Below are 72,089 nucleotides of genomic sequence, written 5' to 3'. Positions count from 1 at the left end.
ACAGCCGAGCCTACGCGTTCTCTGATCCATTTGCACCACCTCCCACCGAAGCCCATTCTGTGAAGCATATACATGAGGAATTCCCATTCGACATGGTCGTATGCCTTCTGAATATCTAATTTGCATATGAGGCCCTTGCTTTTGGATATGAATCTGGAATGAAGACATTAATTAGTGATGAGGGCGCAATCAGTGATCTGACGACTGGGAATGAAGGTGCTTTGATGATGGGAGATAACCGAGCCAATGACCTCGACCAGACGGGAGGCCAGAACCTTTGCTAGTATCTTGTATGGGCCCCCAATCAGACTTATCAGTCTGAACTCAGACAACAAATTGACTCCCTGACATTTGGGAATGAGGGCAATGAAAGAGGCCCCCATCCCTCTGGACAGTCTGCTTCTAGTGTAGAACTCAGAAAAGAAGTCTATTACGTCTCCTTTGATAAGCTCCTAGAAGCGTTAGAAGAACGCAATTGGGAAGCCATCAGGACCTGGTTCCCTGTCCCCTTCCAGATCATCAATGGCCTTCACCTCAATGATAGAGAAGGGAGCTTCCAGAATAGCTGCTTCTTCTTCAGAGATTCTGTCGAATTGAAGGTTATCAAGGGTGGGTCTGTTCCACCCTTCTTTCCTCAAGAGATCCCTGTAGAACCGAACTTCTTCGGATATGCGGTCCATGTCGTCTGTACGAGTTCCCTCTATCATTAGACTAGTTATCGCATTCGTTCTAGATCTTTTGCTAGCCAAGCAATGAAAAAACTTGATGTTTTTATCGCCTTCGCGGATCCACTTACACCTGGATTTCTGACGCCAAGAAATTTCTTCCTCTAGTCTAGCAGCAAGGGATTGAATCAGTTGAATCCTCCTAAGGAAGGATTGGGGAGGATTCTGACCTGCCTCGACTTCCCGATCAATCTTCTTTAGCTTAACAAGGATGCCCACGAGCTCGGCCTCTCTTTTTCTCGCCTCTGCCTCCTTCCAATCCTTCAATTTGCATTTCAACATACGCAACTTGCTACAAAGCTCGAACCCGGCGAAACCAGAACTAGAGAATCCTACCCACCAATCTTCAATCATTTGGTGAAAACCTTCTGTTTGAAGCCAGGCAATGTCGAATTTGAAAGGCTTGGAGCCCCAATTTCGATCATCAACTGTCAGTAGTATCGGGGTGTGGTTGGACGTGGTTCTGGGAAGAGTTGATTGCGCAACGTGGGGGAAGTGGTCTCACCACTCAGGCGATATCAGAAAACAATCAATCCTAGTTAAAATGGGACTCGCCCTGTCATTAGTCTAGGTAAATTTGCTTCCTAGCAAAGGGAGATCGACCAAAGCTTCGTCTTCTATCCATTGAGACAATCGGCGCATGTGCACCGTGACTCTGCCACTCGTAGATTTTTCTTCGGCCCTTAGAGTGATGTTGAAATCGCCCCCGATGCACCAAGGACCATCGAACTTCTCTCTGGCTGAGTGCAGGAACTTCCCTCTAGCTGAGTGCAGTTCCTTCGAGCAAGCCTCCCTTAGAGATTCCTGGTCAGGACCATAAACAGAAGAGATTAGGCATGTAAAATTGGAAGAAGTGTCTTTTAGAATAACCGAGAGAGAAAAAGATCTGCTCTAGCTATCAATCAGATTCCAGGAAGAGGTCTTCCATGCCACCATGATCCCTCCTGAGGAGCCGTCAGCGTCCTGGGTAACCCACTGCACCTTGGATTGGTTCCAAATAGAACCCATCAATTTGTCGCTGAAGTGCTAGACCTTGGTTTCTTGAAAGCATATCACGTCTACTTTGCTTCTGCTGCTAATGTCCTTTATAAGTCTCCGTTTACGTCTGGACCCCACTCTAATGTTCCAGGATAGGATTTTCATTTGGGAACCGAGCTACCCCGAACTGAGATGGCCCGAGAGGGAACGTTAGGATGATTGTGGATGAAAGAGCTTAGTATCAGGCTGTGGAGCTCCCTGTTGCTGTGCGATCTAGCTGGAGCTTTCCTCGGGGACCTGCTCTGGACCAGCGGACGGCCGCACTCCTCGATGCAATGAAAAAGGGAGATGAAATCTTCCGGATGATCCTCGAATGACACACAAGAACGTGTCCAACATGGCCCATTGCGTCCCTTATCCATTTCTTTCTTTGTATGGTGCAGATCAGTTTGGCTCTCTCCTCAGATCCTTTCAAGAGAAGGATGTCGGGGGTTTTTCTACCTCGTTGCAATCTTCCCTTATTTGAAGAGGTTCAGCCTCCAGAACCTCTTCACTGTCTTCCCGAAACATCTCGATTAGAGCTTGTCCTAGAAAGAGATTTAGAGCAACCTTAGGGGGAGGAGAGGGAGCGAAGGAAGGAGACGCTTGATCAGAGCCCCAAGTCGTGAACTCTGCTTCCGGGCCCGAGAGAGTCGCTTTGCTACGAGGGGTGGAAATCTCCCTAAGAAGAGGGTCGCTGAGGAAGAATGTGGGTTGGGACCATAGGTTCGCTTGGATCGCTGCTGGGGGGGGGGGGGGGGGGGGGGGGTTGTTGTTTGCTGCAACCGATTTCAGACGTGTGGAGGTTGGGCCTGCGACGGATGGGGTCGGATCGTCCGATTCGAGAACGTGTGGTTTGGAGAAGTCTTCCAAGGTTGAGGCTGGGATCATAGCCTCACTTACGAGGTCAAAGAGCCTCCCGAGGCTGCCATCCGTAGCTTCGAAGAAAGGCTCGGGACACGCGTCTCGCTTGGAGGGGACGATCTGGCACGACGAACACACGTCACACATCGCCTAACGATAGATGCCTGGGATGGAGCTCCTTCACCTTCCGACGCTCCAGTAGGGAAATGGTTATTCCTCGTAACTGCTGGTGGCGGTGCAGGCTGTCTGAACCTCCAGATGTCGCCCCATCGAGGGATAGGAGCCGATGGGTCTTCCTTTTGGACTGGAAGGAGGAAGTCTCTGCCCGCTGCCCTGACCTGGATGTGGGGAGGGAGAGGATCTCCCTTCTTCCTCCTGATTCTGGCCCTAATGACCCCCATTTCGTCACCTCTAAGCGTTTTGACGTCGATTTCTATCAATGTTCCAATGCGCGAGGCTGCCATGTTAAAAAATTCTGCATACCACAGCTCTAAGGGAATAGACTAGATCAATACCCAGGTCTCTTCCATTCCAAAACATGAAAATTCATCCCACTTCATCATCTTTGCAACCGGCTGTTTTTGTGGATGGCTGCCGCCACAATAAACATGTCCGAGTTAACTTCAGGACTGACATCGATCCACAATTTGTTGAAACCAATGGGCTTGATGTTGAATAATTCTGGCGGATAACGGCAGCTTTCATCCAACCAACTCCTCACTGCTTCTAGAGTAGCCCCAGGTTTCGTTATCGCCACTAGCGACCTCCTGAGGAAGCTACTATAAGTGGCCAGATTTTCTTCAGGGATGGATATCCAAGGTTCTATTAGAGTTGAGACCCTCTCAGCTTTGTTGCCCTTCCCGGGCAGCTTCTCTGCTTTTGGTGTTGTTTCCTGCTGCTTCAAACTGAAATTTGGTTCTCTCGGTTTGAGAAGAGCCTCTTTGAACGATGTACAGGTAGAGGACGAGGCAATGGGTTTGACCCTATAATCGTCTGCCAAGTACTTGGTCTGGGGGGCCCTATCTATCGTGGATCTCATATTTCTCCCTACTTTCCATCTCCTATTATGCTCAGGACCATATCTAGCCCGTTGGATCAAGAGTTTCTGACCTCCGAACCCTACCCCGCGGAGCATCTCTACCGCCCTGTTCAGTTCCTCCTCCGAGCTCATCCGGATCAGAGCGAATCCTCTAGGAGAACCATCTTCCTGGTTCCTAGGAAGGACAACGTCCATAACCGCTCCTACTCTCCCGAATATTCACGCGAAGTTTATCGGCAGCCATCCTGCCGGGAAACCTTTGACGTATAGGGTTGGGAGGTGCGGAGTATTAGACCTCAGCAGCGGGTTTAGGCGTTTCTTACTGTGATTCCTAGAGACTTCTCCATGGGTTTGAGTTTTCCTTTTCAACAAGGGCTCCAGAGGGTCGGATGGTTCTACTTCGTGAGTTTCCGACACTGGGATACCCACAACCTCCGTGGATTGAAGTGGAGCATCTGGAACACTCAAACGCTCATCGGCGTCGGCTTCTACATCGTCTACGATGCCTCTATGGGAGGGCGTCCCCAGCGGGAGGACGTCCGCATTCTCTCATCGTCATCGTCGATAGATCATCGTCATCTCCCTTTCATTCTCTAATCAGTTTCATGCTCTTTGGCAAGAAGTCCAGCCCCTAGCAGTTTCAGCTGGAGACTTGTCTCTAAACATCTGTTTTTTCTCTCCTATTGTTCCTCTATCTAAAGAGCCATTGATCATGCGGTACGCAACCGATTTCCTCACCTAAAACTGTGTTATCTGGATGATGCTCTTTGCTATTGGAACAAAGGTTTACTGTAACCTGATGAACACTTGTAAGCTACAGCATATGTATTGTTTGCAGTGCTGTTGCAGGTCATGTAACCTAGTAAAGACTTGAGAAAAACTGATGGTGTTCTTGTCACCATTGATGCTGCTTCATCCTGTGGTCATGATCCTATGAATGCAGAAGGCCATGTGATATCGGCCATTGATTGGGAAACTAAGGGGGTGTTTGATTTTTGATTTCTGCTGGTAAATACACGGAATTACCTGATTTTTGCTTACTACACTTGTTTGAAAGTTGCCAGGAATTACGTTTCGAAAATCGGTCCATACAAACGTTTTTATTACTGATTTAAATATGTGGGCCCCACCATGATATATATGAGTTATCCACACCATCCATCCTTTTAAAAAATACATTTTAAGGCATGAGCCTAAAACTGAGGAAAATAAAAAGCTCAAGTGGACCACACCTGAGGAAACAGGGATCATTAAAACGTCAATGGTTGAAAGTTGTTTTCTCTCTAGGGCCCACAGTGATGTTTATTTGTCATCCAACCCGTTAATAAGGTCACACAGTCATGGATAAAGTGGAAACAAAAATATCAGTTTGATCCAAAACTTCCAGGGTCTTCAAGAAGCTATCAATGGTAGGAGTTCAATTCCCATTGTTTCCAGTAGTGTGGTCCACTTGATCTTTGGATCTACATATTTTTTTGGCTCATGCCCTTAAATGAGTTGGCTAAAGGGATGGACGGTGTGGATAATACAAAAACATCAAGGTGGGCCCCAAAATTTAACTTTTTTTTTTCTTCATAGAGTGACGTGAGGAGTGCTATAAATGAAAGGTGGCGGTCAAATCACCTCGGAAATTCAACTGGAAACACAGAGGTAAATAATTATTACCCATTTACCTGGAATTACCTCTGTAATTCGAAAATCAAACAGGCCCTAAAGCATTGGTATTTCATAGGAGAAATTAATAATAGACTTGTACAATTATATCACTTCTTTGTAATGGAAAAACACCACACACAATCAATGTAAGCAATGGAAAACCACAAAGTAAAAGAGTGAAAATAATACTCAAACTGTTTCTCTTGTTTTAGGCTTATTCCGTGCATGGTAGTAGGTGGTATGGAATTGCATTTGATCCCATGCAAATTCATATGGTGTTTGGAAATGATTAGAAGAATTGCATTAATCCTAGTATCATATCATCTAGTGCCAATCGTAGATACTAGCGGATTTTGAAATTTACTACATTTTTGGGTCCTAAGTTAATGCATGTGTTTTATCCAGCCGTTCATCCATACGTGCCCTTTACATGTGACATTCGAGTTACACATGCATATAGGTGACTAGCATCAATTGTGAAATCTGGTATGTTATTACAATTCCATGGTCCACCAAATGAACGCTTCACTTAATACAATTTATACTTAATACAATGTATTTCTCACAAAGGAAGAATTTGATCCCACATGTGGGATTAAACGGTCAAAATACTTTGGTATTTCTAGACACGTGTTAATTTCGTATAATGCAATTCCATACCATTTAATCTTGTGTTCTAAATAAGCCTTTCGTGAAGAAGAAAAATCTGTGGTGCTGCCATGCGGAATATGTATTGATTAGAAGAAATGCATAAATCCTGTGTTTTTTTTTTATATTTTTTATAAGTGTTTTTGGAAGATTCTAATACCCTAAAATTGCTTTCGGTAGAGTTGAATGTGTTTTACTAGGGTGATTTTGGATTAGAAAGGTTCCTTTAGAACACTTAAGATCCAACCAGCTCAACTGGTATCAAGGGAACAATTGGCTATGCTCCTCCAGGTAAGAATTTCTTGCCTTTTCTTTGTACTTTTATCTCTTCTAGATGTTTTGCGAAAGTTTTAAGATGCTCGTCATGACTTGTCACTTCTTTTTATTGCTAGTGTTTCTGCTCCTATTGTAGTAGTTAAGAATACACAATAAGAAGAAGTGATCTGAAAAAAAAAAAGTTATGACACTCAAGATTAACTTTATTCATTCATGAGCACTGTTCTCACATCTTGTCATAGGTGTGAAGGAGCTTGAGGCTAAATGGATTGGACGGGTTGGTTTTTATGTACCATATGAAATGGCAGCAATCACTTACTAAAGCACTAGCAGAAAAGGTTTGTAAGATGCAATTTTCATTCTTAACTTGTCTTTGGCCTTAAATTTATAAAGTTAGTTTTACATACCTCATATCCTTTATAAAAAAAAATTGCATTAAATACCACAAATCCTGAAAAAAAAAAAAAAGCTGCTTTATTAGTTACTTCTTTTTTCTTTTGCCTCCAAGTTTCTTATGATAGGTATACTTTGTAGGTGGACTGATGATAGGGAATCAAACCAAATTTTGGACTACACCTACTCCATGACATAGGGCCCACAGGATGAGTAGTCAAGATTAGGATCCCTGTCTTTGAAAGTTCCCAATTACAAGCACTTTCATCTCTCTTCATATTTTTAGTTTTACCACCCTTGATTCCCTTTCCATTTCCAATTTTTCATCACTTGACTAATATGGTATTTGATTCTTATAATAATTAAGGCATGTATGAATCAACTGCAGGTGTTTTTGAACTTGTTGTACATTTATGGAATGTGTGGTGTAGTGAATGATTGCTTGCTTCAGTGGTACTTCAGCAATGAAAACTTCTTGCACTAAGGTTCTTCATCTTCATATTATTACTCCACTGCTAATTTCTGGTGCAAAATCCACTTTCAGATCAGCAAATGGTCCTGTTAATTTCATCAATAGATTTCTGATTTATTTGTGAAAAATTCCATTGACAGAATCACATTACAGATCATGTTTGTATAGCTTCTCATTTACTGCAATTATAGTGATTAGCTGGATATTTATTTGGGTTTCTTTGCTGATACGGACTTGCTGAATTTTAATGAGTCCCAGATTGAGAAATCCGGGGTTGGATTTTGAAGTATCATTTTCCTCATGTTGAACTTCTCAAGGGTGGGATGATTCTGTTCTTAAATCATGATGCTTTGGTACATAGATGCAAGATGCAAGCTCTGTCCTTAAGATGGGTCCAACTGTGAAGATTGCCTTGGCTAAATTTGTTGCAAGGTTTCATGAAAGAAATGGCAAACTTATGTAGGTGGCTATTCTGTTTTGTTACTATATTATGTTTAGTGGATCTATTTTTATCTCAGGGCTGCAAAATTGTTCCAACTCATCTATACAGACCATGGGGACCAATTGATGCACAGGGAGCAGGGACGAGTATTAGTTGATTCAGATAGGTGAGGGTAAACGGGCAAATGCTCTGTTATGGCTAACCAGATCAGAAATCTCCATTTTACACATTACAAATGCAAACAGAATGTAAACAAATTCCTTTTCAAGTGGGACATCCATTGCTTGACAAATTAGCCGGACTGACAGCTATCTCTGTTGGTGCAAATTAGCCGGACTGTCCAAATCATCTGACCATGAAGCCAAATATCCATGGTGGGGCAAATCAGATGGATTATCGCATCATCTTACTATAAAGCCATGTTCCTAACAGTCAAGACTTTCTACATAATTAATTCAGAAGAATTTTAATATTTTATTGCTAGGCAATGTGCTAGAATTATCATTCTATCAAAGTCTACAAATCATTCCAATTTTGGCACTCTAAACATTTTCGTTAGTGGACCATCATCATAAGTTAAAAACAAGGGGATGCATGATCCCACTTTTTTTTTTTCCTTCTGTATTTGCAGATTCTCACATAAGAAAAGTATGTTTGCAAGAATGACATTCTTGATGTGCAGCTATTGCAAGTGACACGGCAAGGCTCGGACGTGTTACTGTGGCATGGGGATTATAGGACCTGATCTGTTGACATCCTTGTATGCCTCATGTATAGGCCTTAAATTGCTTAACTTCTAACTGTATTTGGCTGTGCGTAGAGGACTTGGTCTATTTTGTGTTTGGATTATGCTTGCACTCGTGCTGATTCTAACCCCACTTTCCTCATTCATGGCCTTCAAAGAAAGGTCAATGGTCCAATATTGCGTTTTATATCTGCTCTCTACACTGAATTTATGTTCACTAGATTTTGTTAGAAGTTACATTTGAATTTGGAAGTTCATACATGCACCTGAACCCACTTTTTTTTTTTTTTTTACACACGCACCCACACTCACGCCATAGTGGGCTTTCACCACCTATGGATGCTCGAACCCTTGACCGGGTGTTGAAACTCCCGAGAGTCTACCACCCGAGCACCTGAACCCACTTGAGTACACATATATTGGGATCTCTTCCCTTAGAAAAGGCACATTGTTCCATTGTCATTGAATGCAAGTCCCCATTGTGTATAAATATTCTCCTGAAATATATGGATCTTCATGTGCTTCTACATGATCAACATATTCATGTAGTTTTTCTTTTTCTCCATGAAATGCTAAGGTACTCAAGGGCATCATGTAAGAATAAACATATTGGGAGCATTGCCCAATGGTGCCATGTAGATTCCCAAATGGCATGAGAAATGAACTGGCATTGTCACTAGACCCACTTTAGATTTAGATAGGTCAACATTCAAAATTCAGATTGATTTAACAATCTTTACCTCTGATTAATGAGCATTTGTTTGGTGGATTCGAACCATTGACTGTTCTCGTTCAATGGAACAACTCCATTTTACATGAGGCTTGTACATATGGGGCTATGGTTAGTGATCTAGACATGGATGGATGATGCAAGACACGAAATTTAGATACAATGTGCAAGATTTCAGATTTAAGATCACATAGTTCATAAACAATTACACATTCCACATCCCACACAAAAGTCCAAATATTCAATTAAGGGGAATCTATGTGGGTCCAGGCCTACACACGTTAGGGCTGGATCAATAAAAATTATGAACCAAACAATACTCAAGGGGAAATAGAAATCATCCACACATGCATGACAATCAATCCCTAATCCAAGGAATTCACCAATTTCAAATCAAGGAACCCTAGGGTGAGAAAAGAGATAGAAATTGGGGATTTAGGTCAATCTAGGGTTAGGGCTTATAAAATTAGGGATGAAAAGAGGAAAACAAGAGAAAAACCTGACTTAGAAATAGCTCCTGCGTGTAGACGGTGCCTCGGGCCAGATGGGCTGGCTGGCCGCACGTGCGATGAAGGCCCGCCTTCCCAAATCGGCTTCTTGGTCCTGGTCGGCCAGGCTGGGGCTGCGAACCCTCTAAATTTCACGTCGATCTAGGCTGTGGTCTGGGCATGGTGCTCCGTCGAAGTTTCAGCCCTCCTGCAAGGCCAAGTTCTAAAAACTGGTTGTGGAGGGGTGAATAGCTGCAAAACAAACGGATTGGGCACGAAGATGGTTGTGGGAATGATGAAATAAGATGGAGGGGCGGATGAGGATAAACGTGGCTTCGCATCATGGTAGTTAACCCTTCGAAAAGGGAGGGCTTCGCACCCACTTTAATTTTTCGACAATTCAGAAACTCGAAGAGCAGAAAAACCACGTAGGAATTTTTATTTAACTTCAATGAATCAAAAAAACTACAAGGGGTGCTTATTTATAGGGAAAATTTTATATTCCTAAACTCGCGCCATGTGAGCAACCTCTTACTTGGCAATGAAGGAAACTAAAATAAAAACCAAACAAAGAAATCGAAAGCGTTCATGATGTTCTAAATAATAACATTAAGCAAAACCTAAAATATGAAATCAATCCAACTAGTGGGCCACGATCATGAGATCCCATGATGGGCTTTTCTTAACTATCGGGCCTACTCTTTGAATCAAAACTTCCTCTTCTAATTAGAGGCCTTTCCTGGATATCGTCATCAAGCCAGATCGACGGTGGAGCCCTCCTTCGTACGTACGTGCATAGGGGGCGGCGTGCGTGCGTGTGTGCGCGTGATGTCCCCATCAATGGACCATTGTTTTATTGGCCCCAAACGTGGGTGGACCATAACATAACAATCCTCCCAGAATGGAAAGATGATACCATCAAGACAGTTGTCCTGCAAAGAGAAAGATAAGAGAAGTGAACTAGCAATCGCGTTCAATGGGGAGAGAAGCCAAAGATTTGATGGCTAGAATCTCCAATTATGGAGCCTTTTGGGGAATGGTCCATCCAAGCAGCAGCAGAGACAGACTCTTGCTGTTCTTGAGCACCAACTTAATGTTATTTATCTTTTTGCCCTCAACCACAAGCTCTGTGACATATTAACTTAAGGCTATAATCATAAATGGGCAGAGGAGGATTTTCATTTCCAGTTCCAAAGTGTGCTTGGTGGGTGTCCTTAGATTCTTCACTTCTTTGCATTTCCATAATTTCTCTATCTGATTTTTGTGGGTTTTTTTTTTAATTATTTATTTATTATTATTATTATTATTATTATTTTTTATAAGATGTGGCATGGCCTTATTCAAAAGGCCAAAGATGGAGGCTTGGATGTTATCTAGACATATTTTTTGGAATGGCCATGAACCTTCTCTTATCAAGGTATGAAATTTCCTAATCTTCTTCTTCCTTTTTTTTTTTTTTTTTTGGTTGAATTTCTTGACTGGAAATATTTCTGGGTTTTTCTTGTTTTGTAGTATAATTTTGAGGGTCAATACGATCTGGCTGAGGTAGGACTCATTGCACAGGGAATTTTGCTAAAACAACGTTCCATACTTTCTCAACATACGTACTGTGAATAAGCAACCAACTCTTTTCTGCTAATGTGCACATGATGCACCAAGTGGGGATCACCAGACCTCTATGCTGAAGGTGGTCCATAGTAAGGTTCTTGTCAAAACATGCAAGCCATCAAAATGTGTGTTTTGCTTTCATTTGCGTAAAGTATTGTGAAATGATTGCACTGAAAAATTTCATGTCCACTCCTACGCACATTTTTGGCCATCTATTTGTTGAATCCCATCATGGATCAATTATGGTACTAACAAATCACTTTTATTAGGAAATCCTAACCATCCCAGCCATGTCTTCCAAATATGAATGGCTTAAAAAACAAGGTCAACTTATAGGCGGGTGAATCATTCAATCGATGTAATTTTTTTCACAACAGCCCATGAAATCGGTATAAGACCTGATGGACAATGTAGATCAATCTATTGGGTTGGTATCTCAATGCAACTAGGACACTATTACACTGAGATCATTGAATCATTTCTCATAATTAACATCAGCAACAATACTGGCCTGGGTTTCGTCAGTTTAGGGTCGAATACAGGGGAATTCGGGTTGGGTTTGGGTTAGGCAACTCGGAATGGAATTCAGTTGGCTGACTCAGGTGTTCTTGCTATTGAGCCTTAACCCGTCCCAAGCAGATTAAAAAAACAGCAAATATACTGTTGTGTTTTTTTTTTTTTTTGGAGAAATTTCAGTGACAGACCAGTGGTAGCTTTCATAAATCTAAAATTTCCATCTTTGGCAAGGCAATTCGCATATTAGAATTCTAAGAACTGTATTTTACTAATCATTGGAGAAAATGGAGAGCCCATAGAAAAATTATGCTGAAGACAGCAATAAGAATTAGCCGATGATTTTCCTTTGGTTTGCTTGAGCTTATAATTGCATTGCATTGGGATTAGTAAGTCTTCTAAAGGCTTAAGTTTTGAGTTTTTGGTTGAATCGACAGTATAATTTCTTTATAGTTGCTGAAATTGATTTCAAGAAATTGAACGTTGATGGTGTTCTTCAGAATTTGCTTATGTTCCATTTAGATTTTCTCAAGATATTGTTGAGGTTTATGGTTATCACAATTTGGTGTTATTAGTATTGTAGTTTTGGTGATTATTGGATCTAATTATGGGGCCATTGGGATGCACCCTCTGAAGGGATGTTTGAGCCCTAAACACCATTTTAATCCAAACAATTAGCTTTCATTTATTGTCAAGAAAAGAATGTAAACCCAACCTTTTCCTTTCATTGGAGACATAATTTTTCATCCATAAGCTTTTTAATTCCTTCCTTTATATTCAATCACCACTTTGTGGTTGTCAATATGGCTCTGTTGTGAAGTTTGTTGATTTTTTGCATGGATTATTTGGTAGTTGAGACCCATTTCTTTTAGTAGTGGCCACCTGTATGTATGGTTGTCAAAATTTTCAAATCTACAAAGTTATATGTATTGTCCCACCCTTTCTGATAATAAAAAAAAGTAAATAAATAAAAAACTCAAGTTACATGTGATTTTGGGAACCAGTGCTGATAGGTCATCAGATAATGAAATTATATTAAATAATCCTGACTTGGTGAGTAATATGTATCACATTTGATAGCATTGTCATCTTTAGGAGACGTAGCCAATTTCTGCAAATTTTTTTTTTTTTTTGGAGGATAAATGATATTACGACACCTAATTTTTTCGCTTGCTAGAAAATGTAAATATCATGATAAGTTAATAAACTATTGTTAGAGTGCAAGTAGTATTATTTTTGGAAAAATTGATGTTTTTTTCTTTCAATTTTCCCTTTTGTGGCCAATTATCAGGTCCACCATTTTTATAATCATCCCTGTTGATTCCTTGATCAGGTGGGCCATAAACTACAAGATAAACCAATGCTTGAAAGATTTTTTTTTTTTTTTTCTAGAATTCTTTTATCTTTTATTTCTGGTTTTTCTTTTATATGATCTCTGACTTCAAAGGAGTGGAGTTGATTTCAGTACGTGGATTTGGGATGTGTGGCAAGGCCCTCAAAGGGCCGCCTCTAAAATCCAAGAGAAAAAGTGGGTGCAAAATTATGGATTTTCAATCCTCTACCATTGTCATAATGCTCCCTCCTGCTATCTTTTAAGGTCCCCTTGAGTCAAAGGACTTCCAAAGCATTAGATCCCATCAATCAGATCTTTTTAGATTTTTTTATTTTTATTTTTATTTATTATTTATTTATTATTTTAATTTTCTGCATAAGTCGTTTATTTTTTAAACCACTTTGAAGTTTGGATCTCCCAACTTGAGAGGTTTTATGCCATCTTAAGTCCACAGTAAGACTGCTACCATCAAATGAGACACAAATGAGACGTTAGAGATGATTTTACCAACTTTGAAAATGCAAACTTCAACAAATCTTGAACACTGGCCACTGTAATGTCTTTATGGAATCCAATCCGTCCAAATAGCACATCCCACCATAAAAATGGACCTCACAATCAAAAGAGCAATACAATCATCAGGTGGGCCAATCATCATATGGATGGCAAGAACATCTTACGTTGCCAGGTACTTATTCAGAAAAATAGAACTTGAATCCAAAACTTACCTGGCAGGTTTTATTCCGTACTACTATATACTGGGGCCCACTATTCAGCAATCATACTAGTGGGGGCCAGGAGCAAATTAGGTGAGACCTGAATCCACCAAGGGGGGTGGGACCCCTGACTGTGAGGCCCACTGATGTATGTGACTTTCACACCATCCATCAATATTGTAAGCTCATTTTAGGGCATGATCCAAAAAATTAAGTAGATCCAAATGTAAGGTAGACAATAATACAAGAAAACAGTGGTAATCAACCATTTAAAACTTATCATGGGCCACAAGTTTTGGATCAAGCTGATATGTGTATACTCTTCATTCAGATCTTTGTATGGTATTTTTGGGGTCTATGTACAATGTGGTCACCGCAGGAGTGGATTAGGTAGACCATACCACAAGCAACGGTGTTGATCAAACACCCACTATTATAAACTTCCTAGTGTCCACTTTTTTTAAAACATCCAACCTATCAACTAAGGTCACAAAGACCTAAGTAAAGGGAAAACACAACTATCATCTCGATCCAAAACTAATAGCCCCAGTAAATTTTTAATTATGGGTCCACTAAAGAGGGTGTGACCCTTACCATGGGGCCCACATTGATGTATTTATTCTATATATTACCATGGGGCTCACGTTGATGTGTTTATCATGGCAGGAGCAGAGCTGCTTTTTTTTTTTTTTCTCCAGCACAGATCCATACAGACATCAGTGATGGAGGAGTGACTACCTAATATGGGTTTTTGAAATATAACTGTTTGGGAGTGATCTTATTTGTATTATTTCATATGGGTTTTTGAAATGAAATGAAAATAGAACTTTTTTTTTTTTTTTTTTTTGTTGAATTCTATTTCCCACAAAATCAATTGCCAAAAAACAGTTGAGTTTTTTTTTTTTTTCTTATCTTTTCGTGTTTTCTCTTCTTTGGGTCATCTGATTTGGATTTTATTGCTTCTATATCTCAGTGTTTCTATGTCTTCGTAATCGGTGAGATATCTCCGTTTTTTTTTTTGTTTCTCTTATTGTTTATCCACTCCTGCGTGAGTGAAGAATGTTGTAACGTTCTACTTCATAGTAGATTGTTGATCTAGACGAGGTCCTATGGTTTTTACCTCTTGGAGGGTTTTCCACGTAAAAATCTCTTCTGTGGTGTGTGGTTGATGCTTTGATTTATTTCATTGCTTTATTATTCCATAATTCTGATTTGTTTTGGAGGGCTAGATCCTAAGGTTTTGTGCAAGGCTCCCAACAAAGTGGTATTAGAGCTAAGTTCATTGAACGGGCAGGATCGGTTTTGAATTATGGAAGATGGCTCATCAAGGATGATCAGCCTCAATGGTTCTAACTGGACCATATGAAAGGCTAAGATAGAGGACTTGCTTTATTGTAAGGACCTATATTCTCCAATTTTAGGCATATTAGCAAAATTCAAGGTCATGTCTGATGATGATTGGAAGAAGATGGACTGAAAGGCGGTAGGGTTTATTAGACAATGGTTAGATGATTCAGTATTCCACCATGTGTCTACGGAAACCTCATCCGCTAGCCTATGGCTGAAACTAGAAGGGTTGTATGAGAGGAAGATAACCGGTAATAAAATTTTTCTGATAAGGTGACTTGTGAATCTCAAGTTCATGGTGGTTCTGTGGCCGAGCACATGAATGAGGTCAACAATATAGTGAACCAACTCTCCTCTATGAAGATGGTCCTGGATAATGAATTGCAGGCTCTACTTTTGCGTAGTTCATTGCCTAACAGTTGGGAGATATTGGTGGTGTCTCTAAGTAACTCCGCTCTAGATGGAAAGATATCCATGAAACAGGTAACTAGCTGCCTCTTCAATGAAGAGACAATGAGAAAATCTCAGAGGTCTACTTAGCAAGAAGCCCTTGTGACACAGGAACGGGGAAGAGGAAAGAACAGGAAGGGCGGGAAGGCCCGATATAAATCAAGAGGCAAGTCGAGTAACAGAAAGGATGTTGATTGTTGGAATTGTGGTAAGAAGGGCCACTATAAATATGAATGTTGTTGTAAGAAGAACAACAAGAAAGGAAAAGGAAAGGAAGATGAATCAGATTTCACTGCGGTCGCTTCAGATGGCGACGTTGTAGTTATTCTTTCAGCAGATCACGATATGTCTCATGGCTACGAGTCAGGACACCGACTAGGTGATAAACTCGGGAGCTTCTTTTCATGCGACTCCACACAGAGACTTCTTCACAAGCTACAAGTCAGGTGACTATGGGACCGTGAAGATGGAAAATTCTGGCGTATCAAAAATCGTGGGAGTCGGTGATATTTGTGTGAAGACCGATGTGGGTTGCACATTGGTTCTCAGGGATGTGAGGCATATCCCAGACCTTCGCCTTAATTTGATGTCGACGGGAAGGCTGGATGATGATGGCTGTGAAAGCCGGTTTGCTGGTGGGCGCTGGAAGCTCATTAAGGGTTCGTTGATCGTGGCCAGAGGAAAGAAGTATTGCACCCTTTACAAGGCAAGTGTTAGTATGTGTAAGGGTGGGTTGAACGCAGCGGAAGATTCAGCTATTGACATGTGGCACAAGCGTCTAGGCCACATGAGTGAAAAAGGGCTTCAGCTACTAGCAAGGAAGCAACTCCTTCCAGACGTGACAGGTATACCCCTCAAAACCTGTCTTGATTGTTTATTTGGGAAACAACATAGAGTTTCATTTATTAAAACTGTTTCTCATGTTAATAAAGTACATGCATTAGATTTGGTTTATTCTGATGTTTGTGGTCCTATGAGGACAAAAACTTTGGGTGGGGCATTGTATTTTGTTACTTTTATAGATGATGTATCTAGGAGGGTTTGGGTTTATGCTTTAAAATCTAAGGACGATGTCTTTGGTGTGTTCAAATTGTTTCATGCTATGGTCGAGAGAGAGACAGGCAGACCATTGAAGTGCATCCGCACTGACAATGGTTGTGAATACATTGACGACTTTCATGAGTACTACAAGTCCCTGGGTATACGGCATGAACAGACGGTTCTTAAGACCCCCCAGCATAATGGTGTAGCTGAGCGAATGAATCGCACAATTGTAGAGAGAATCAGATGCATGTTATCCCATGCGAAGTTGCCCAAGACGTTCTGGGGAGAAGCAATGCATACGGCGGTGCATTTGATAAATAGGTCTTCATCAGCCCCGTTGAATGGAGAAGTACCTGAGAAGGTGTGGACTGGACATGATCCATCGTATAATCATCTTAGGGTGTTTGGATGCAGGGCATCCATTCACGTACCAAAGGACGAGAGGTCCAAGCTCGATATGAAGATTAGGCAGTGTGTGTTCTTAGTGTACGGTGATGAAAAGTTCGGTTACAGATTGTGGGATTCGACCCAGAAGAAGCTTGTCAGGAGCAGAGATGTGGTATTCTTTGAAGATCAGTGTATAGAAGACATTGGTAAACTAGAGAAGAACTAGCCTAGTTCAGGAGAGCTAGAAGACATGGATCTGGTTACTCCTCCCGTGGTGCCTGATTACGGGGGAGTACAACAAGGTGCAGAGGACAAGAGAATTCCTTCAGAAGATGGACCAGGGGAGCAGCCCCCACTTGATCCACCTGTTGAGCCACAGGTGAGGAGGTCATCTAGAGACAGACAACCGTCCAAGAGGTACTCGCCGCATGAGTACATTATGCTGACTGATGGGGGAGAGCCAGAAGATTATTTTGAGGCCCTAGTCGACGAGTATAAGGGGGAGTGGTTGAAAGCTATGCAAGAGGAGATGAAATCCTTGCATAAGAACCACATCTATGATATGGTGAAATTGCCTAAGGGCAAGAAAACTTTGAGCAACAAGTGGGTGTTCAGAAAGAAGGTTGAGCAAAAGAATTCACAGACAAGGTTCAAGGTCAGACTTGTGGTGAAAGGGTTTGGTCAGAGGAAAGGCATAGACTTCGAAGAGATATTCTTACCAGTGGTGAAGATGACATCCATACGGGTGTTGCTTGGGTTGGCGGCTAGCATGGATCTGGAGAGAGAGCAGTTAGATGTTAAAACTGCCTACCTCCATGGTGACCTGGAAGAAGAGATCTACATGCACCAACCAGAGGGGTTCGAAGTTAAGGGCAAAGAGCATATGGTGTGTAGGCTGAGGAAGAGCTTGTATGGGCTGAAACAAGCTCCACGGCAATGGTACAAAAAAGTTTGACTTGTTCATGTTACAGCATGGGTATGACAGAACGGAGTCGGACCACTGTGTATTCACACGCAAGTTCTCAGATGGTGATTTCTTAGTTCTGCTGTTATACATTGTTGACATGCTCATCATGGGAAAAGACATCAAGAAGATTGAAAGGCTGAAACAGGAGTTGGGCAAGTCTTTTGCGATGAAAGACTTGGGCCTGGCTAGACAGATCCTAGGAATGGAGATAACCCGTGACAGAAGCAGTATGAAGCTTTGGCTGTCATAAGAACGATATATTGAGAAAATTCTAGAGCGGTTCAATATGAATGCAACGAAGCCGGTCAGTACTCCACTGGATGGTCACTTCAGATTGAGCGACAGGCAGTGTCCCAAGACGAAGGCAGAGGTAGAAGAGATGCAGAAGATACCCTACGCATCAGCTGTAGGAAGTTTGATGTATGCTATGATATGTACACGCCCAGACATAACATACGCGGTTGGTATTGTCTGTCGGTATTTTGTCAATCCTGACAAAGAACATTGGGCAGCGGTGAAGTGGATACTGTGGTATCTAAGAGGCTCATCCAGGTTGAGCCTATGCTATGGTGACGGTAAACCTGTGTTAGAGGGCTACACAGATGCAGATATGGCAGGTGACATAGACTCTAGAAAGTCTACATCGGGGTTCATGTTCACGTTTGCAGGCAGAGCGGTTTCTTGGCAGAGCAAGGTACAGAAGGTCGTAGCATTGTCGACAACAGAGGCCGAGTACATTGCAGTCACAGAGGCATGTAAAGAGATGCTTTGAATGAAGAGGTTCATACAGGAACTTAGCCTGAAACAGGAGCACGTAGTCTATTGCGATAGTCAGAGTGTTATACACTTGAGCAAGAATCCAAGTCAGCATTCCAAGTCAAAGCACATAAAGATTCGATATCACTAGATCAGGGATATTTTGGAACAGAAAGTGTTACAGCTTGAGAAGGTCCACACGGACGATAATGGGTCAGACATGATGACCAAGGCTTTGCTCAAGGGCAAGTTTGAGGTTTGTAGAAACCTGACTGGCTTGAAGAAGATGAATCCCTCCTGGGACAAAAAGGGGGAGATTTGATGTGATTTTTGTCCCGTGCTCGACCGGTCATGAGCCTCGCTCGACCGGTCGTGGGCTGATGCTCGACCAGTCGTAGGTTCGAGTCATGACACGACTCAAAGTCCAGCGAGTTTGGACTAATTTTCTTCGGGGTGCTCGACCAGTCGTAGGAGGGTCATGACCGGTCTCGGTTCTTCCTAAACAAGGATTCGAAACTGTTCTGCAATCGTTTTCTAAAATTTGTGACGGTTTTCAACCGTGACTAATTTTCTGATTTCTCAAATTTTCGACAGCTTGAAACCGTTCCTAAATTTTAAATTTGCAATGGTTTACAACCGTTCCTATTTATTTGCGACGCCCTATTTAGAAATGGTTGAAAACTGTTCATTAACCATTCAAAAACGGTTTACAACCATTTCCATCTCAATTCTTGAGACTAATCCAATGTCTGCCATAAACATTCTCCAGAATCCTCTTATGCCGCATTGTTCGAACCCCAGCTCTTTAAATAGCCCAGCTGTAAGACCCGTATCCTAGACCGTACCGTTCCATAGGCTCCCGCGGTATTCCTGGTCGAATTTCGGTAATCCTCGACTTGTATTTGACGTTTGCGCGCAATCCTAAACCGAGTCTTGCATACCGAAGTCGGCTTGACCCGAAGTTTATATCTTAGCGATCGCGCCATCGCCGCGGTTCCAATGCCGTGACTCGCACACCGATCCGATATCCAGGTCAGGAGATGTGGGCCTGCGTTCATTCCAAAGAAATGCCACGCATTGCGGATTCTAAGAGAATCTCTACAACCTATCCCATCAATCAATCAATATCAATTACATATCCTATCACAAGTACAAGTCAAGTACAAGCAACCCATCTCTCTCTTATTCCTAAAGTCAACTCTCTCTCTCCACCAAACCCTTTCTTACAACTCCATCACTCCACCCATCATCCTATCCCTTTTCACCCATCACTTCTCTCTCCCTCTCATTTCTCTCTTCACTTCCAAAAAAAAATAAAAAAATCCAACGTCCACCTCCCTAAGCTCTCTTCCAAAGCCAAGTGTGGCCCACCCTCTCATCTCCCATCTCAACTATTCATTCTTCATCAACCTCCATTAAAATTGAAGGCACGGAGCATACGAGTCCAAGGAGCTAAAGAAGAAGGCCGATAGGTGGGTGATCCACCGTTGATTTTCTATTAGAAGGCCCACTTGTGATGGGACCCATTTTTGATGTATGTATTGTGACCATGGAGGGCCCATAGTGGCGGGGTTCCTCCATCACCATCTGATCTCTCTTTTTTTTTTCCCTCTCTCTCTCTCTCTCTCTCTCTCTCTCTCTCTCTCTTTTTCCTTGTATGGTAATGATGATGATGAGGTGTGTGGCCCACCATGATGTTTACATCCATGCCATCTACCGGTGGACCCCATCCATGTGGGACGCACCATGATGTTTATATGTCATCCCAACGGTCCATGTAGGACGTGGCCCACCCCACACGTGTGGGTGGGGCCCTCCTTGATGTATTTATTCTGATCCACCTGGATCCATAGCTCAAGTGGTAGGCTGAGTGAAAGATACCTCGTTTCAACATTGACGGTGGGGGTGGCTAACAGTGAGGTGTGATCGACGGTGGAGTGTGTGGCTGACAGTGAGGTGTGATTGACGGTGGGGTGTGGCTAACAGTGAAGTGTGAACTGACCGAGGGGTTTGTGGGACCCATCCACGTCATCCATCCATTTAGATGGGCCACACCATCGTGCGTGTGGTGTATCCACCGTCCTTGGATGGTGGGACCCACCCCACATGTGGGGCTACACCTGATGTATGCGTTTGTCCAGGCTGTCCAGGGCCTAGACGTTGTCAATATATTAAATATAATATTATATTAATATAATATATAATATGATATATTGTATATTATAATATAATATAATATAATATAATATTGTATATTTAATGTTGTGGTGGGCCCTACGTGGGACCCACCTCTGCCTTTTAAAGCAGCAAGCTGCATGTACAACAGCTATACAGTTGCCCCATTGACGTCAGCATGGTCTGCTGCACGTGTGGGTGTAATCCACACCGTCCAGCTATGTGGACCCCACCGCTAGCTGCTGTACAGACGGCAGTGAGTTCCCTGGGTCCCGCCTATTCCATCCACGCCGTCTATCTATGGGACCCACCATGATGCATGTGTTGTATCCAAACTATCCATACATTTGGTGAGCTCGGCCTTGGGCTTGAGAAGAAAAATGAGACAAATCTAGTATCAAGTGGACCACACTACAGAAGACACTGGAGTTGAACGTTTACCATTGAAACCCCTTTGGGTTACAGCAGCCTTGAATCAATATGATATTTGTTTTTCCTCCTTGTTTAGGTCTTTGTGACCTTATGAACAGTATGGATGGGAAATAAATACTATGGTGGGCCCTTTGGAATTTAATAGTGGAAATCATCATCACCACTGTTAGGTGTGGTATGGTCCAGCTGATCCTTTGGATATGATTTATTTTTTTGTAATAATGCTCTAAATGATCTCTAGCAATAGATGAATGGTGTGGCTGGTTTGGGCCCATTTGAATCGGCCCTTTTGATTCGGCCCATTTGTATTGGCTCATTTGATCGGCCCAATTGACTCGGTCCATTTGATTCGACCCATTTGTATTGGCCCATTTGACTCTGCCCATTTGAATCAGCCCAATTGACTCAGCCCATTTGATTCGGCCCATTTGATGCAATTGAGGCCCATGAGATGTATATTAGGCCCTGGTGTGAGGCCGTGGGCCCACTGTATGTTTGGCCCTATGTGGGCCACTCCTTGGGAGCAATGTTGGTTAAAGGTCCACATTGATGGGCAATGATGGTTAGACGTCTACATTGTAACCTTTCCTTAGGCCTTGTTAGGCCCATCCTCTTCATTCTTTAGTGGGTTAACCCAAATGCTTGGGCCCCATTGATTTTAATTGATCCATTATCGGCCGTCCATCTATGGACCCCGCCTTTCATCGAGGTTGATTATTGATGTCGATTATCAGTGCCAATTGCCAATACTGGCTACCGTTGCCGATTATGAGTTTGCAACAGCATAGTATCATGATACATGCCCATACGCATCATCTGTATGTTTGTTATGAGATGTGATTGACCATTTCATATGCCATAGTGCAGGTGGTTTATGAGACTCCCTAATAGGCAGAGTTATCCCAGATGAGCGCACGGTATGCGCAGGATTGATGCATGATTGGGCTGTATGATACATGCACTTTGCATTTGTGTGATTGTGATTAATGTATGCCCTAGCAACATCAGGGCCGTAGCCTCCACAGGCACATCGTGGATGGCCAGATTGGATATCGAAAATATTGTTTCTAGCATCGGGGCGCCATAGATGTCCCTGGGTGAAAATTCCTAAACCCGATGGTACCAGAGGATGACTCCAACGTCGAGACCGAGTGGATACATGAGCGCACGAGGGCCGTATACCAGTAGGCTGCGTCTCCTACTATGTCGTAGTCGGTTGGAAAGAGGTGTGACCTTACCCGCCCGAGTGAGGGGGCAATTTCTAGGTTGAGTTTGACCAGCTTAAGGAATAGGTCCGCTATCGACAAGCCAGACCCGATATTGGTACGCGGATAGTGAGGTCTCTTCTACTCACCTAGTTGTGCGCTCGGATAGGTGCGGCAAGCTGGCGTATAGTGTACTAGACCCCGATGATTATCCAAAGTGAGAACTATACTGCTATTTGATGTTCTGGCGATGAGCTGCATTGACATATGGATTCGGATGAGGACTGGTGTGCTTGAGTTACATCTTGCATCGCATGGCCTTGGTATGGCCGACATCATTCACTCCTTGCATCGCATGGTCTTGATATGGCCGATAGCACTCATGCCTTGCATCACATAGCCTTGGTACGACTGATGACATTCATGGACTTACCGGCGTTTCCGCATTACTTTGATATTACAAACTTGCATTTCTACCATATGCACACACTTTCACCACCCTCTAAGCTTTCTATAAGCTTATGCACGACCGTTGCGTGCAGGTGATGCTAGGCAGTAGTAGTTCAGGAGCAAGAGCGTGCTGCAGAGCTTCCAGAGTTTTGAGTTTATTGTCTTGTATTTCCCTTCATACGCATTATACCTTAAAGTTTTTGATCATAGTGGATTTTATGATGGTGTTCTTGTGGTTATTGTTCGTAGGTTATACTCATTACGAATCAAAATCATGTTAGAAATCCTCCTCGTAGAATCCCAGGATCGGAACCTGGTATATGGGTGCCGGGAGCCGAGAATGGGGTATTACGGAGGCTGTCGGCTCCGAATTCGGCGATCGGGAATTTTGTGAGCCCAGTTTCTGAGTTTGAGGCATGACACGAGCTGTCAATTATGTCAAGAAGGAAATCATCGATTGCTTCATCTCTCTTATACGGTCCATCCACATCCTCTTGGCAAATCACTCCAATGCAACATTGGTCTTACAGGGCACGTCCTAGATCCCTCTCCCAGCGGCTGAGTTAGTAATCCTGTAAGGAAGGAGCACTCCTTATCCTTTCGAGACAAACTACAAATGCAGGGATGTGATGTAGTAATAACTCGCTGACACTGAGGTCGTACTCATAAGAACTTATATTTGTACGATTACTGCAACACTTTAGAACTAGAACTAGAATTAAATCTACTTATAAAATCTAATTCAAGAAATAATGATGTAATTGAGAAGGAATTCAAAAGGAATAAAGTACTAGAGCGCCAATGATCTACTTATAGCTATTCCTTAATGCTTAATTCACTTGATTCAATTGGATTACTCAACTGGAATCGAAGACCTATCCCCTTCAGCGGGATAATAGAGCGATTAAAGCATCATTCACATACTAGAACCTATTTGAACTTCAATTGAATTGGTTCCCTCATAATGCACTGAAGTGTTGATTGTAGGGAATTCAAGGCATTTATTATGCCCTTAGTCTATAATAAACAAATGGATTTTACATATCAATCATTTGCAAAATAAATAAACAATAATCTTTAAATTTCCTAAGTATCCATTGTGCCCATAATCGACAATGGATCAAAGTAAACTAAAAAAATATCTTCAGTCAAACCAAATATCAATAATTGTTCAACAATCAAACCATTTACTTGAATCAAAGTAAATTAAGTATTAAGAATAACTACAAGCTTTACCTCTTAGCCCTAACTAAGAGTAGCCAACCATAGACATGATGGAACTAAAACTCAAAAGAAAAAAAAAACAAAAATAGAACTGAAGGATTGGAGGACTCCAAAGAAGCTCCACAAATCCTTGCTTTTTCCCTTCTATCTTAATCATATCTAGGAAAGCTAGAATCACCCCTTTATATAGAAAAAATTTGTACCAATTTGGAACCGACTTCAAATTTATGCACTTTTGTTACGCATCGGTCGCACCACGTGTACGCTTCAGTCGTACCAAATTTTACTTATGTCATACCGAATTAGTCTCTCAGTTGTAGCTGAATTTCTTCAATATCCATCTAAAGTCTGTCTCCCTCAGATTGCATCGAATGTGGCTTTGGTTACACCTAAGTGTCGAGCCGAATTAGCTTTAAAAATCATGGTTTGATGTTGAACTGTTCTATGCACATCGGTTGAACCGAACCACCCTCAAGTGGGACTAAATAGTATGTTATTTATGTTGATGTACTTTGTGATTTCTCCAGTCTTTTATCTCTCTTTTGCACTTAGTTTTCTTAGATCTTTAGCACTTGAAATCTTCATTAATTATTTTTAAATCTCTAAATCTTCACTTGGTCATTCTTTGAGCATTAAATCTTCTTTTTAATCAATCTTTTCATCTTAGGTTTCCAAATCACCTCGCATAGGAAAATATACATAATTAGATCAATTAAGTGCATCTATGCTTATAAAACTAATGCATAACAAGAGAAAAATATACAATATTTCACACTTAACATACCCCCCAACCAACATTTTTCTAGTCCCAAGCAAAACATGTGAAAAACTAATCTTCAATACCCAAATTTCAAACATTTCTCAGAAAAATAACATTTTGTGCAATCCTATACATATGTAAGTAAGATTCAAAGATACAATGATTAAATATATCAATCTAGAACCTAATATCACTAGTAAATCATTAAATTAAGTTCTCCTTTATCAATCAATTAATAAAATGCATTCAAACATCAAGTTCCTAATGTGCTTAGTGAATTCCAACTTGAAATCCATAAAAGTTAGCCTTCTCTCTATAATGTTACCTCAAAGTAGTTAGATCAACACAAGTACTAATTTTGAAACCATCTCTTTTTTCAGTTATTTTCCAGCTTTTTTAATTTTCTTTGACAGCTTTCACACTATTGTTTCTTTTTTTGCGTTTTTTCATTATTTTCTCATTTAGGCACATACAATAGGTAGCCATTTTCGATTCCAACTATTTTTTTTAGCTAGTTCTTTACTTCTTTTCATACCAAGGTAGATAAGGATCTCCAAACTTGGATCCTAACACTTCTGGGTAATTATCAAGCTAAACATTAAGAGTTTAAGTTAACTTTTAAAAAGAAAATAAGTTAGATGTGAATTATGAACTACACTCAATTGATGTTTAAAATTTTTTATTAATCAATTCATTAAAAACAACTTTGTTCAAAATTCTACTAATTAACTAGACTGGATTTTCAAAAATTACTTTACATCTTATCATCTCACACTCAAATATATTCATATACACAGAATAACAATCTTTAAAAAGAATTTTGAAATTGAAAAATTAATTTTTTTGAAATGTTGTGCTCAAAAACTAAGAAATTACTGATTAGTTCCATTTAATCTCACCCTCAACCTAAAGTCTACAATATCCTCAATGTGTAAGATACGTATTAAGAAAACATAAGAGAACGAAAATCAAAGAGGAATGAATAAGAGAGATAGAGTAACTGAAGAAGATCAATGTAATGGCATGAATTCTCCACCATTTAAAGGGGTTAGTACTAAACCAAAATAAACTTAAACAATCCTAAACTATTCTATCTTAATCTTAAGAAAGCAGTAAATGGATAGATGAGCCTTGATCAGACTGGCAGGTCAGTCCTAATAGACAAGATCATTAAGAGGGATGGACATCCTCTGAATCGAATTTCTCAGCAAATGGTTTAAGGCGGTGACCGCTCACTTTGAAAATATTACCATTTATTAAATTTTCTATCTCAACCGCCCCATAAGGATATACTGTTTTGACTTTAAAGGGACCGGTCCAATGAGTTCTCAATTTATCGGGAAAAATACGAATTCTTAAATTATATAAGAGGACTTTCTGGTTTGGTTCAAAAGTTTTTCGAAGAGTATTGTTGTCATTAAACACCTTTATTCTGTACTTGCATATCCAAGAGTTCTCATAAGCCTCGTTCCAAATTTCTTCAAGTTCATTAATTTGTAACTTACGCAGCGAGCCGGCTTTGTCGAGATTGAAGTTGAAATTCTTTATAGTGCACCTTATGTTCCAACTCTATAGGCAAGTGGCAAGCCTTCCCATAGACAAGTTTATAGGGTGACATACCAATAAGGGGTTTGTTTAATGTATGGTAAGCCCACAACATATCGGTTAGTCGAAGTGACCAATGTAAGACCCGTATCCTGATTAATTGACTGTACGCTTCAACTTCAACACCGACATGTTCTGGGCGGACAAGATCAATAAGTTTTGATCGTAACCTTATTTTGGTACCGCAACTACCTAAGACTTGTACCCTAATAACCACGCAGGCACTGTGATTTTAATGCCATGTGGCACGCCCTGTTACGATACCTAGAGTAAAAGATGCTTATGTGCATGTGTTCACAATCCGAAGTGCAGGGCTGCGATGTTGTAATAACGCAGTGAGACCGAGGTCGAATCCACATAGACTTACCTTGTACGTATTCTGAAATAAACTAGAACTAGAACTAGAACTAGAATCAGAATTTAAACTAAAATCTAGGATAAGAGAGATCAATTGTGAATAAACTATCAATAAGAAAAAGGTTACTAGAGTGCCAAGGATCCACTTGTACCTATTAAGATGCTACCTCACTTGATTCAATAAACACAATTAGAATTAGAGTCTTATCTTATACAGTTGGATGATAGAGCAGTTAAACCATAATCTAAGCTTGCCATTGAATTAGTTCCCACATGAAGCACCAATGTGATGATTGCAGGGAATTCAACCATCCACCAGGCTCAGGACATAATGGTGAATTATGAATTTTATAGATAGTACAATTATAAAACAAGATAAGAAGATATTAAAAAGCCTTCCAAGCATTTACTATAATTGGAGTCACAATAAACCATGGAAAAACTGAAAATATTCCTTAATTCAAACTAAGAATCAATAGAAATTCAACATAAACGTGAATAAAAGTAATATAAACATCTAAACAAACTACAAGCTTTACCTCTTAGCTCTAGTTAAGAGATTAGCCAACCAAACACATGATTGAAAATAAAAATCTTAAAGAAAACATAAAAACTAACTAGAAGAAGAAGATTGGGGAAGAAGGAAGGACTCCTTAAAGTTCTCCAACACCTTGCTCCACTCTTCCAACCCTAATTCGTCCTTAGAAACTCCTAAAAAACCTATATTTATAAGCTTTGCTTGGACCGACTTTGAAATCGCCTCAATCTTACTCAAAAAGTTACACTTCGGTCCCATCGAAGTTGTCTTCGATTTAATCGAATTAAGGCTGAAAATCTCACTTTCTTGCTGGACTGTTCTGTGTGATTTCGGTGGGACCAAAGTCTGTTTTTGGAATTATTTCAGGATTTTCATTTTTAAATTCGGAATTTCAGAATATGATTTTTCTGCCCAATTTTCAGGATTCCTTTTCTTCACTTCAAATCTTCGATTCTCTTCATTCCTCACTTGGTTTCCTTGGATCTTTGACATGTGAATTCTTCATTAGTAACTTTCAAATCTTCATTTAGTAATCTTTTGAGCATAAATCTTCTCTTTAAGCGTTCTTTTCTTCTTAGTTCTCAAAATCACATCGCAAGAGAAAACATGTGAAAATAGATCAATTAAGCATATTTACGTTCCCAAAACCAATGAATAACAAAGGGAAAATGTGCAATATTTGACACTCAACAACGTGCTAATCGAAGCGGGCCGTGCTATGTACGTGTGGCATAGGGCCCACCTAAAGAATCTAGCAATGAATCTCTAAAAGTAACTTTTCTTAAAATCCTAAACTAGCCCTCGCACCCTCACCCATACCCATCCTAACTACCATTAACCAAATGACCAAGAATACCCCTATAAAGGACACCTCTACCCTTACTATTCTTAAAATGCCTTTACCACTCATCCCATCACCTCACACAAGTCAAAGCATCCCATGCCCTCTTTCCCTTTGAATCAAGCCACCCCATACCTCTCCATGCCCTCTCTCATACCACCTCATTAGAGGTGTACACGAGTCGAACCAAGTTGAGCTTGGCACAACTCGACTCGGCTAGGCCACTAGCTGACCCTAGCTCGAACTCGGTTCGGCTCGGTCCTTGAGCCTGGCTAGCTAGCTCGGTTCGATTCGGCTAGCAACTCGGGCCAGTTCGAGCCGAGTTCGCATGTGTAACATTTTCACAAACACATGAACTGTACATTCAAATTCTCACTATATGTAAAACAGCAGCAGCGGTTTTATAGGTATTTCATCAAACATCTTGTAGGCAACATAAAAATCAAGAAAAAATGGTATTTGTTTCATATACATACCTTTCTTGCACCAGCCGACACTTCATTGAGTCATTTCACCAAACACTTGGTGAGTGTTTCGACAAGAAACGAAAGTGTTTGATTTGGGGATTATCTTATTAAAAAATAATTAAGAAAGAAAGAGAGAACAATCATCACAATGTATTTTATTGATTCTGAATTCATTTACATCCTCATTTATCCCTTGATTCTAAAATAAAGTATATGTAATAGAAGTACAAAAAATCGAGTAAGTTTGAATATCAATTTCGGCAACACTTTGGATTGCAATATGATCTTCTGACTGAAGAAGTTGTTGGACAGAAATGATATTATATCAATCGATCTTGTAGACTTGAAGATCTTTGCTCATTTGACATGACTTAGACCTTTCATGTTGTCCTAAAACAACACTTCACCATCTAAAGTTCATTGTCCACGCAATGGAGTTGTTGCACAGATAGTAAGCTTATCCCTTGAATTGGTTATGCAGCCACCTCGTTGCGCGCCGCGCAACAGGTATGCTCAATACCTGGGTCTTCTGAAGTATCTGAATTCTTCTCATTTCCCGAAAATTTTGAATGATGCCAATGAAGGAGATTGGAGGGGTATTTATAGGCTCCCACATGTGCGAACCTTCATATCCACGCAATACATTTTCACAACGTGGAAATGGAATTCATTGCGCAGGCGCCTTACTTCCATTGCGTGCCGCGCAATGGGTCTTCCACACTTTTGTTGCGCGCCACGCAACCAATACCATTGATTCTCATTTTTTCTAATTTTCTTCTTCTCTTAATTTTTATGCTCAAACAGTGAGCAACATCAATATCAAAGTAATCGAGTCACCGAACTGGTTCGATCCGAGTCGAGTCAAGCTCGGCCAAGCTCTAACTCGGTTTGAAATTTTTTCGAGCTCAAAAAATTAGCTCGACTCGAACTCAGTTTCGAACCGAGCCGAATCGAGCTTTTTCGAGTTGAATCGAGTTGAGTCGAGCGAGCTAACCAAGCTAACTCGGTTTGTGTATAGCCCTACACCCCATTCCTTTCTTTCTTTCCTTCTCCCCATTCTACCCTTTCTTTTTTTCCCTCTTCCCTCTCTGTCCTAAAATTCCTTCCACAAAGCCCCAAATCCTCTCCCATTTCCACCACATTTCCTAGCAAGAGAAAGTGAGAAGAAAAGAGATTAGAGAGATTAGGGAGAGGGAGAGAGAGAGAGAGAGAGAGAGAGAGAGAGAGAGAGAGAGAGAGAGAGAGAGAGAGAGAGAGAGAAATTTAAGCAAGATGGAGAAATTAGAGAGATGGTTTAAGAGAAAAGAGAGAGCTTGAGAGAGAATTAGGGAGAGATCAAGAGGTTAAGAGGAAGAGAGATTAAAGGAGATTAGGAGTGGAAGAAGCTTGGTGGACCGTTTGATCACCGATCCAACCGTCCATCTTTGCCATGAGTGTATAGGAAGATGAAAATCCTCATTTCTTTGTGTTATCTTATTTTTTATGGGCCCACAAGCGTGGGACCCACCTTGAGCATGTATGGAGTGTATGGTGGACCCCATAGTGGCGGGGGGCCACCTCAATCGCAGGAGTCTTCCTCTTCTTTTCTTCTCTTCTTTTCTTAAAATTATGGCGTTGTGAGGCCCACAAGTGGGCCATGATGCGAGTATACTCCGCACTTTATCACAACGTGCACCACCATGTGTGGCCCATCGTGACACTTATTTTATTTTACTTACTAATTTGTTTCACACAGATCTAGATGGTGGAAAAACACAAATTTATGCTTGGCTCGAAGCTCCTTGGCCCTACCATGAGCTGGCTAATCCGATGGATGGAGTGGATTTTTCTAGGTGGGTCCCACCACCACTTAAACAAAGCAAGAGAGAGGGGGTAGTTGCTGCTGCTGCCGTCGGTGGATGCAAACAATGTCCGTAGACGTTGCTACTCAGCAGCCAGCGCTGCTTGGATTAGAGAGGGCCACAAAGTGGGCCCACTCCTGGGTTCCACCATGATGTATATTAAGCCCAAAAAGGAAGTCAATCCGCACCTCAAGTGGGCAACGCCATAAGGAACAGTGGGATTAGAACCCTCCCTACGTTAGCGTCCGTGCATGCGGACGTGGGGAGTGGGGTCCCTAGTCATGAGACCCACCTTGATGTATTTATTTAATCCTGTCCATCTATTTTCCCATATTATTTTAGGGGTTGAGCCCAAAAAGGAAGTCGTCCACACCTCAGATGGGCCACGCCATAAGGAACAGTGGGGTTGGGACCCTTCCCGCGTTAGCATCTGTGCATGACCCACCTTGATGTATTTATTTAATCCACACTGTACATCCTATTCCCTAGATCATTTTAGACTTTGAACCCAAAAATGAAGCTTACCTGCATCTCAAGTGGACCACACCACAAGGAACAATGGGGTTGGGATCCCTCCCTGCGTCAGCATCCCCACATGGGATGTGGGGAGTGGGGTCCCCACTCTTGGGACCCAACTTGATGTCACTACAACAAAACTAACTTTTAAACCGCTGGTAAACATTTTGCCGGCGGTCAGTGGCCTTTACCGGCGGTCATGCTGGACGCTGCACTACCAAAAAGGTCAAAGGCTACGGATAAATTCCACAGTTAAAGATAAATAGCTACGGTTATAGTCCGCCACTATTGGAGCCGTAGCCATCACAAGATCTACAGCTACTTCCTATTATGAATACTAAAAAGCATAAACAAGAAAGTGCTTTTCAAACCACAAAACCCAGATACGACAAAATTTGGGAAGCAAATTGTTAGTTTGAAAAGTGATCTTAGGAAAAAGCACACCTGTGGCTCATGGCTGAGAGTTTCTGAATCACTCATGTCATTCGAATGTCGCGCAATGCCTTTCTTCTAAAAGTTCAGCATCCAAGGCTTGGACCATGCCCGATGGGACCAGAGATCTGGGCCAGACTGACTAGGATCTACTGACATGGATTCAAAATCATGTGTAGCCTGAACTTCAGGCTGGTCCAGCAACAAGGCGGGCCACATTGAATCGAACATGGACCGATAGTCAATTCTTTTTTACCCATAGTTTGTAAATCAAACCACCCGAGTTTACCTAGCTAGGTCATGAGCCTTTTCAGTGGTCGGTTAAACCAGGTAGGCCTTGGTTTGCAAGTAAGTCTTGTTTTCCTGGTTAGTCAACTTGAAACTATGCCAACTCAGCCTGGTTTTAACTAGTTAGCCGAGTCAAAGAAACGGTGTTTAGGTAAATTTCAGGCAATGAAAATGAAGATTCAAAATTTCATTAGGCTTACTTACCTTGGTTGATGCTCCACCTACCAGAAGAAAGTACATACAGGTATGTTCTTTGGAACCTATGACCATGCATAAGCTTCCAATATGCAGAGATAAAATTTAAATCAGCAAATTCTAGCTGGTTCTCAATGCAAATATATGAGCTAGCTATCAAGCACTCAAGTGTTAGTACACGCGCATGCTTGCATGTACACGCACCTGTAACATGTGTGTGTGTGTGGATAGCTAGGATTCTCAGATTGGGGTGATTTTTGTATCATGGGCCATCTACATGCATGTTGGAGTTGCAATAAATCAAGACTGCTTCATTGTAAAACAAACATCAAAGCTCCTCAATGAGGATAGTTTTAATACAAGAAATGCCTGGAGTTTTTGGCCGATAACAGGATTGATTTGTTGGTTTGTGTCTACCAGAAGGCTCGATCCATCTTATTTAACATTCTTGGACCAAGTATTTGACCGGTAGGTCCAGCCCAACATAACAGCCTATTTAACATTGGTGATTGAGGATACAACTAGTGGGCCCAACTGGCTTGAACCTGATTCCATGGCTCATGGACGAGGCGGGCTGGACCTAGACTCAGGTCCATAGCTCATGGGCTGGACTTGCAAATGCTCCTGCCGGACCAAATTGCAAAGCTACATGAAACAAAATATGCAAGAATTTACTAATCTAATCCATACTGAGATGTAGTTAATATCATCAATGCTCTGTTTAGCAATGTGGCATAAAAGAGGTCTCGATTAATTGAAAATTACATTTTCTGTTTTGCTCTCCCCAACAGTCATAGCAAGCAAGCCTGTAGACATATACACCCAGTATGGTGGTATCACTCAAAAGAAACAATAGGCATTAGCAAAATGAGCCATCCATCAAGTGGACCTTGCAGTGTAGATGCCTTGGTTCAAATATTAGATTTCTCTGTTCATCAGGTAAGCCACTATATGAAAGACATTGACAGTATAGAGGCTAAATTCAAAAGGCAACGCGGCCCTTCTTGTATGGAGGTTGTCTTTAATGATGGCTTAGGCTAAATACAAATATGTTTCTTGGGCCTATCTTGAGCTAAGCATAATTCAAAAACTTGATAACTTGACTTGAAAGCCTAGTTCATCCATGCATTGGCCTCACCTGATGCACAACTTATACATCCACCGTAAGTGCCAAGTTGGCCAGCAGTGCGACATATGTAGAGGTACAGTGCGACATATGTAGAGGTACTTCTGGGCTCATGTAAGTCTACATTAATTTCTTTTACATGAACAATGAACTGTTGTAGGTGTGTGGGGAACTCCTTAGAAGCAAACACCATATGCTAATGCTGGCCAAGATGCAGCAGGTCACATCCTGATTGACTCCTTTCGGAAAAAATAGTATGGTAGGTAGTAACTTTCAAGGTCCTGTTTGGTTGAAAAATGATTTCATCTCATATACAAGTAACTCTGCATCTATAGTAAAAAGTATTCAAATCCTTCTCCATTACTCGGTGGTAAGAGTAATGAAAAGAAGTAAAACTAGTAAGTAGCAATCCCATGAAATAGGACACTCTTCTACAACCTAAAAACTCACTTTTTGCTATTCTAGGGGAAAATAAACTAGGTTACCTTTAAAACATCCATTGCCAATCCTTGTAGATGCATAAAGCCAAGAACTCGAACTCAAACATGACTCCCTTTCTTGAACTTTTCATCCAGCTTGCAGACTTCCTCATCAACCACATCAGATATCTGTGACCCACAAAAGAAGAATCTTTACATTTTCAGCCTGGGTTGTAACAACAACACCAGAAGGATCTTTAAATATGAACCAATCACAAAAAAAGAAGGCAATGCCTTCATCAGTATATTAAGAAAATCCAGAGAGGAAAGAAATCAAAATTAATGCATGAATTGGTATGTAAATGTTATATCTACTTTTGCAATTGATACAATATTTGAATGTGGCCCATCATTTATCTGATCTGGAACACACGAAGGGTGCAGCAGTCACACAGTAATGATGGTTGTAGAGTGAATATGGGTGCAGAAATCTTGGGTTTTATCTAGTAACTTAAAAGAGCAAACCTGGCATTATTGATGATGAGATGAAGCCTCAAATCACAGAAGGTGCCCCTGTTTACAACCAGTTAGAATGTCACTAAGAAGTCTAAGATTGGTCTGTATTTTCCCAATTCCTTATAGGATTCTATGCATGTTCAAAAAGCAAAAGACAAACAAAATTTTAGAAAAAGAAAATGAAAAGTATTGCTTGCTAATAATAGATACAACATTTCCAAATAACTTCATGCGCAACATAAATTAGGAACACAGAAAGAAAGTTACAAAAAAGTAATAATAATAAAAATAAAACATAAAATAAAATTTCAACACAAAAGAAATAATTGAAACAAATGTTAACAAATTTAATTCATGAATCGTGATGATAGCCAGTCCCTAGCTGCAATTGCATACTTTTTCAACTTGAAATGATCCAAGTTACTCCTTGAGTTAGGCCACTTCCATATTATTAAATTGAAACATTACAATTCTATTGAATTGAGCATCCAAATGCTATATTTCAAAAACTAGACATTAGAATAATTTTGAAGCTCACCATCACTCAAACAAGCAGGTGGCTCAGTAGTTTCCTTGAAACCCGAACAAATATCCTTCGAAACAGCACCTCTCTCTAGCTTCATTGCAATTACATACGTTAGACCTAGGCCTAACCTGCATGTTAGAGAGAGAGAGAGAGAGAGAGAGAGAGAGAGAGAGAGAGAGAGAGAGAGAGAGAGAGAGAGAGAGCATATCCCCAGTAAAACATCATAAAATTCCAAGAAAAGCAAATCTATAACAAGAGACACCTACTTGGGCATCTTGATCTTCTTTTAGAACAGGATTTAGCACTTGGGTCTCCCATACACTTTTCAATCTTCAGACAACTTTTGATTATCACAAAACGCAATGGAAATGCATGTTCCCACTTCCAGCATTCTGAAAACTTCCACATGATCCAGCCAGGAAAAATAAACATTTGGCAACAGAATAAAATTGTGGTGAAATGAAGAAAATAGAGATAGGAAGGAAATGTTTAGGGTGAAAATTTTGAGATTAGTGGATTACTAAAATGTTGCTGAAAATAAAATGTTTAAAAATATTTATAGTGGATTACAAAAATGTTGCTGAAAATAATGTCAAAAGAACTGGTACTATTGAATAGTAGATAGATTTCACCATGAATGCTATTGAATCTAGCATCACTATACAAGGAAAGCAGTTTGAAATAAATTAGTAGATAGATAGATACAGAGATACAGAGAGAGACAGGTAGATAAATAGATTTGTAGAGAGAGATTTATATAAAACATTGATACAAAATTCACAAAAGTTAGATAACCTAGAACATCAACATAAAACCATATCTGCCTTTTAGATTGGCAAGCATAAGTTTAACAGAACCACAGAGTTCTGCTACAACATACTTGAATTACCAATATGCAAAACATCAATCAATAAAACAAAAATGACTGAAAAATCATGTTCATCATCATTGTGGCAGCACAAGGCAAATAGTTACAACTATCTGAAAGTACATTTGAAACTGCCATACAATACATGAATTCAACATATAAAACTCAAAAACCACATCAATTCTGTAGTTCAAAGCAAATTGTAAGAAAGTCACAATAAATCAAAGCTGAATCATCAAAACAATACTGGAGTCCATGACATTAGTCTGTCACAGCCATAAAATGCACAAATTAAGCAAATCAAAACAGAAAATCCAGTTGTATGCACTATCTAATCATTGTTTTATCTTATATTGCCTCTAATGTCAAAAGGATAAATGGCCTGCCTTCAAGACAGAGAGTAATACACTACCCTTGGGTTCATATCCTCTAGAAGTCTCCTGCATTAAAAAAAAAAAGACAGAGAGAGAGAGGCAAAAGAAACATCAATTGTCTATATACAGAGAATCCCTATACACAAAACAAAACTAAATGACTTATTATTATTATTTTTTTCCAATTGTTTCAATTATCTCAACTTTCCCAGCAGCAGCCTTGGCATCACGTAGTTGATCTTCAAGGCATTTATCCTCATCCCCACTGCTCTTACTGATCACACCAGCAAGAGTACTGCAATGAAATCCCACGGTACTCCTGGATATGAAAGTGAACCCATGGTACTCACCTAAGTCAAGACCTGCCTTCTGCCTTCTGTTGTTCAAAATATCATGCTGCACAATTCCCAGAGTTTCAGGAATTGTGAGTGATGGCTCTCTGTAAACACGCACCTGAGAAAAAAAAAAGGAAAGAAAAAATCAACTTATAAAAATATTTACACCAAAATTTGACTGTCCATCCAATATAATGCCTTATATAAGTTACATGTACATTGTTAGTACTTTTTAATCGTCTACAATATTTCTCTAACTCACCTATGTAATCCAGTCTTGACTTGGCTACCTTCCCATCATGCTTTTGACACAATCTAACTCATGCACATTTTCTTGAAAATGCACACAAAGGAAGCATCACCATTTAACAATCTCGCCATATGAATAATCAACTGTGGGGTCTTCTTGATTTATCATCGCAGCAATTCATATGCTTGCACAATTTGGCCAGGCACAAAGCCAATCAAGCCAATCTTAGTGTTAACTCATCTTGGTTACCCTATAGAATATACATGAGATAAACATAATATATGAATGCCATGAAGATGAAAGAATGAAACATGCCCAAAATCCACATTCATTAGCCACTGATTTTGTTGCTGAAACCACAGTTAACCCAATTCGTTGCATTTGAGCCCAGACTGTGAATTAGTTCGAGCAACCTAATTTGCAGTTCAAGTTGCTTGGATTGGATGATATTAATCGAATCAAATCTTCATGGTCCAATTCACAAATTGGCCATGGAGGATGGATCTACAGCAACTCCAAGGGATGACGGCAGATGGAGTTCAAAATGGCAGGTCTGCAACTCCATGATGGAAGGTGGATGACTTTATCATCTTCCTTTGCTTAGAAGGGAAGAAAAATAGGAAGAAGAGCTATTTGATAGTTTGGCAGGGGATGATGGTTGATACAAATGATGAAATACACTATGGTTTTAAATGCTTACCTTCCGCTCAAGATATATCAAGGTGCCAACAATGCAAATAAAATTGCATTACATGGTGACACATGATGAATAGTATAAAATAAGAATAGCAAATGGAGTATACATGCATTACCAGCTTATCTGATAAGTTACCTTACGAAATCTACAGTGTAAAAGTAAAATCAGTAAAGGATCAAAATTCAATGGGAAGAAGTGCAGAACTATGATGACTAGGATTGCCTGATTGTTACGGGCTTTGAACCATGCACCATCCATGTTAGGGCCCACTTGATGGACTTCCTGATTCATACACCCCTGCCACATATAGACTGGGTCCTATGTCAGCAGTTCATGTGGGAAGAGAAAACGGCTTTGGATTCCTTTTTCACTAGAACAAGACTTGATTGAATCTAGATAATAAAGTGCATCTGAAGTTTAATGTTTTTAGTTCTTTGAACAAAGCAAAAGGTAAGAAGGACATTTTTTTGTTATTGATGTTTGGAGTGGATTGACATTTCTATATTTACATGAAGAGTACATAAACATATTCTGATTATTTTTGTGAAAGCAGTACCCATTTTTCCTCAACTTGTTCTGTTCAAGGGCTCTTGATCATTTCATCTGTTCTGAGCCGAGCCAAATCATGGCACCCTCTATCCATGTGAAAACTAATATGATGGTTGATGAAACAATCATACATTTGATTTTGGGCCATGACCGCTGTGATAGTTTTGCACCATTTAAAAAATGGCAGCAACTCTTCAACTGTACACGCCATAGCTGTATGACAATCTGGACCATCCAAATCTCTGACCTAATTGCGGACGGAGCGTAGGCCACAAATTATACTGAGAAGATAATAGACACCATCTGCTTATGCCTTTGGGATTTGGACCATCAACTTTTTTTTAAACCTTTAACCATCCTTTTGATAGCCATCAATTGGATGGTTAGGATTGGTTTGTCGGTGTGAATTTGGAGGATTTAAAAATAAAATGCTAAAAGAACAAGGAATTAAAAAGGCTCCTTTAGCATTAGCTAATCAATCTCTTAAATAGGGATTCTTATCATTTTTGAAATTTTGGAATGTTGCTCACTTCTTTTGAGCTCTAGCAGTAAAACTGATTTTATTATTATTATTTTTTTTTTCCCTCTTCTGCAATGGACATGACTTGATTTTGCAGAATTTAGTGACTTCTTATCATTCCTCTATGGCATCAATGGTTCCAGTCCTGTCGTACTGAATTACACTGGCCAGAGTTTTGGGACATATACCATTACCGGCACGGACCTGAACTAGCCTGCCATCACCATAGCCTTTCTAAACCAATCAAGAACAGTTCAAAGAATGGTCACCAACATGGCTGTAAATGAGACTTACAACGTTGGTTGTAGTTCCCCTTTTGGAGTTTCAGTTTCAGTTTCAGTGACACCCAATCGTTTTTTCATCGGTAAAGGTCAGAGGCAGATCTTGACTGTTGTTTTTAATGCCACCATGAATAGCTTCGTTGCAAGCTTAGGAAGAATTGGGCTCTATGGGAGCAATGGCCACATATCGACTGTTCCGTTATCTGTTATTTCAAAGATTGCATCTAACATGACTAACAGCCAAGGTGTTCCGTAACGGTAACGGTGGCGGCCACCACCGTTACCTTTACGACTGTTACGGCCCCGTAACGGCCATTATGGTCTCTCTTTTTTATTTTTAACTTATTGAAAAAACCCCAGAAAAACCTGTATTTGCCCCGTAATATTGATTAAAAACTATGAAAAACATGTACATGTCTCGTAATAGACCATTATGGGGCTATTATGGCCTTTACAGGGGATGTAACGTGCCGTTAACGGTAATTACGGGTCATTTTTTCCATAACGGCTGTTACGGCCATTACTGTTGGGATCTGTGTCGCGGAATCAGATAGAGATGAATCTAGGATAACAATCCAAGAGCACCATGCAAACACAAGAGAACACAAAGATTTAACGTGAAAAACCCTTTTGAGAAAAAACCACGGCACAAAGCGATAGAAATCCACTATGAAAGCATAGATTACAAAGAGAAAAGACTTACCCGATTCATACAAGCATGAATCTCACCCTTTCTACACCCTTTAAAACCCTAGAACTCCTAGAAACCCTTTGGAATACTTTATGAAACCTTAAAATACCTTAAAATGGCCCTGGAGATTCCTATTTATAGTTTAGGAAACCCCACTTACGCACCTCTCTGAAAACTGCCTCAAATTTATGTAATCCACGCACAATTTGTGTAACTTTCAACTAGTCGAGCCAGAGATTCGACTAGTCGAAGGACTTTCAACTCGTCGAGCATGTCCTTCAACTTGTCGAAGATCTCAGGAACTCCAAATACATAGTTGATGGACTTCGAGCCGAACTTTCTCCGGGTTAGTCAAAGATATCCAGATTTAAGACATATTTTTAACAACAATCTCCACAATATCTTTAATCTTCAAATATGTAACTTTTTGACCTCTTATCTTATCTCTGCATCACATCATAGATTCAATCAATGCTTCTCGTGCACACTCCATCCTCTTTATGCCATCACGAAGCCCAGAGAAGTTGCACAGAACTTGAACTTCTCCGTAAGAATGACTTTGGTGAGCATGTTTGCTGGTTTCATGCTGGTGTGAATCTTTTCCAGTGTTACATGTCATTCCTCAAGCACCTGACGGATAAAGTGGTGACGAACATTAATGTGTTTAGTACGTGAGTGATAGACAAAATTTTTAGCCAAATTGATAGCACTTTCACTATCACAATTAACCGGCACAGCTTCCTACTGAAGTCCCAACTAATTTATCATGCATCTTAACTAAATACATTTCTTAAATGCTTTTGTCACTGCCATATATTCTGCTTTAGTCGTGGAAAGAGCCACCACGGACTGAAGTTTTGATATCTAACTAATTGCTCCACCCGCTAGTACAAATGAGTAACCTGAAGTTAATTTTCTGGAATCCACACTGCCTGCGTAGTCTGAATCCACAAACCCTACCAACTTTGCCTCTGTCTTCTCAAAAGTTAAGATGTAGTCTTTTGTACCTCGAATGTATCGAAGTAGCCATTTCACCGCTTTCCAATGTTGCTTGTCAGAGTTTGACATGTATCTGCTTACAACACTGACTGCTTGTGAAATATCTGGTCTCGTACAGACCATGGAATACATTAAACTGTCAAACACATTCGAATAAGGCACATGAGACATAACCTGCTTTTCCTCATTTGATTTAAGACATTATTCTAAGGAAAGCTTGAAGTGAGCCACGTGGGGAATGCTCACCGGCTTTGCCCAATCCATCCCATACTTGATCAACACCTTTTCAAGGTATTCTGCCTATGATCAACCCTCTTTATAGCCTCCAGATCTTTCATCTCGAATATCCCCGATAATTGAGTCTTCAGTAGTTGATTTTAGACATATAATGACTGGCGATCAACATATTATCAACATACAATACTAGGATGATGAATCTGTCATCACTTAATATCTTGTAATAGACACGGTGATCGTATTCACTTGAAGTAAATTTCTGACTTAATATGAAAGAATCAAATTTTTTATACCACTGCTTATGCGATTGTTTCAAGCTGTACAACGACCTCATTAACCTGTAAACTTTTTTATCTGCCCCTTTAATTTCGTAGCCTTCTGATTGCTTCATGTAGATCTGCTCTTCTAACTCACCGTGCAGGAATGTAATCTTGACATCTATCTGTTCCAACTTGAGATCGTGTTGGGCAACTAACGCCAACACGAATCTAATGGATACTTTCTTAACCACCGGCGCGAATATCTCTGTGAAGTCGATTCCTTTTCTTTGAGCATACCCCTTCACTACCAGCCTCGCTTTGTATCCATCTTATTTCCTTTTGAATAACTACTTGCATCCGATCATTTTTGGGCCCACTGGAAGCTCTATCAGCTCTCATGTGTGATTTTTGTGCAACGAGTTCATCTTATCATCCATAGTCGCCTTCCACTTTTCTGCATCAAGCTCATCAAGAGTCTCCTGAATAGTTCATGGGTCCCCCTCATTTGTAATGAGGGCATATGCGATATTAGAGTCGTCCATGTATCTTGCCGGTTACTTGCGATCACGCGGTGGGTTCCTTCTCACAAGTGGCTGCTCCATCTGATTTGTACCTCTGTCTGTGCATCTATCTCTGCTTGAATATCATCTGTGTCAATCTGGATGTCTACGATCAACCTTTCTAGTTCCATTTGCTCCTCTTGATCATTCTTGTGGAATAGAGAGTTTTCATCGAACCTGACGTCACGGCTAGTGATAACCTTATGTGCGACCTTGTCGAATAACTTATAACATTTCATACCAATACCATTGCCAACGAAAATATACTTTTTAGCTCTATGGTCTAGCTTATCTCTCTTAACTAACGGTACATGAGAGTAAGCCTCACAACCAACTATGCGTAAATCTGAGTAGTCCAGCTTATGACCACTCTATACTTCCTATAGGATTTTACATTCAATTGTCGTGGAAGGAGACCGATTCACCAAATAGAAAGCCGTGTTAACGGCCTCAGTCCATAAGTCCTTGCCTAATGCAGTATTACTTAACATGCATCGGGCCTTCTTCAAGAGAGTCTGATTCATTTGCTCAGCCACATCATTTTGTTCGAGCGTGTGGTGCACTGTGTTGTGCCTGATGATCCCTTCATACTTGTAATATTCATTAAACTCAGTGGAAGTAAATTCTCCACCATTGTCAGTCCTTAAAACTTTTATTTTCTGCCCTGACTGTTTTTCCACCATTACCTTCCATTGTTTGAATATGGTGAAAACTTCAGATTTACGTTTTATGACATAAACCCAAACTTTCCTAGAGTAATCGTCAATGAATGAAACAAGCCATGACGACCCACTAATGGAAACCTTTGGCGATGATCTTCATACGTTAGAGTGCACATAATCAAGCACTCCCTTACATATATGTTTTGCGGATTTAAAAGATAATCAAGATTTTTACCATATATACAATGCTCGCATATATCTAAATCAGAATTCTTAAAAGCTGGAATTAAACAACAATCAAATAGTACCTTCATGGCCTGCTCGGTCACGTGGCCCAGACAAGCATACCACATGCATAGAGACGTGGAATCTACAATAGCTGTTGCTGCTCCACCCTTCAAAGTGCTTCTGATCAACCTGTAAAGGTTTCCGTGCCTTTGTGCTCTCATAACCACAAGTGCCCCTTTTGTTACATTAAGGACACCATGACGCCGGTGAACTTGCACCCTATAGACTCGAGTGCACCGAGAGAAATCAGACTTCTCTTCATATAAAAAATGTGCCTGACATCGGTCAAAGTACGCTCCATTCCATTAAACATCTTGATGCTCACCATACCAATAACCACAACATTGCAGGCATTGTTATTGCCCATAAAAACCTGTCCACCATTGCATTCTCTGTAACTGGCGAACTAACTCCGATGAAGAATCATTTGATATGACGCTCCTGTATCGAGGATCCACTCATCTCTATGATTTTCGTGCAAGTGTCCGATCATGGACACAAACAATACTTCGCCACCACTTATCTCTTCATTAGATGTGACAAACATTGGCCTCCTTAAAAGAAGCTTCTAAGTTTTCTTTCTTCGCTTTAGGATTGGTACAATCCTTTTTCATGTGTCCAGTCATCCCATAGTTTTAGCACTTTAGTTTGCCTTTGCCTTTACCCTTGGATTTGGATATAGATCTTGAAAATCCTTTACCTCGCTTAGAATTCCTACCTCTCGTAATCAGTGCATCGTAAGATGTCCCCATGTCACCGTTTAACTTTCTTATAGCTTTCTCTTGAAGGGATGAGATAACGGTGTTAACACTAAGGGTTTTATTTGTAGTGGACATCGCGTCCTTGAATGACTCGTATGATGCCGGAAGAGAATTCAACAACATACATTATTGTTCCTCATCTTTGATCACTTCCTCCATATCTAACAATTTGCAAACCAATTTATTAAAGTTGCTGATGTGGGCCTCCAGATTTCCACCCTCTGTCAACTTGAAGTTATACTACTGTAGCTTCAAGTGTAGGCGATTTTTAAAAGATTTTTTTGCATATATATCTTCTAACTTCGCCCATAAACTAGTTGTAGTTTTCTCCCTCAAAACATAATAGAGAACCTCATCCGTGAGACATAAACGGATTGAGGATAAAGCCTTCTTATCAAGGGTATTCCATTCATCATCAGTCATAGTAGACTTTTTCGACTCAAGAGCACCATCCTCACCTTACTTGGTTAAGGAACTAATCATCTTGATCTTCCATAACTCAAAGTTATTTTTGCCTGAGTACTTCTCAATATCATATCTAGTGCTACCCATTGATGCTAATCTTGCAGATTTAAATTTATGCCCCAATGATTTCTCTGATACCACTTGTTGGGATTTGTGTTGCGGAATCACACAGAGATAGATCTAGGATAACAATCCAAGAGCACCAAGCAAACAAAAGAGAACGCAAAGATTTAACATGGAAAACCCATTTGGAAAGAAATCACAGCACAAAGTGACAGAAATTCACTATGAAAGCATAAATTACAAAGAGGAAAGAGTTACCCGATTCAAACAAGCTTGAATCTCACCCTTTGTACACCCTTTAAAACCCTATAACTCCTTCTAGAAACCCTTTGGAATACTTTAGGAAGCCTTAAAATACCTTAGAATGGCCCTAGGACTCCTATTTATAGTTTAAGAAACCCCACTTACGCACCTCCATGAAAACCGTCTCAAATTTACGCAGTCCGCGCACAATCCACGCACAATCTGCGTAACCCTCAACTAGTCGAGCTAGACCTTCGACTCGTCATGCATGTCCTTCGACTCATCAAAGATTTCAGGAATTCCAAATATATACTTGTTGGACTTCAAGCCAAACTTTCTCAGGGCTAGTCGAAGATATCCAGATTTAAGACATTTTTTTAACAAAAATTATGACCCCATAATGTGTAACGGATGCCACCGTTACCTTTACGGCCCCATAATGGCCTTTATGGCACATCACACTAATAGCTGAAAAGGTTCTGTTGCTGCTGATTTATTTTTTTATTCTTTCTTATTGTGTGTGTAAATGTTGAAGAATATTTGTTAAATGTAGCTCCAATTGATTAATTAAAGAATTCAAATAAATCGATTATGTTTCAAATAAATCCAATCCACGAGGTGCGTCTTTGCGTAGCATACACGGGTTTTCATTTTCAATTTGTAGGGGCCAATAGTTCAGGTAATCCAAACAATTGATCTGTTACATCCTATTTGGATGGACCATTCTCTAAGATTGGAAGAACCTAGTGACCAATATTGGGATTTCTTTCACTTGAATGTGGAGCATTGTTGTATCTCTTCTTAACTGTCTATTTATAGCAACACATTGAAAGGTTAAGATTGTTTCCCTAGTATATTTTTTAGAGAATGGTGAGCGACTCCCTGCACTAATAAGGGCAAGACCGTACCCATCCATTGTACGTGCAGGATCGATCTGAATAGTTCCAAAAACCTTCTATATTGTATCTGGGGCCCACCTCATTTTTTTATATACCATCCAGTCCATTCGAAAGATGGAATCCACCATAGGAACCCAAATGATCAGTCCATTACAAAACTAAAAAGGGATTTCTAGTAAAAGAAAAAAGACCATAATAGTTAGTCAAGTTACAAAACTGAGAAGAGAAACTGGACTTTATAGTTAGGGATTAGACAAGACAAACCCCTAATGAGGAATTTGACAATACAAATCCCTAAAGGGATTCGTAATTAGGGATTTATATACCCTAATTAGGGATTCGACAATGCATATCCCTAATAAGGTATTCTAAATTGCAAAAAAGCAACAATGAGAATGGAAAAACCATGCATCATACCTGAGAATCCGAGATTTACGAGTAGCAGAAGGCCTAACTGCAACAGAGGGTCGAGGAGTTCGAGATAGAGGACTAGGGTTTTGAGATATATATACATACACATATATATATATATATATATATATATATATATATATATAAAGAGAGAGTGAGAGGAGAAGTGAGTGAGAGTGATACAGGGCTAGGGTTTTGAGAGAGAGGGAGAGGGAGAGAGAGAAAGAGAGAGAGAGAGAGAGAGAGAGAGAGAGAGAGTCGGGGGTGTGGCAAGAGGGAGTGAGTCACGGTTTAAGTTTTTTTTTTTTTTTTTTGATGTCACCTTTAGTTCGCTTAGTTTTTGCTATCACCGGCAAAGGTTAACCGCATGCGCCCGGTTTGCCCGATTTTCTTGTAGTGTGTATTTATTTAATGCACACTGTCCATTTATTTGTCCATATCGTTTTAAGTGATAAGCCCAGGAATGAAGCTGATTAACATCTCAGGTGGACCACACCACAAGGCACATGGGGCTAGGAAAACAGTGCCACGTGCATGTGGACGTGGGAGTGGGGTCTCCACTCATGGGATCCACTATGATTTATTTGTTTGATCTACGTCGTCCATCTATTTCCCTAGATTATTAGGCCATAGGCTGAAAAATGAGGAAGATCCAAATCTCAACTGTGTCATGCCGCAGGGATTAATGCTCGTTGTGAAACCTTCCAAGGCCCATTGTGATGTCTCTATTCATCCAAACCAGCCCAAGTCAAGGCTCATTGAGCCCCTCATGAGCTGGCCAATTCGATGGACTGATTGGATCCTTCATATGGGCCCTACATGGGTGGGGAAAACAAAAAACACAAAACAAAAAAAGGACAACTTTTTCTATATATGTTGTACCCAATGCCCAAAGAGGGTAGAAGCCCTTCTTGGGCATGGAGTGGAGGCCCACTCGTGGGACCCACCATGAAATATTTGTTCAATCCACGCTGTTCATCTATTTTTCTAGATCATTTTAGTTAGGGGCCCAAAAATTAGGCAGATCCAAATCTTAGGTGGACTACACTAGGGAAAACAATGGGCCAAGGGCTGCCCCGTTTTTGTAGCAGGGTCCACCTTGATGAGTGTGCTTCATCCGTAGCATCCATCCTTTTCTCTAAAACATGTTAGGCCATGGGCCAAAAAATTAGGTTGATCCATACATCAAGTGGGCGGCACCACAAGGAACTTACGGGGGGGTGAAAACCCCCTGAATTTGGGAAGCCCCTGGATTTGGAATCCCTTGGATTGGGAATCCTTGAATTTGGGATCCCTAGATTTGGAATCCCCTGGCTATGTTTGACACCCCAGATTCATAATCCCTAAAATCTAAAGTTAACTATGCATGATATATTTTCAAGGGTTTGAATTTAATTATCAAATCAACTTTAATATCTCTAATTAGTGTATGTATGTAATATCTCTAATTAGTGTATGTATGTAATACCTCTAATTAGTGTATGTATGTAATATCTCTAATTAGTGTATGTATGTAATACACTATGGTTGTAATAAACCCATTGAAATATACACTTTTCTTGAAAATGATGAAATCCCAAGTTTCGGATAGGCCGTCAGTACAGGATCACATCCGAGTGACTAACCAATGATTTGTAACCATCGATTCACATAGGCAATGTTCAGACGGCACAGATCATCCTATTAAAGTAATTATAGTAATGCAGTTGATAATCTGATTATTTTGGGATATCATCAATGAGCCATGTGCCTAATAGATTAGTAGCCTAAGGATACACATGTTGCTCATTTAGGTGTCTATTCAGGTCATCCCAAGAGGGTCCCGCCTTAGCATACATATTTTTATCCATGCCTTACATCTTACATTGTTAGCGAGGCTTGCTATTCGGGTCCAAATCTTTGATATATAGGATTAATTAAGGTTGATTATTACATGATAGGTTGGATAGCATGATAGTCTTAGCCTGATAGGACACACTAATATGCTTAGTGTAATGGATTTCATGCCTATTCATATGCCCACACGCATCATTTGTATGCCTGTTGTGGATGACAATTGATCAAAGCGTATGCCTTTTGGCTTGAGATACTTAGGGGACCCCATATGAGATAGGGTCACTTCACATGATAGCGCAGTATGTGTAGGTTTGGTGCATGACTTGGATAGTATGACTCATGCATTTCTCATTCTGTATGTCACGATTACTTTCGCACCATAGCGTCTTAGCAACATTGGGGTTGTGGCCTCCACAGACATGTCATGGCTGACTGATTGCATACCGAAAATATGTGTTATAGCACTTGGGCGTTATGTATATCCTTGGGTGAAAGTCCCTAAACCCTGTGGTAATAGTAGGATGCTCCAATGTCGAGACCAAGTGGATAGCATGAGCACCCGGGTGACAAATACCAGTAGGTCATGTCTTCTATTATGTTGAGGTTGGTTGGAAAGGGGTGTGACATTATCCACCCAGCTGTAGGGGGCTATATGTTAGGTTGATCTAACTAGCTCATGAAATGGGTCAACTATCGACGAGTCGAATGGACATTGGCATACTACTGATGAGGTAGATAGTGAGGTCTTTTCCACTCACTTGGTCATGTGTATGATGGGTGATAGCTAGTGTTGGAGTGTACTAGACCCCGGTGATGTTTCCAGTGATGAACTGTTCTGATATGTGGACTGGTTGAGAATTTTTCATGTCTGTGTTGCATCTCTAGCATATGAGATTCGGCCATGTATGCCTTGCCTTGCATAGGCTTGGCATGGCTTACAACATTCATGGACTTGGCAGCTTAGCCCTCCATCATTTCCTACTTACTATGATATTTGTATCATTGTCATGTGTATTGCGCACACACGCACTCTATTGAGCTTCATAGGAGGCTTAAGCATGTTTGTTTAAGCTGCAGGTGATGCTATGTCGTATTAACAGCATTGAGCCCGGAGCATGAGCCTGATATTTCAATTCTTGGTTATATTTTGTATTTCTCTTTCCAACACTATACTCAAAGATTATATAGTGGATATGTGATGATGATGTTCTTGTGACTTTGGTACACTCGTGGTTATGCTCCTTTACAAAAAAAAAATCACTCTGAAAATTCTCCTTAGGGGATCCCAGGATCGAAACCTAGCATATGGGAGTTAGGAGTTGAGAATGGGCTATTACGGAGGCCGTCGGTACCAAATTCGGTGGACAGAAATTTAGTGACCTCAGTTCCCTAGTTTAGGGCGTGACAACCAAACCTTACAATCCTAGTTAACCATTTTCTCAAGAATTTTTTTAATTTCCCTGTTTGATATTTCAACTTGACCACTTATCTGATGATGATAGGGGGTGCTCACTTTGTGCGAAATACCGTATTTCTTCGTTAATGTTTCGAATGGTCTATTACAAAAGTGATATCCTCCATCACATATGATGGCTTGAGGTGTTCCGAACCAGGATAAAATATTCTCTTTTAAGAATTTAATAACCGTGCGATGGTCATTATTCTGTCAGGGAATTGCCTCAACCCATTTGGAGACATAATCAATGTTGAGTGTGAAATATTATATAATTGCCCCTTGTTATGCATGGGTTTTATGGACATAGATGTGCTTAATTGATCTAATTACATATGTTTTCTCTTACAAGGTGAGTTTGAGAGCTAAGGAGAAAAAAAGGATGCTTAAAGAGTAAATTTAATACTCAAAGAATTAACGAGTAGAGGACTGGATCTATGGAGGTTAAGATTGAATAATTCAAGAGTTCAAGATTCAAAGAAACTAAGTATGGAAGGAAGAAAATCAAAGACTTGAAGTGTAGAAATCGACCCTTTGATGCCATCAATGACACCTTCGATATCATCGAAGTAACTATCGATGCCATCAAAGTTACCCTTGATTCCAACGCAAAATTCACAAATTTCTGATTTTGTTGCTGGACATATTTGTGCATTCTTCGATGACATCCAAGACATGATCGATGCCATCAAAGCCAAGTTCGATCCCATCGGAGGAGGTTCGATGACATTAAGAAAATACAAGAATTTGAAAGTTCATCGTTGGGTAGTTTCCATATTTCACTAGGACTCTTCGATAAGAGCCCGATGCCATCAAAGGTTCCATTAAAGCCACGATAGCTATTTAAAATCAAGTCGTTTTTGAAGTTGATATGAATCAAGGCTATATAAAGGGATGTTTTATGAGTTTCTAAACACAAATTAAGGTAGGAATGGAGCAAAGAGTTTTGGAGCTTTAAGGAGTCCTTAATCCTCTTTAATCCTTCGGTTGAAGTTAGTTTTTATGTTTGAGTTTTAGTTCAATCATGTCTATGGTTAGCTAATGTCTTAGGTATAGCTAAGAGGTGAAGCTTGTAGTTATTCCAATGTTTATTTTACTTTGATTCAAGTTATTTAATTTTCATGTTGAACAATTCATTAATAATTGGTATGAATGAATATGTAATTCTATTTTATTTTGATCCATTGTCGACTCAGGCACATTAGATGCTTAGGAAATATATGAATATTTCTTACCTATTGTTATAAGATTTTGATTTGTAAAATCCATTGATCTATCATTGACTTCGGGCATGATAGATGCTTTGAATATACTATTATCAAGTCGTTGATGCTTTACGAGGGAACCAATTCAATGAAGTTCAAATCGATTTTGATGTATTAACAAAGATTTAATTGCTCTATTATCCGGTTGGATAGGATGACTTCGATTCCAGTTGTGTGATCCAATTGAATCAAGTAACATTAAGGAAGCTATAAGTGGATCCTTGACACTCTAGTACTTTATCTCTGGTAGTTTCTTCCATAATTACTTGTTTAAACCAATTTTAGTAGTTAGTTTAGATTATAGTTTTAGTTATAATGTAATACATAAATCACACAAATAACAATTCTCTGTTGGTACGACCTCGATCTCACTGAGTTATTACTACATCGCAGCCCTACACTTGGGATTGTCATAACAAGTTTTTGACCCTGTTGCTGGGGACTTCGGTTGTGTCTTTTTGAAGTAGATTACTATTAGAATTTTGTTAGGATTAGGTTTAATTCTTTATGTGTTTTTAGATTATATTTTTCTAAATTATTAGATACTAAATTTTGTGGAAACTAATATAGAATCAACGATCTGATAATATCCTTCCAACTCTTCTTACCGTAGTATTTTAGATTTTATAATTTTTATAGTTTTCTTTTTCTGAAGTAGGTTTTAGTCTAGACTAGAGATCGAGAGTGTTTCATGCCTAAATGGGTACTTGACAACACTCTACGTCTCTTAAGTGGGGGAGGATTAGCTTAAGGTTTGCCTATCCATCGTTTGATTAAACACACCTTGAAATCCTCTGAGTTAGTAGAAAACATGGTTGACAATCAACCTCACCATCCCACTGAAGAGCAATAAGATAAAAATGATGTACATAATGCTTCTCTGCCTAGAACACTACGTGATTATTTACAACTAGCAAGGACGAGTATACCTTCTTGCATGGTGTTTCCACATAATGCAGGAAATGCAGATTTTAAGTCAGGAGTGATCCAACTACTCCCAAAGTTTCATCAACTAGATTCTGAAAGTCCATATCTACATCTAAAAGAATTTGATAAGATTGTAGCAACTCTACACTTTCATAATGTATCTGAGGACACTTTAAGATTAAAGTTGTTCACTTTCTCTTTGAAGGAGAAAGCCAAGTCTTGGCTTCACTCCTTAAGACTGAGATCGATTGGGACATAGGCTGAGATGAACCGGGAGTTCCTTAAAAAGTCTTCCCGACTCATAAAACCAATACACTAAGGAGGGCGATCATGAATTTCTCTCAGAAAGAGGAAGAGAACTTCTTCCAATGCTAGGAGATATTCAAAGACCTTTTGAATTCCTGTTTCAATCATGGCTACGAAACATGGCAGGTAATAAGCTTTCTCTACGATGGAATGACTTCGCCCATGCACCAATTTGTAGAGATGATGTGCAACAGAGAGTTTATAAATAAGGATCCCAATGATGTGTGGGATTATTTCGATGCACTTGTTGAAAACGCGCAGTCATGGGATACTTCATCTAAGCCCATTAATCCCAGACCGACTTAGTCTATAGAGAATGGAGGAATGTACGTCTTAAGGAATGAAGATGATTTGAATGTTATGGTGGCTAACCTCACAAGAAAACTCGAGGTCATGGAACTTAAAAGAGTAGATACAGTCAAACCCGATGAGATTGCTGAAATTGTTTTTGATATTTATGATAGTAATGTACATTTAACGCAGGATTGTCCCGCAATTCCTCCTTTCCAAGAGTTGTTACATGAGCAATTTAATAGCGTAAACTATTATCAAAGGTCGTTCAACGCCCCCATCTCAAACACGTACAATTCTAGTTGGAGGAACCATTTAAGCTTTAGTTTGAGGAATGTGCAAATGACCAATATAAAGACAAATCCTCAATAGACTTTTACTTTAAATTTCAACCTGTTGTTAAATTACAAAAGAGCCCAAGAGGATCCGTTTCTAAAACACATCCAAAATCAAGAGTTATTCAATCCAAAAACATTATAAGCATTCCAAGACCTTAATAAGTCCATTCAAAGATTGGAGTCACACATAGTTAGGGAGAAAGTGACTTTTTCAGTCCAAACTCTACCTAATCGGAAACCACAGTGCGAGATAAATGACCCGAGCTCTTCAAATCAACATGTGGAACAAGCTAAATCCATTATCACTCTTAGAAGTGAGAAAACAATTGACAAAAGTAAACCGACGAGGGCTGAGAAGCCTAAGGACTCGAAAGAACTAAAGAAAGATGCTTAAACATGTGAAAATCAATATAACTCTGTTAGATGCCATTAAACAAATACCATCATATGCCAAGTTTCTGAAAGATATATGCATGATAAAGAGGTGGCAAAATATTCAAAAGAAAATCTTTTCGACAGAGAAAGTGAGTTCCATCCTCAAACAAGATCTGCCCAAAAATATAAAGATCCCGGTAGCCCCACCATCTCTTGTGTGATTGGAAATCATGGGATTGAGTATGCACTACTTAACTTGGGGGCAAGTGTAAATCTGATTTCATACTCAGTTTATGAGTAGCTTGGTCTCGATAAATTAAAACCCACTAGGACCACACTTCAACTTACTGATCATTCAGTTCATATACTGAGAGGGATGATAGAGGATGTGCTTGTCCAAGTCGATAAATTTTACTGTATAGTAGATTTTATTGTTTTGGACACACAACCCATCATTGACACAAGCACTCAAATTCCTATCATCCTTAGCCGACCATTCCTAGCTACATCAAATGTCATCATTAATTATAGGAATAAGATCATGAAACTAACTTTTGGGAACATAACATTAGAGTTGAATATATTCAATATGTGCAAACAACCCGAGGATGTTGATGATGCCTCCGAAGTAAATGTGATTGATTCATTCGTGGAAGATAGGTCACTTTTGAATCTATACTTTGAAACTCTAGAGATATGCTTGGCCCACTCCCCTAATTTGGATGATGATATGATTAGAAAGATGGATGCCTTGCTTGATGCTACACCATTACTTGAAACTAATCGGTGAAGGTTGGAATTTGAAAAATTACCCAAAATGGAAAAAACCCTCTACTGTCTAACGTCAAGGCACCAAAGCTTGAATATCATGGCGTGATTATTTATTTCGATTAAATTTTAAGTTTAACAATGATTTTCAGTTTGTATGGTGTGAATGTTTAATTAAATTCAAATGAGAAAAGGTAATGTAATGAAAAATAAATAAATTAAATCACGTGCTTGGGATTAAGATCTTGAGTAGCGCTACTCGGGTAACTGAACTAAGGGTGTGACATGGGCCACTCAAAAGTTATGTTACCCTTCAAGGACAGGACATAAGGTACAAAAGTGTCGGTGATTGGGACCAATGATCTAATGGGTCAATGGGTAGATTGGATATAGTCAAATAATTGTAGTGATTTTAGTTCAATTAAGTTTTTTTTTTTTTTTTTTTTTCATTTAAATGTGGAGCATTTTTTTTTTGTACATATCAACCTTTCATTTACTGTCCATAGTTCATCACGTGACACTAATCTTTGACTTGGACTGTTCATTATGTTAGGCCCACATTGGCCGTCCTCAATGTGAAATGTTCATTTTTTGTGGCCTATCTTCAATGTGGACCATCCAACTTGCGAGGTCCACCTGCAATGTGGGCTATCAATCATGCATGGCCCACCTTGGATGTGGGACATCCCTCATGTTGGACATTGGATGTAATGTCGGGGTGCACCTTTGATGTGGACCGTCCATCATGCAGGATCAACTTGAAGTGGGCAGTCAATCATGTGGGGCCCACCTTGGATGTGGGCCATTCTTCAGTGGGGACGTGGCTTAAGTGGATCCCTTACCTTGGATGTGGGCCATTCTTCATTAGGGACGGGGCTTCAGTGGATCTCTTATTGTTGGGCCCACCTTGATGCATGTCTCTTGCATCTACTCCGTCCATCCATTTAAAGGCATAATCCTAAAAAATGCGGTGGAGCCAAATCTGCCAGCTCATTTTACAGTATAATCCCAAGACGGCAATGGATCCAAATCTAAAATGAACCACACCACAAGAAATAGTGAACCACACCACAAGAAATAGTGACGATTGACCGTTAAAAACTTCTCAGGGACACGGAAGTTTTAGATCAAGCTAATATTTGTGTGATCCCTTCATCCAAGCTGTATGACCTTATCTACAGGTTGCATGGCAAATAAACATTCAGACGGTCCCAGGTCCCTAGAAGTTTTTAATGGTGAGCATTGAATCATTACCGTTTCCTATGATGTGGTCCATTGAGATTTGGTTATGTTGAAATTTTGGGCTCATGTTCTAAAATTAAAATGAGCTTGCAAAACACAAAACGTATGGATGATTTGGACATAAAACACATATTACAGTGGGCCCCATCACAAGGAATCCACCAAAGCTGCGTCCCATCATAAGGATCCTTGCTCTTGCTCTGGTGGTAGACTCTTGGAGTTTCAACGCCCGGTCAAGGGTTCGAGTATCCATAGGTGGTGAAAGCCCAGTGTGTGGGGGTGTGTGTGCGTGTGTCAAAAATAAAAATAATTTTTTTTAAAAAAAAAAAAAAAAAGGTCCTGACCTTATGAACAGGTTGGATGGACAATAAACATCATGGTGGGTATTAGGAAGGTTTCAACAGTGACATCAATTATCACCACTGCTTCTTGTAGTGTGACCCACTTCAGCCATAGATCTCTGTGTTTTGGAATTTGCCTTAAAATGATTTGTTCTCATGCCTTAAAATTATAGAACACATGCATCATGGTGGGCTCCACAGGTATGATGCCATACGCTTCAACTTGGACTGGACTATCATCATGTCAACTTGGACTGGACTATCATCATGTCGTGCCCACCTTGATATGAGCCATCCATCATGTGAGGCCCCTTTGATATGAGTCATCCATCATGTGGGCACCACCATCAATTTTATTGTCCATCATGTGATCCCAACCTCAATATCCACCACCCATCATGTGGAGCCCACCTTTGATGTGAGTCATCCATCATGCAGGCCTTGGATGTGGGCCATTCAATAGGGGCTTACCTTTGATGTGGACCCTCAATTTTGTGGGCCCACCTTGAAGTGGGTCATCCATCGTGCCGGGCCTTTTATGTTGACCATCTTCATGTCGGCCCACCTTCAATGTGGGCCATCCATCATGCAAGGCTCACGTCGATGTGAGTCAATCATCATTAAGGGCTGACATTTGATGTGGATTGTCGATTATGTAAGGTCCACCTTGACATGGGCCATCCATCATGTGGGGCCTCTATCTTGCAGAGCCCACCTTTAATGTGGACCGTCCATTATGTGGGTTCCACCTGCAATTTGGGGTCAACCATGATATGGGCCTCACCTTGGATGTGGGCCATTCATCATTACAGGTTGTCCGTTGATGTGGACACGACATTACATGGGGCCTACCTTGACGTGGATCATCAATGTAGGCCCACTACCAATGTACATCATGTGGGGCCCACCTTCAGTGTCCGTACCCATCATGTGGAGCCCAACTTTAATGTAAGTCGTCCATCATGTGAGCCACACCTATGTAGGCCGTCCATGCAGAACAGCCTTTGAGAAAGAGAAGAGAGAGAGTGGGCGGAAGTTAATAAAAAAAGAAAAAGAAAGACACTCCACTATATTCTAAACAACGTAAACAGAGTGTGTTTGTCATAGAAACAAATGTTTACACTGCAGGCATTACCCAAAAAGGTTCGACCCAAGGTAGACGAACGTTTGGACAAGGCAATTTCATGGAAATAGTCCCTCTATCTAAGTGAAATACATATAAACTTTTATCCTTTGGCTTTGTAAAATAGATGCAATCCCTTTTTATTCCTGAATCCGACGCAGAGCAAGATGTAGAATAGTCACTGCCCAAAAACAGCACACGATCACCTAAAGTATCAACCTTTACCCAAACCATCCTATCAAAATCCATCTTGTAAACCTCAACAATCGAAACCCGTGGTACAATTATAAGATGAAATAACCGAGCTAGAAAGATATCACCGCAAGATTCCACCATATAATCTCTTCTGGTTTCAACCAACGGGGGGGACTTTGGGCTCTTTGGTTCTTCCAACCATGTTAACGGGGGATCAGCATTGACATCAATAATTCCAAGCCTCGTAAAATCGTAAGTATATAATTTTCCATTGCAGGAGAGCAATTCCCAAATGGAAGCTTCCTCTTTTGGAATTCCATACTTCCGTTTGATCCATTTGTCACCGCCTGGATGACAATATATAAAAAAATCAGTTGAACAGACAATGCATAAAATCACACAATCAGGATCAGTTGGAGGCGACGAGAGAACACAGTCTCTAAGAGAATAGTCTTCACTAAAATATGGTAACTGGATTTTCTGCAATGAGACGGCGTTAAGCAGAAAAAGGTCGTCACTAGTTTTATTCAGCATCACCAACCAGCCATAGCAACAGGCAAGAAAATCTGATCCGCGCATCTCAGGTATATTTCTCACATAGTAACTCCCCTCAGATACATTGAAGAAGGTTTTGGTTTTTTCACGTTTTCCATGAGAAAAGACAAGCCACGGGGCTACTCCATAGGGAGGCATGCGGGAGTTCTTGGTTTCCACCTTCATTACCTGCATAAAATTGCCAAAAAGATATATATAAAAAACAAAAAAGGTCTATCAAGTGATGAAAAAGAACGATGTTCCTCAGCCTATTTATCATTAGACCATTAACTGTTAGATTTTCAACCCATAGTTTAAAATCTTGAAAGAACTCGACCCAAATGAAGAAGGGATGACTCGACTGTAATACTCGTTTGCATCGAGTGTCTCAATGAGTCTTGTACAAAACTCAGTTAAGTCAATTTGGAAAATTGGACTGAGTCGACTTCTTGTTCAAAGTAGCGGATCTGCATACCGGACAGGGCAGATTGGGTTCGAGGGATGGATCTGCAACTGGATGGTGTGGTTCTTCTCTTCCATTCTTACTCTCTCTTTTCTTTCTTTCTCTTTTTTTCATCCCTCTTCTCTTTTTTCTTCTTTCCATTGAAGTAGAGTGCTGCAAAAGTAATGGATTCAAAGAGAGTTGCTTTTTACTCTAGCACACTGTTATGGTTAATACACTGACACTCACATAAATTGTATCGAATCACACATTCATTCAACCTAAATCATATAAATTTTTTTTTGGAACCACGAACAATACTCATGTCTGATTTATGGTAATGTCTTTTCTAAATTAGAATTGTTGGCTATTATTCAGTTAAGTGGTAAACTAATATTCTCAAATCTGTTATTTATAGAAACACGTCAATATAATTTTTGGCTGATGGTATATTTAAATTGTGGATCAATATATGGACATTTCAAATTAACCTAGTGCATGTGTTCCTATATCATACTTTTCTTGAGTATCAAAGCTTTTCTTTGAAACTAACACTGGACAATAGACAGCTTCAGCCTACACAACAAATTTTTTTGTGCTAATGTTTCACTTAGGTGGAAAACCCAAGCTGTGAAAATGGTGGAAAACATAGGAGTTTCAGCTGGAAAACTTTGTAAGAAATATACACATGCCGGTTACATGTGCTTTTGAGAGGATTTTACATGTAGATGGAGGTTTAATACTTAATGGTTGTCGAGTTTAGCTGGCCTTCTATTTGATGAAAAGATTCAACGGATGATGGAAGCTCAATCTACAGACAAGCCCCAATTGAAGATCGTGTATTCCACATGTGGTTAAAGGGGAGTTGTGGCCCAAGATGATCATCAGCATCTTCTTCATATGTGTTCCAAGCTGGACATGATCGATATATCCACGCTCCAGCTTTAGGTCAGTCTAGGAAATACATGTAATCATGTGTTGCTATACATGTACTCCTTTCGAGCATCATATGTTATTCTCAAGTTAATATATGCGTGTGTATTTAGTCTTTTTGGCTAACACAACAACTTGTTGCCCTAACACTTTTTTCTCCTTCTCCTTTCTTCTTTCCTTCTCTTCTTCTCTTCCCTTCAATCTCTCCACTTTCTACCACTCCATCTCTTCTTTGAGTTCTTTCAATCTTTCCTCCTATTTCTCTTGTTTTCTCTTATTTCTTGCATGTGACTGTTATCCTCAAGATCAAATCTGTTGGACACATTCTTTTTCCTGAAAGGTAATCAGCATTAATACAAAGACAATGCAGGAATACAACAACAAACCAGTCATACTTGGGCATTACAGTCTAACCCAATGCTTATGACAATCAATATGGATGTTGGACACATATATTGTTGCTAGAAATCTGCTGAAACTCACCGATAAAATATATATATATATATATATATATATATGTTGGAACTCCACAAGTTTAGCCTTTGGTTATCAAGTATGCTCCTCAACTCATAAAAACTGACCTGTCATTAGATTTTATAGTCTAGTTTTTGTAATGTGTATGCCTATATGTGTGCATTTATATGGAACTAACCAAGACTATTTTTCCTTCTAAGAATTAACCTGACCTACATATCTCCTATGATCTTAATGCTACCTTTAATAACTTTTTGGTTGAGGAGAAATCCAAGTGAGATCATCTTTGGTTAGATAACAAAAAGCAGCTTTTGTAATTAAAGTTTTTGAAGGAAGATGACATGTTAAAAATAGTAAAAATTTGATTGTTAGTACTCTGACCATGTATACAGGTGGATGTACGGTCAGTTTCGTAAACGGATGAACACAAAATGGGTTTTTGGGGTGATTAAAAGATAGAACATGTATACCGTTAGATTTAAGCGACATGTTCACATGTGTAATTTCCTTATATTATAGTTTTGACGATGGGTTAAGCATATTCATAGGTGGTGAACAAGATGAATAGATCAAAATCTTGATTCAATACATGTATGTGGGAATGTAGAGATCAAGTAGTTAGTTTACTATGATCAGGTGGTCCAAACTCAAAGTGGACAGTCAAATATCGCTACCTAGCGATGAATAGTTGACTAAATGGTTGGTTATGATGGACAAGTGAGAATACTTGGACATGATGATCTTGTCTTAAAAATCAACGGTCGGATGACTTGATCTATGGATGAAGATTATTCCCAACGGTCATATTCAGGTTAGAATAGATGTAAGGTTATGATATAATAAATTGGTATTGTACACATGTATATTCTAAGTTAAATTTCATGGTAACACTCGATGACTTTCATTACTTGAGTATAGAAAAGTTCGGGGTGTTACACTAAGTCTCAAACCCTAATTCTCAAAATCTTAATTCTTACAAACTTGATTCCCTAAGAATATAACCCTCAAAACCCTAATTTTCCATAACTCTAATTCTAAATCCAAATTTCAAAATTTTGATTCCCAAAACCAAAAGTCTTAACCCTAACCTATGCAAACCCTCACAAACCAAGTGAACCTCTTTGAATTGAGAATTACCCATATGCTTATATGAAAGTTCTACCTTTCATAGATTCTTATTATTTGGTATTTTATTGGATCTATATTGTGGGACTGTAGCATGGTATTTTATTTATTTATTTATAATTTAGCAAACCTGTGATAGATTAGCTTTACTTTGTGCTTTAAATTGTTCTAGTTAATATGGTGATGATCTCATTGCATCATTCTAGGCTAGGCCATCCGTCCTGCGTCAACCACATAAAGTGGGAGTTCATTCTTTATCTGGAGGATGGCTTTCATCTTTCAAGAAAGGATGGAGAAAGATGGCTGAAAGAATGCATTTCTACTGCTTCTAGCTCAATTTTAGCCATTGGAATTGCAACAATGTTCTTCCAAAAATCCATGGGTCTTCGGAAAGGTAAGCATTTGCATTCTGTTTTATTCACCAATGTGAGAAGGGTGCTCAAAAGGGTAGTAGTTTACGGACTCCGGAAGACTATGAAAAGCCACATATAATATGCTAGATGGAAGCATATTGAGTTAAGTATCACCATGTGAAAGATGTCATGAGGCATGAAGACATTGTAGTTGGTCGACTACCAAAGAAAGAAAAAAATGTTAGCCAATCCTCTAACAGAAATTATTGGAGATGGGTCTGTTTAACATGCAATATGACTTCACTCTTTATGTAGATAAGTAACTAAGAGGACGTTCTCCTCTAATTTCCATGTGAGACTCGATAGAAGATAGAAGTAAAACATATCAAAGCAACCGTGTGTGAGCAAACACTAAGGGCCCATTTGTATACTACGCAACAAGTAATTTAACTTCCGTAAGTTAATAAGTTACTTTTTAACTTTAGTTTAGTAAACACTGTTGTAAAAGTAACATAGGTGATGAAAGTTATTTATCCACATAAGTTTTTCTTTTCTGCTTTTCAACCACTCTCTCTCTCTCTCCCCACGTGATAGATGGTCCATAAAAGAAGGCCTCACATGATGGATGGCCCACATCAAAGGTGGGGCCCACAAAATAAACGATTGACATTAAATATGGGCCCCACATCAAGGCGAGCCCACATAATGGATTGTCCACACGATGGATGGTCCAAATCAAAGGTGGAATCCACATGAGGGCAGTGGATATTGAAGGTAGCCCTGCATGCTGGGTGAACCACATCAAGGTAGGCCCCACATAATGGATAGTCCACATCAAAGGTTACCCCTAATGATGAATGGCCCACATCCAAGGTGGGCCTGCATGATGGACGACTCACATGAAAGGTGGGCCCACACAATAGACAGTACGCATCAAAGGTGGGCTCCACGTGATGGGTGGTGGACATTGAAGGGGGGCCACACATGATGGGTGACCCACATTAAGTTGGGCCCCACATAATGGACAGTCTACATCAAAGGTGTTGATGATGAATGGCCCACAACCAAGGTGAGCCCTACATGATAGACGACCCACAACCAAGGTGAGCCCCACATGATAGACGACCCACAACAAAGGTGGGGCCCACAAGATGGAGATAACATCCAAGGTGGGCTCCACATAATGGCCAGTGGATATTAATGGACAACACATTGATGGTGGGTCCCACATGATAGATGACCCATTCAAGGTGGGCCGGACATGAGGACAGTTCACACTGAAGGTCGGCCCCTAATGATGAATGACCTACATCTAAGGGGCATCCCGTTTGATGGACAACCCACTTCAAAGTTAGGCCCTGTATGATGGACGGCCCACTTCGAAGTTGGGCCCTGCATGATGAACAACCCACATCCAAAGTAACCTCGCCTACAACAGAATTCAAAAATAAACTCTAACATGTAACCGCGGCATTGTGATGCTAATACGTGGTCAGTTGATAAAATTAGGGTTTCTTGATCTTCACGGATAATGTAATTTTCTTGATTGGTAGAAGACAAAACAATGTGGGATTCTGGACAAGTATTACTTCTAACAAATTTATATTATATATATATAGGCTTTCTAGATAACCCTCAATTGAAACCTGAATTTATGCTTTATCAATAATATCGGTGATACAATGATAGAATGCACTAATATCACCGGTTTCAAACCGATATCCACGATAATATGCGAAAGCTTTTTCTCAAAAAATAAATAAATAAGAAGAGAGAAAAAAAAATTAAGTCTAAAAAAGAAAAATTCATACCTGTTACTCCTCTCCTCCTCTTACTCTCTCTCTCTTCACGGCTGCACGGCAACTAACCTTTATAGACTCCGGACGCGGATTTCCTTCCGCAGGAAGTTACTGCGCATGGATTCTGAGTGGGGAACGGAGATGTTTGTGAGAAATCCAAAACGTCCATTCGTTTGTAGAGTTCATTTTAAGGTATGAGACCGAAAATATCGTGGATCCAAAACTCAAGTAGGCCACACGAAAGGAAACAGTGGAGATTTAGTGACCACCGTTAAAATATTGATACGGCGATAAAAGTTTTGTATCTGCCTAGATGTTTAGTGTGTTAACTTCGTCCCAGTGAAAATGACCTTATAAACGGTTTGGATGGCCCAGGAAGGTTTCAACGATAAGAATTCCTTTCCCATTGTTTCATCTTCTATGGCCGATTTGAGTTTTGGATACTCCTCATTTTTGGTATCTCGTTCTTAAATGAACTCGAAAAGTGAATGGACGATTTGGATTTACAATAAACATTACGGTGGACCCCACCTTGCATACCAGCGCAGGAGCTGCCGTAGAATGCTTCGCAGGATATCCGCGTCCATATACTCCGAAATAGGGACGCGGATTGCGTACAGAGTAAGGACGCGGATTAGATACGGAAGCGGATTGTGTACTGAGTAACTCCGTACCCTTAGGGTACTGAGTAAACTCTATGGGGTCCACCGTTATATATTTATTTTATCCACTCAGTTAATCCATATTAACAGATAATTTTAAGGCTTGAGCCCAAAAAGGAAGCATATCCAAAGCTTAAGTGGATCACACCACAAGAAACAGTGTGATTGAACCTCTACCATTTAAAAATTCTTGGAGGCTACGAAAGTTTTGAATCAAGCTGATTGTTGTGGTTTCTCTTCATCCATGTCTTTGTTATCCTATGAACAGGTTGGATGACAAATAAACATTACTTTGGGCCCTAGGAAGGTTTCAACGGTAGAAATCATTATTCCACACTGTTTCCTGTGGCATGTCCACTTTAGCTTTGGATTTACTTCAATATCAGGATCAACGCTTAACATTAGCAGAAAAAATGGATGGACGGTGTGGATAAACCACATACATTCACAGTGGGCCCAAATGAGTTTACTCAGTACAGTAAAGCGTACTGAGTAACTCAGTACGCAACCCGATTTCATTATATACTGACAGGTTGAGTAGCGAGTCCCTTACTAGAGTGACGTCATCAAATTTTGTAGTCGTATAATAATGTATGTGTTGTATTCCTACCGTCCATTCATTTTGAGATACCACTCTACATCATGAGCTAAAGAATGAGCCGGATAAAATACTATAGTGGACCCCACCACAGAAAACAGTAGAGAGTGATTCCCACTGTTGAAACTATCCTAAGTCCCACCTAAATGTTTATTTGAAATCCTAAAAAGTAAAAAAAAATGGAAATTTCAAATATCAGCTGGATCTGTGACTTCCGTGACTTTTAGAAGATTTTACCGGTGGGCGTTACTGTCCCCACTGTTTTCTGTGCTGGGTACGCTGAGATTTAACTCATTCTTCGGATATCGTCCTGAAATGATCTCCTCAAATGGATGAAAGACGTAGATACAAAACATAAATCAGAGTGGGGCCATGGAACTCGATGACGTCATTTCAGTAAACAGTCTCACTACTCAACCTGCCAATAGCTAATCCGCGCCAACTGATAAAACTCTTTGGGGTCCACCTTGATTTACATATTTTTATCTACTCCATCTATCCATTTATAATTTTAGGGCTTGAGCCCAAAAATGAAGTATATCCAAATATCAAGTGGACCTCACCACAGAAACCGTGCAAATTGAAATTCCACCGTTGAAAATTTCTTGGGCCCACATAACTTTTGGATCAAGACAATATTTGTGTTTTCCATTCATCCATGTATTTGTGATCTTGTGAACAGGTTGGATGACAAATAAATATCACTTTGGGCCTTAAAAAGATTTCAACGGTGGAAGTTATTATTCACACTGTTTCCTGTGGTGTGGTCCACTTGAGCTTTGGGAATACTAATATTTTGGACTCAACTATTAAAATGAGCCGGAAATTTTGATGGATGGCGTGGATAACCCCCATATATTCAAAGTAGGCCCAACTAAGTTTACTCACGATAAAAGCGACAGCACGCAATCCGATTTCCGATTTCCCGAAATAGACTTCCAAGGGATTCCCTTTCCAAAGCCTTCCCAGGTGGGGCTCATTGTGATTTTTGTGGGTAATCCACCCCGTCCATCTGTTTTTCAGGTTCATTTTAGGACATGCAATGGAAAATAATGCTGATCCAAAACTCATGTGGGCCACATGAGAGAGAAAATTGGGGAAAAAAATGCCTACCGTTGAAACTTTCCTGGGTTCCACCTCGATGTCTATATGTCATCCAATCCGTTTATAAGGTTATTCCCACTGGGATGGAGTGAAAATACAAAAGATCTTAGACTGATACGGAACTTTTATGGCCATCTGAACGTTTCAACGGTGGTCACGGAATCTCCACTATTTCCTTCATGTGGCCTACTTTAATATTGGATTCACCTCTGCTTTCACCGGTCATTCTAAAATGTGATCGAAAAACGGATGGACGGGGTGGGGTGGATTTCTCATGAACATCACTGTGGACCCCACATAACATTCCAGCACGGTACTTCCTGTGGAAGGCTTCCGCGGTAAATCCGTGTCCATGTAACAGGAACCGGACGCGGATGCCCTCCTAAAGGCTAAAGCCATTTGCAAAGTTCCTGTGCGGGGAACTTAAGTCGGCCCATCGTAATGTTTGTGAGAAATACACCCGTTCTATACGTTCGGCGAGCTCATTTTAAGACTAATAACAAAAAATGAGCCAGATCCACTACTCAAGTGGGCCAAAATCGTGAGGATTGATCATCCACAGTTTAAATATTCGTGGGGCTACAAAAGTTTTGAATCAGGATAATATTTGTGTTTTCAGTTCATCCCAGTAGGAATGACATTATGAACGGTATGGATGACATGTAAATGTCGACCTCAGTGAGGTTTCAACGATATGAATTACCCTATCCACCTTTTCCTGTAGTGTGGCCCACTTGAGTCATGGATCTGCTCACTTTTGGCTCAAATCCTAAAATTATCTCACAAAACGGATGTCTCACAAACATCAAGGTGGGCCCAACTATGTTTTCAGCACAGAAACTTCCTCGGAAAGGCTTCCGCAGGAAATCCACGTCCACAGGAAGCAAATTGCGTATCAAATAAATTCACCTGAGCCCACCGTGATTATTTATGTGTCTCATCCACGCTGTCTGTCCATTGAAGGGCATGGAAATTCTTTAGTATATTCAAGACTTTCGATTTGATTAACTAAATCAGCTTTTATATTTCAAAACAGTATTTATCATATTTGATAGAATGATTGTAATAAGCTCATTAAAATATATACTTTTGCCAAAAAAATAAAATAAAATAAAATTTCGAACCTTAGGTGGGCTATTGTGCATGTTGGGCTGCAAGCGGATCACGTTCATATGTGCCTTTTTATGAATGTATGTGATATGTTGAAGATATGAGGAATATTATACTTGATTGGAGTCGCCATTTGCCAATTTACCCGCTTCCATAGTCAGTTAGACCCATTAGAAATATTAGAAAAGAGAATTCGAGAGTTCTCTATCATAAATGACTCATTGATACACGACCAAAAATTCAGAATAAGGGATCATGGTTACAAATTGGGAAGGAGTTAGGTACCTACTCTAACCACACAAGTGTGCGGTCTCTACTTCACGGGATTATATGAGCTATCAACAAATTAAATTAGTTCTTTTGCATAGGTGATGCAAAGGTATGTGCAATGTTGTGTTAATGCACCATCGCCACTCAGTGGTAGCCTGGGTTAAATAAATCTGTCTCGACTCACCTACTTGTTAAAACGGTAAAATAACCAATCAACTTGAGGTTTTAACGAGCAAGATTCAATAACTCAACAAGACACATAAAATAAATTTAAGTTGACTAGATGACAATGAGATAAATGAATTTCTAACATCACAGTGTTAATGCACCATCTTCGCCAAGCAGTAGCTCGAGTTAGATAAATCTATCCTGACTTATCTATTTGTTGAAGCGGTAAAATAACCAATCAATTTGAGCTTTTGATGAATAGGATCTGATAACTTGGCAAGCAACATGGAATATGCTCGAGTTGACTGATGTAGATGTTATACTGATATATGTGATAAGTAGGGGGTTTGAGAAGGGAGTGGATATTACCTAATGTTAATGTGGTTTGGATGAAGCTGGTCAAGACTTAGGTGGAAAGGTGAATGGTTATATTGGCAGGGTGAGATTCGAGTTACTTGGATCGAAATCTTCAATACTCAGGTGGTTAAGGGTTGTGCTATAATTGGGTTGGATTCCTCTCTTTCTACTCCTTCGTCTCCTTTGTGGAGGGATAAGATGGGAGGAGATGGATTTCTAAGGGTTTAGAAGCTATGAAATTTTCTAAGTGTCTTGGAAGAGAATAGGAGATGGCTATTTTTAGCCATCGGGACCGATATTTCAATAATTACTAGGAACTATAGGGTTAAAAGGGGGATAAATGGTGAGATTTGATATTACTACATGGCATGATCTCGACAATTGGATTGGTTGGTAAAATTATAATTTGGGGCAAAAGAGGAGGACAATAAAGTCATTTTCCCTTTCCACACACTTATAGTTTGGTTCAGAGCAACCCTACAAGATTTACATCATTTTACTCTTAAATGATGTGCAATCCCATGGTCCTCCTAGGGTTTCTTTATGGTGGCCCTAAAGGTTAATGGGCTAGTTTTGGGCTTATTCTAGGTTTGATTTTAGGTTGAAGTGAGGGCTGGTTTGACTAGTTTAATTGGATAGATTTGATTTGACTAGGCCACTAGGTTGACAGGGTTTGGGACGATTGGGTTGAATTAAATGGGTCCAGTTAGCTTGTCGGGGTGATAGGGTACTTAGTTATTTGGATTTGAAATACACATATTTACCACCAAATACAAGGTTGCAAGTGGGGTGATAGGGTACTTAGTTAATGATATGCAATCCACTTCCAAAGTAGCACATTTTGTGGGTGTCACCTTGATGTGTGTGTTTTATCTACGCCATTCATTCGTTTTTTTCAGCTCATTCTAGAGCATGATCCAAAAAATAAGTAGATACAAATCTCAAATAGACCACACCGTAGGAAACAAATGTGAATGAACACACTATTAAAATCTTCTTGGGGTTACATAAGTTTTGGAACAAGTTAATATTAGTGTTTTCCCCTCATCTGTCTGGATCTATATGATAGACTAATCAACTGGTCCAATGGCAAATAAACATTATAGGAGCCATAAGAAGTTTTTAATGATGGCCATTTAATCACTAGTGTATCTTTTGGTTTGGTCCACTCGAGATTTGCATCAACCTCATTTATGAGCTCATGCCCTTAAAAGGAGTGAGATGGACTGCGTTGATAAAACACATACATTAGGGTGGGCAGAGTGAGCTTTTTAAGTACGAAGTCATTGCGGTCTGGTAGGCTAAGCAATCCCAGTCCAACTCAAAAGCCTACAAGTTTCTTTAATACTTAGTGGGATTATTTAATACTCTAGCTGCTCAAGTGGGCCCAAACATGATGTTTATTTGAAATCTACATGGACCACCACTAGGTTCATCACCTTATGTTAGGCAAAGGCCCAAAAATCATGCATCCACATCTATCATTCAAGTGGACCATACGATTGGAAACAAAGTACAAGCAATTCTTATCCTTCAAATTATTTATTTAAGTGTCACCCCCCTAGTCACATATGAGCCTAATTTTTAGTCTGCACGTCTAAATGTTGTTGTGTCATCTAATGGTTGGAGTGGATTTCATATAGTCATCATGGTGAGCCTTGTAAAAATCTAGAGTGGACGTCTTCCTCCTGACTATTTTTTTGTAGTGTGGTCGACCTAAATCACAAGGCAGCCTGATTGTTTGGCACTAGACCCAACAGTAGATTGCACATCTAATGATCAGACTAGATTTCACATATTGCATCATGGTGGGCTCATAACATTAAGGTGGTTGTCCCACTCTAAGTGTTCAAATTAGGCCATTGATTTTTATGTGCCACTTTGATGTGCATGTGAGATACACTCTGATGATTAGATGTATAGTCCCATGTTATGTTGAGGGCAAAGATTAAAATTTTTAAATTAAAAAAAAAAAAAAATCATCCTAACTTGTGATTTTGGTGGGGCACACTAAAGGATGCAGTTCAGAGTTCTTATGGTTAGAAGTTATGTGAGGCCCACAAAGATACCCATGAGAAATCCAATGAGGTTGATCCAAAACTCATATGGAACACACAAACATGAAACAATGAGAATGGTAATTGTTGATGCAAAAATCTGGCTCACCCTCGCCGAGCTCCAAGCACGCGCGTTAAGCCCTGTAAGCCTGCACAGGTGTAAGCCCCATATCCTAGACCGTACCGTTCCTTAGACTTCCGCGGTCTTCCTAGTCAAATTTCGGCAACCTTTGACCCTTAACCGGTATTTACGCGCGACCTTGATTCTCATGCCCAAGACTTGTTCCATAGCGGCTGTCGTCGCGCGCGATTCCTAGACTTATACCCTAGTCGGGAGATGTGGGCCAGTGTTCGGTGCGAGGAAAATGCCGCGCGTTGCAAAACCCGAGAGAATCTCTACGAGATGTTACCTCAATCAATCAATCAATCCATCCCATCATGTCAAGTACACATCACCTTTCACCCATTCCCCAAGCAACCACAAAGTCAAAAAGTTTCTTACAAACCTATGCTTTTCTTACAACATTTACCCCCTAAAGTCAAAAAGCTCTTACACACCCATCACCACCACATCCATCACTCCATCACCCATCACTCACTATCTCTCCCTTTACAAGTCTCTCTCTCATTTTCAAACTCTCCCAAGCAAGAGAAAACCTTCACACGTCCAAGCCTCTCCCTATATCTCCCAAACTTCAAGTGTGACCCATTTCCTACCCCTCTCATCTCCCATCTCAACCATCCAAACCTCATCTCCTCCGTTGGAATCGAAGCTAAGGAGCTAAGGAAGCTAAGGAAGCAAGAAGATTAAGACATGTTTGTTAAATTATACCAAACTGAGGCCAACCGATCAAAGTGGTTCGATCTAAAGCACTTTGGACCCTAAGATGTGGCCGATGGCCCACTTAGATCATCATAATCATTCCATGATGGAGGCCAATTCTCCATGGACCCCATCATGATGTTTATTTTCCTTGCATACCTAGACTTTGCCATCACGTCATCTAAATATTTTAGTGGAGAAGTCTCCACCGGGTTGGATTTTGATTTAAAACACCCTGTGTAATGGGAATGAGTAGTTTGGTATAAAGCAAAGGGCCCATTAACATGTCGGGGTCTCCATCAAGCGTGATAAAGCATTACTCATCTCTCTCTCTCTCCCTCTTTTTTCATTTTTTTATGTATTAATGCGATTGCATGGCCCACTCCTCAAAGAACATCATGTACGTTCTGGCAACCTCCCAAAACATACACTTCTCGCCAAAGCACATGCAATGTGTGCATGATCATGTTAGCCAAGTTCTTATTCATTCAAGAAGCTAAGGTACCTCCTTTATATCATTTACTCAAACAATGATCCATCTATGGTCACAATCCTTGTTAATCACATACGATTAGGCAAGTTCGTGACTCATGTACACCATATGTTACCATGGGAGGCTCCATCACCTCGTAGGCTTAATTTATGGGACTCGAGGTCACTACTACCAACGCCCTACATGGCAAAAAGTGGGTTTTTTCGAAATATCCCCTATTGTCTAACCCGATTAGGGATAGGCCCAAATATTGGGCTTGTTTTGCTTGTCCCACCGAGCCATGGAGTTTGGATTCACCTCACTATGTGGGCCCCCCCCGTATGAGCAAAACCAGATACCAATCGTAAAAATTGGCTCCCGAGTTTTAGCGGATCGTGGTACCGAGGTTTAAATGGGCTTTTTCACTGATAAGTTGGTACCTTAGATTCAAATAGAAGTGTTATACATGGTGAACATCTAACATCGGGCCACTCCACCGAAGTTACTCTGACAAGCTCGATCGGTACGAGCGCACTTAACCACTACCGACAATCATCGTACGACTTATATTCATCGAATGCATCAAATGTGGCGAGACCCTTTTTGGGTCCACTCAAACAGAATTGTTAGATCGGGGTGAAATTTGCTTTTCACTACCATCTAGTCTACGTGACCCAATCACACTTGGTAATAACACATATATGGTACGTCATAACAGATATGTGTTTCCTTCCCAAGCATTGGAATCGATTTGAGCATTTTATCACACGTATATATGAACATGTGTATATATATATAAAATATTATCCATATAATCATTGTATAGTAATATAGTTATATATTATATTATATATAATATACGGGATGGTGGGTGAGGATCACATCTCAACACTCTTACTAAATGCAAATCATCAAACACTTTCCCATTCAGACCACATTTTTCCATCAAACACTTAGACTACTTATTACAACGTACATGTAATATTCATGGTTATAGCATATATTTATGGTGGAAATCCTTTTATCAAAGGAGTTGCCACACATACTTCGATCATGTATTCTCAATTAACAAGCATGGCAAGCACAAATCATAATGTCCTCCATATTCATTTAGACATTTTAACAAACACATAAATGCATTATATTCAACATAATTTATATATGTATACGTGTAATATACGGGTCGTATCTAAGCACATGTGACAATGTGGCACATGTGTGCAAGAAACAGTGTAAAAATTTGATGCAAAGCCTTGAAAACCCTAACCTAAACATTTATAGTCCGCACCTTTCGCAATGCGGTATAAGGCCCATTACGAACTCGGCCCACTACGTCCCACCGTTATGAATATACAACGGCCCCTAAATTATGATATTAGCCCATTTTGTATTTACCCTATTTGGATTCCTAAAACCAGAATAGTTAGGATTTCTTACCCAACATGGTTTATGTAATGATGATTATGTAGCGAGGTGGGGTGGTAAATCGATGGCGTGGTAGTCGTTGGGAATGAATCCCAAATGTTCGATTATAACTCCTCACTAGGGCCTTCATTTTCTCATCGTGTTATGAAATCTTCGTTATGAACATGGAAGAGAGGGGTCCTTATCCCATATAACATGAGCTTCAATGGCATCGCATCATACGTATGCTTGATTATAGAAATGACGATCATCGCCATATGCCTTGGATTGGTCCGGATTTTGCACACACATGTAGCGCACGATAAGTTCCCTGACAGGATTTATGCTAGACGTGGTTTCGGTGTGATTCATGCATTCGATTGTGTGATATGGTTCTCGTCGAGATTCGATCAAGGCCACAAGCATACCAATTTGTGCAGCAAAATTTTCCTTCATAGATGTTGTTGGGTGAAAGTCCCTAAACCCTTAGAGTACCAAGAGGTTGCTCCAATTCACTTAAGTCTGAGTTCATTTTCAAAGGTATTCGCATTTCTTACACACTTCACTCCAGTGCTCTAGTTGTGCATTTTCGGGGATGGGCTCGATTACCCGTGAGTAGTTGTCAAGCCCAATAAGGTAGTCATAAGCCTCGAGGAATAGGGGTCCGCTTTCGACGAGCGGTCGAGTCCAATACGGAGTTGACAATGTGCGGATAGTGAGGTCTTTTCACTCACCTTATTGAGATTGCTCGTAGGTTTTTAAGTAATGTTGAGTTAATGATTTTAATGGTTTTAGCTCTTGTATTTTGTATAGAAAAAAGCCAAATCTAACGATTGTTTAGTTTAGTATTTCACATTGCATGGCCTTAAATTTCGCTATCATTCATGCTTTGACCGCATAAGGCCTAGGGTAGGCTATATCCTTCTTAGCACTTTTAATTGGCATATTACTCGATTTAATTATGAGCATCACACTTTATCTCCACCAAATTTCATTAGATTTCTTGTTGTTAAAAAAAATTAAAAATTCTAGAAGTGAGGCTCGAGCACGTGGCAGATTATTTTGGAGTTTTGTTCATCATCATTATATTTCCCTTTATGCTCATTGTACTTTAAAGTTTGATCATAGTGGATTTTGTGATGATGTTGTAGTTATTGTTTGTGGATTATGCCTTTAGTTATGCTTATTACGAGGATCAAACCGATATAACTTTTTGAAGTCCTCCTCGTAACAATGCATCCCAGGAATGTCGAATTTCGGTGACCATGGGCGCCGGGAGCCGAGAATGGGATTCTTCTGGTGGTGGTTTTGCCACATGGCTTTTCAAACGAGTGTATCTTGTAAACCGGAATCCGAGTTTGGGGCATGAGAACAGGAGAAGGACAAAGGAATGATTTTTGTGATATTCCATAATGTTAATGGTCTATTCATATATTTACTATTTTAGCGTACTTTTAGTTTGATTTTCTTATACCTTTAATTGGAGGATTAGTGTCCAGTAATATTAGCCTCTAGACCACTAACAACATGCATGTTGATAAGAGTAAGGTGGTAAAAGGTGAGATTTTGAAGGATCATGCGATTTTAGACTCCTCGTGTGGGGGATGAGTTCGTATGAAGTCGCAAGGCGTCTATGATCGACCTATTCTAGGACATCTTGGCTTTAACAAATGCTCCTGCTACATGAGCCGAGTGTGAAATTGGTTTAACCTATCCCTAAGAGTCAAATTTTGGTGTGTCAAACCAATTCGAGTTTGTGTTATGCGAGTATCAAGCTTGGGGGTTGAGCAAAGCTGAACTCTCGAGGTTCAAAACATCACTTATGTAACATGGATAATGATGTTTAGATGTCGTCTATTAGCAATGCAGTAAACATGAGTGGGATTATACTAAAACAGCATATCATACTCCAGGGATAATTAAATTAAGTATGCGGAAGACTGTGATAGCTATACAAAGTATATAAGTGGTTATAAATATCCAGATTTTGAACATGTAACTG

At 40.0% G+C, this 72,089-nt stretch overlaps 1 protein-coding gene and 3 long non-coding RNA genes across 6 annotated transcripts; 2 read left to right on the top strand and 2 right to left on the bottom strand.

The window, feature by feature from the left end:
- Positions 1 to 6,183: 6,183 nt before the first annotated feature.
- On the top strand, positions 6,184 to 8,080 carry LOC131227699 (uncharacterized). 2 transcript variants are annotated; one of them, XR_009162455.1, is made up of 4 exons: positions 6,184 to 6,240; positions 6,468 to 6,563; positions 7,007 to 7,103; positions 7,609 to 8,080. It is a non-coding gene; the product is annotated as an uncharacterized LOC131227699 (long non-coding RNA). The 2 variants fall into 2 exon arrangements; XR_009162454.1 differs by lacking the exons at positions 7,007 to 7,103; positions 7,609 to 8,080 and adding an exon at positions 6,760 to 6,987.
- A 2,730-nt stretch (positions 8,081 to 10,810) lies between these two features.
- On the top strand, positions 10,811 to 12,173 carry LOC131227892 (uncharacterized). The gene is made up of 2 exons (XR_009162572.1): positions 10,811 to 10,912; positions 11,008 to 12,173. It is a non-coding gene; the product is annotated as an uncharacterized LOC131227892 (long non-coding RNA).
- A 23,772-nt stretch (positions 12,174 to 35,945) lies between these two features.
- Positions 35,946 to 37,089, bottom strand: LOC131227728 (uncharacterized). The gene is made up of 3 exons (XR_009162467.1): positions 36,724 to 37,089; positions 36,369 to 36,606; positions 35,946 to 36,224 (listed from the first exon to the last, which is right to left on the bottom strand). It is a non-coding gene; the product is annotated as an uncharacterized LOC131227728 (long non-coding RNA).
- An 18,079-nt stretch (positions 37,090 to 55,168) lies between these two features.
- LOC131227747 (uncharacterized) lies at positions 55,169 to 61,159 on the bottom strand. 2 transcript variants are annotated; one of them, XM_058223550.1, is made up of 3 exons: positions 61,075 to 61,159; positions 56,412 to 56,552; positions 55,169 to 56,125 (listed from the first exon to the last, which is right to left on the bottom strand). In XM_058223550.1, exons 2-3 carry the CDS (start codon positions 56,538 to 56,540, stop codon positions 55,202 to 55,204), a joined length of 1,053 nt encoding a protein of 350 aa, XP_058079533.1. In that variant the 5' UTR covers positions 56,541 to 56,552; positions 61,075 to 61,159; the 3' UTR covers positions 55,169 to 55,201. The 2 variants fall into 2 exon arrangements, with proteins under 2 accessions (XP_058079533.1, XP_058079532.1); XM_058223549.1 differs by lacking the exon at positions 61,075 to 61,159 and having other exon boundaries at positions 56,412 to 56,744.
- Between the last annotated feature and the right edge of the window lie 10,930 nt (positions 61,160 to 72,089).

This window comes from Magnolia sinica, chromosome 15 (assembly GCF_029962835.1).
Source record: "Magnolia sinica isolate HGM2019 chromosome 15, MsV1, whole genome shotgun sequence".
NCBI classification, from domain to species: Eukaryota; Viridiplantae; Streptophyta; class Magnoliopsida; order Magnoliales; family Magnoliaceae; genus Magnolia; species Magnolia sinica.
This window is presented reverse-complemented; position numbering and strand designations above follow the sequence as displayed.

What these genes read in the sequence shown, in the direction of transcription:
- LOC131227747 (XM_058223550.1), bottom strand. Translation starts at nt 56,540, where the DNA reads ATGGAAAGAAGAAAAAAGAGAAGAGGGATGAAAAAAAGAGAAAGAAAG. An exon ending in AACCCAATCTGCCCTGTCCG is followed by an intron (nt 56,126 to 56,411) that starts GTATGCAGATCC and finishes AATTTTATGCAG; the next exon opens with GTAATGAAGGTGGAAACCAA.